Source organism: Quercus robur, chromosome 1, assembly GCF_932294415.1.
Source record: "Quercus robur chromosome 1, dhQueRobu3.1, whole genome shotgun sequence".
In the NCBI taxonomy this organism is placed as follows: Eukaryota; Viridiplantae; Streptophyta; class Magnoliopsida; order Fagales; family Fagaceae; genus Quercus; species Quercus robur.
The window spans coordinates 5,951,714-6,023,802 of NC_065534.1; the positions used below are offsets into that span (position 1 = coordinate 5,951,714).

At 33.7% G+C, this 72,089-nt stretch overlaps 6 protein-coding genes and 1 long non-coding RNA gene across 10 annotated transcripts; 3 read left to right on the plus strand and 4 right to left on the minus strand.

The window, feature by feature from the left end:
* The first annotated feature begins 7,479 nt into the window (after positions 1-7,479).
* Positions 7,480-10,350, plus strand: LOC126717797 (zinc finger protein WIP2-like). The gene is made up of 2 exons (XM_050419704.1): positions 7,480-8,197; positions 9,743-10,350. Exons 1-2 carry the CDS (start codon positions 7,613-7,615, stop codon positions 10,178-10,180), a joined length of 1,023 nt encoding a protein of 340 aa, XP_050275661.1. The 5' UTR covers positions 7,480-7,612; the 3' UTR covers positions 10,181-10,350.
* A 12,571-nt stretch (positions 10,351-22,921) lies between these two features.
* On the minus strand, positions 22,922-31,778 carry LOC126717808 (zinc transporter ZTP29). The gene is made up of 12 exons (XM_050419714.1): positions 31,464-31,778; positions 29,779-29,837; positions 29,407-29,499; positions 29,219-29,302; positions 29,013-29,094; positions 27,681-27,736; positions 26,855-26,911; positions 25,578-25,618; positions 24,553-24,620; positions 24,261-24,317; positions 24,051-24,168; positions 22,922-23,249 (listed from the first exon to the last, which is right to left on the minus strand). Exons 1-12 carry the CDS (start codon positions 31,525-31,527, stop codon positions 23,204-23,206), a joined length of 825 nt encoding a protein of 274 aa, XP_050275671.1. The 5' UTR covers positions 31,528-31,778; the 3' UTR covers positions 22,922-23,203.
* Positions 31,779-39,018: 7,240 nt separating this feature from the next.
* Positions 39,019-40,270, plus strand: LOC126717813 (cytochrome c-type biogenesis protein CcmE homolog, mitochondrial). Its single transcript, XM_050419727.1, has one exon. It carries the CDS (start codon positions 39,151-39,153, stop codon positions 39,907-39,909), a length of 759 nt encoding a protein of 252 aa, XP_050275684.1. The 5' UTR covers positions 39,019-39,150; the 3' UTR covers positions 39,910-40,270.
* An 8,178-nt stretch (positions 40,271-48,448) lies between these two features.
* On the minus strand, positions 48,449-55,388 carry LOC126717821 (serine/threonine-protein kinase Nek6). Of its 3 annotated transcripts, none has more exons than XM_050419755.1 (14): positions 55,008-55,388; positions 54,769-54,903; positions 54,317-54,383; positions 53,017-53,082; positions 52,798-52,844; positions 52,485-52,530; positions 52,304-52,381; positions 52,183-52,225; positions 52,039-52,088; positions 50,341-50,422; positions 50,201-50,250; positions 50,016-50,089; positions 49,833-49,884; positions 48,449-49,749 (listed from the first exon to the last, which is right to left on the minus strand). In XM_050419755.1, the coding sequence occupies exons 2-14, from the start codon at positions 54,879-54,881 to the stop codon at positions 48,688-48,690; spliced, it is 1,830 nt and encodes a 609-aa protein (XP_050275712.1). In that variant the 5' UTR covers positions 54,882-54,903; positions 55,008-55,388; the 3' UTR covers positions 48,449-48,687. The 3 variants fall into 3 exon arrangements, with proteins under 3 accessions (XP_050275712.1, XP_050275695.1, XP_050275705.1); XM_050419738.1 differs by having other exon boundaries at positions 52,304-52,384; positions 55,008-55,387; XM_050419748.1 differs by having other exon boundaries at positions 52,304-52,384; positions 54,769-55,387.
* Positions 55,389-60,144: 4,756 nt separating this feature from the next.
* LOC126717847 (zinc finger A20 and AN1 domain-containing stress-associated protein 8) lies at positions 60,145-63,376 on the plus strand. Of its 2 annotated transcripts, none has more exons than XM_050419786.1 (3): positions 60,145-60,326; positions 60,429-60,502; positions 62,392-63,376. In XM_050419786.1, the coding sequence occupies exon 3, from the start codon at positions 62,427-62,429 to the stop codon at positions 62,943-62,945; it is 519 nt and encodes a 172-aa protein (XP_050275743.1). In that variant the 5' UTR covers positions 60,145-60,326; positions 60,429-60,502; positions 62,392-62,426; the 3' UTR covers positions 62,946-63,376. The 2 variants fall into 2 exon arrangements, with proteins under 2 accessions (XP_050275743.1, XP_050275734.1); XM_050419777.1 differs by having other exon boundaries at positions 60,146-60,326; positions 62,416-63,376.
* A 2,259-nt stretch (positions 63,377-65,635) lies between these two features.
* On the minus strand, positions 65,636-67,972 carry LOC126717839 (uncharacterized). The gene is made up of 2 exons (XM_050419767.1): positions 67,805-67,972; positions 65,636-66,452 (listed from the first exon to the last, which is right to left on the minus strand). The coding sequence occupies exon 2, from the start codon at positions 66,425-66,427 to the stop codon at positions 65,864-65,866; it is 564 nt and encodes a 187-aa protein (XP_050275724.1). The 5' UTR covers positions 66,428-66,452; positions 67,805-67,972; the 3' UTR covers positions 65,636-65,863.
* A 1,660-nt stretch (positions 67,973-69,632) lies between these two features.
* On the minus strand, positions 69,633-70,557 carry LOC126713588 (uncharacterized). Its single transcript, XR_007651382.1, has 2 exons — positions 70,468-70,557; positions 69,633-69,966 (listed from the first exon to the last, which is right to left on the minus strand). It is a non-coding gene; the product is annotated as an uncharacterized LOC126713588 (long non-coding RNA).
* Positions 70,558-72,089: the final 1,532 nt, after the last annotated feature.

Below are 72,089 nucleotides of genomic sequence, written 5' to 3' on the forward strand. Positions count from 1 at the left end.
AATGAAAATATATTCTTTTCAAACAAGCACTAAATCAATATAAAACATAAAAATGTTCAAATCCTAATTTAGAAATGAAGGTCAAATGCATTTATCTCTTTCGCCCAAAACAAGTACTAAAATACTAATGTTCTGAAATTATGTAGCAAAATACTCCTGTTTTGAAACTCGATTTAATGAAAATTGAGTTACTTTCAAAATGTTATATGGAACTCGAGTTCTATGTAATCTTTTTAATTTTTTTTTTTTGCATATAACTCGATTTTCTAAAAATCGAGTTTTTCATTGAAACTCGATTTTCTAAAAATCGAGTTTAAAACAGAGGCATATGACTAAATAGTTTCAGAATAATACAATTTTGCTACTTGTTTTGGGCAAAAAGAGCAAATGCCCATTTTGGCCTAGAAATTAAATATATCATAATAACAATACTATATGTTTTTAGACCCCTTAAACGCAAACAGATTAACCTAATTATTTAGCTAAGTGATTAACTTAGGTAAATTATGCAAATCTAGATTAACACAGATAAATCATATCATTGAAACAATGCGGAAAATAAAGAACACAACGATATGATAATCCAGGAAAACCAAACCGGTAAAAAACTTGGGAAGAATTTAACCTAGCTATCTTCAAGGTAAAACAGATCTACTATGAAAGAATTGAAGTTTTACAATAGCGACTTAGACCACTAACATCCTATTGCTACCTCAAGTAGAAAACTTATTATCACGACCACGTGACAGCTCCGAGTCCACGGATTACTTCTTTCTTAGATTCACAGTAATCACAAGTACTCCCACTTGTGTTTTTCTTTAAGTTCTTTATATAACAACTGAAATGATCATCAAGTTCTCGACATTAATCTTGATCTTGATAACTTTAGGTATGCATGAAGGCAAACACCTCCAGATCTCACAAGAGATTCATACACACAGCATAAACAACAACTATAAAACGTAGTTAGGGTTTTTCCTTTTATACTTAAGGCAAAATATAAAACCATACACGTCATACGGGCTTGGGTTGAGTTGGAAAATTTTGTAGAAAAATAATCTGCACAAGTTTCGATTGATCGAGTTTAATTTTCGATCGATCGAGCCTTGCAAATTTACATAATAAATTCTGCAGTATACTCGATTCCAACTTTACATAAAAATACACTTTGAGCAGCCTAAATTTAGACTAAATGTTTTGATCATGGTTTGCCAACATTATACATTGAAGTTCTAATATATTAGTTCCTAATTCCTTAGAACCTAACAAATACTATTTAGTGGGTTCATACTCCATTTTCATTGATGTTTTAAAAATCAATCTATTAAAGTCTTTAATGGTTGAATAATATATTTAGGGTTTGATTCCCGTCTACACTAAAAATCGATTGGTGTCTTGGTTTAATAATAAAGAGCTATCAGGAGCGGATGCTATAGGTTAAAAGTCTCTCAAAAAAAAAAAATCAATCTTGATTGTAAATTTGAATATCGGCTATATTATTGTATTATTAATAGATGATAGTTGATACGGTTATAATGATCAATAACATTAAAGGTCCTATGGGGATTATAATAGTTCCAGCAATTTATGGATAATTTGACATTACAACTGCCATGCCAATCTGGGGCATTAATTCTATGCTGGAATATCGTGTTATGTGACACTGTTATTAATTTTACTTAATTATTTGAAGTTCATTACTGTAGGTCCCTTGTAATCATTCTAGATTCTGCTTTTGATCTTTGAAAATACTTTAAATTGTTTGGTTCAATGAAAATCCCCCCACCCCATGCCAACACACACAATGAACCCAAAAAAAAAAAAACATGATATAAAAGCTCTATGACATGTCAACTTTCAAATTATTTTTATTTTTGAAATATGATGTTGGTTTCTAAAGTTTAAAATAAATGTATTGATCACTCTCACATGATTGGTTGACCATAATTTTTGGATGGTTTATTTTTTCACTCTTCTTTCTTTCTTTATCACTTTAATGTATGGTTTCTTTTCTTAGATGCTAGGGTTAGCACGTAAATGCATGATTAGTGGGGGCTACGTTGGTTCGTGGACCTATAATCAAATAGCGACTCACTTCACTGTCTTAAACTTGAGTTAGTGGCGTATTCTTGGGTCCATGTTTAAAGTGGACACATAATATGGCTGCTCACAGCCTACAAAACCCTTGTATACCCCATAGTTCTCACTATCTAACCTTGCCTCTTCACACTTCACGTATACAATCACCAACCAAATACATTGCACCTTTATTAGTAGGGATGATAATAGAGTGGAGCGAGGCTGGACCATGGGTTCTCCATCCCTACCCACCCGGCCCTGCACATATTAGAATAATATAAAATTATACTTAAAATTGCAACTAAACAGATCACACCAAATCAAACTAATTTTTACCAAGCAACTCAACGGTATAAACTAAAGTATTTAACAAGACAATAAAAAAAAGTCCTAATATCCAAGCATTTACTACTATAACATCATTGCCAATCCTAAGAACTAACTTATTTCCTAAGAATATAAGTACAAATGAACTCAAATTGATCTCAAGAAGTTCTTTAGCGTGTTCACCATGTCTTTTCTTGTATAATGCCTCTACTTATACTTTAGGCTTCAGTGGTTATGTCCAACTACATTTTCCACTTGACGCAACAATTCACTCGTTGCTTGTGTCTATTAATTTGGCATGTGTCTCTCTTTTTGAGTGTTTCATTAGATTAACACCACTTGTCAACCTATACCTAGTGAGCATTTACCTTGACTTTAGCTTACTCCAACTAGATTTCACTGCAATTTTCTCCTAACCAAATTGTTTGTCCCCAGCGTGACACATGTTTTTATAATAAATTAATTCTTGGGTCCTAACACCTGCAATTTTGGGTGATTTCATGTAATTAAAATCATACCCACTAAAAGATTAACATAACCTTTAATGATATCTCTAAACTGTGAGTTCAGCCTATATATTAGGCCGCTATCTAATTCCTAACAATCTATGGTCAGTACCAGTAATTATCATATTTTACAACTATTCCTTCAGTCTATAGAATCGACAAAATTTCACAATCATGATGTCTAATTCAATAGAATTATCGATCTATTATGTTTAATAGTATCATTTAACACATTGACCTTAGTCATCAGACTCTCGAAGCTAAACTTTTTCTCATATGTGATTGCTTAAGCGATTTTATTTTGTTAGTTTTGAGTGATTTTACATTGACTGACTTTTATTTTTGTTTTTTTGTGGAGAAACTATGCACATTGACTGACTTTGTAAACAACCGCTTAGTTTAATGGAATTATTATGCACTAGAAAGTTACAAGGTACTTACGTAATTTACCAGACACTGTTGGGTTGTCTACCAAAACAGACATATAGTACTAAAGAATAAAGATTACCTGCATAGATAATTATGAACTATGGCAGTTTCGATAAGAAACAGTGGATGTCTTTTTCTTTTGGTTAGACGGACACATAGAGAGACTAATATACATCCATATGCCATAAAATACCATTGAATGTATCTATCTACTCTTGTTGGTGATGTCTCACTTAATTTCTTTATAGAGCTGAGTAAAACCTATTTTGATGGAATAATTTTCCCTCTAGCAAAATGTATATATTAAAGGATATATGCTATTTTTCCAAATTGTCTACTTGTGCCCATATATGCTCCTGAAATCAATGAACTCCCACAGCCCATATTTCATACTTATAATTCTGCAATTAAATTAAGTTTTACAACATATCACATCATAAAAAATATTGTGAAATTTGTTGTATCATTATTTTTATCGTTGCCATAATCTTGTCTCTTTACCCCTTTTATATAATTAATGGTCCTATTATTTTATTTCACTTCTTGATGATTGGAGTAACTCTGACAAATTATGAATTATGATTAGAGTAATAATACTTTTACATAGGTTTATGATCATTGGTGCTAATGAAAATAATACACTTAAAATTTTTTGTCTACATATTAGTGTTTAAAGCAAGTAGGTTGACTGGTTCCAATTATTGACATTGTTATATATGTACCTTCTATACCTCTCACTCCAGTCCCAGGTCCTCGTCTGTATGCTTGCTTCCCCCTCATAGCTGCAACTAGTACAAAAGAAAGAAACTGACTCTATGAACTCAAATACTGACATTTATGATATATGCATGAACTGATGAACACTGAGCACGATTAGTTCTTCCCATTTACTTGCTTCTGCCTTGAGCTCTAAAACTTGCAGGAAGAAATTACGCTTTCTAATCAACCTGCAACCAAATTTATTCATAATTATTTTCGTTAAAGATAGTCAGATCCAGATCCTTTAAGACCCATTAAAGGGAAAGCAATTATCACATTAATTACGAAAGTCTTATTATTATTATTATTTGCTATTTAGTTTCAAGAGGTAGAAGCACAGTAAAAAATCTCTTATTAAGTGAATATTATCGGTTCATTTATTAAGCCATTGGTCCAATTGAATAAATTTTTTATTATCCAAAAATAAAATTTGGGATTAAATCTTGCTGCACTAGAGAAGACAGTAAGAGAAAGGATAATAGCACTTTCCATTGTGTTATTCATGAACCTAATAGGCCTTGAATTAGATAATTAAAACAAAAAAGATAAAGGAAAATTTTAGCTCACAAGTAATTACCCTTCTCATTTCCCATACTTAATATCCATATACAAATAAAGAGGAGATTTGATCTCAGATTTTTTTTTTTTTTTTCCTTGTTAACAATTAATGAAATTATGAATTTTTTATTTAGATAATAATTCAATTAACTAAAACATAAAAAGGATTGTGATATTTTTCCCCTCTTACAATGTGTGTACTTTACGGGTTGATAAGTGACAGATGAATGGAAGACAAAGAAAATTATTAATTATCAATTTGGCATCAATTTATTTGACTTTTTACTATTTGTTTAGTAGGTTAAAATATATTTGTACTTTAAAAAAGGGAGGAAAAAAGAAGAAGAAAAGTTCTAAAAAATTTTACTAAAATAAAATAAATTAAAAGTTAAATGAAAAAGCTAAACAAAATAAGTTAAAACATAAATGAAAAAACACCGGGTAGCATACAGACAATAAAAAAAGAATTGAATAGAATGGTATAAGAATAGTGTAGGGACACGATTCTCAAACGGCCCAACGATTACGTTGGGCTCGCACGTAAAGGATCCCTCACAATAAAATTTGTAGAGAGTGGGCTTGAAAGGCTAACGTTTGGTCACAGAGCGTTGGTCCAAACCGGATTTTAGGGAACTCAGATAAGAAAAGGCTTTAGCCTAGATATCCAAGTCCCGCAGCTTTGTAACTTGAGGGATTGGACTCCTCAGATCAGGTCCGAGGAGCACTTAATGTTTTTCTCCGGTTACCCGGCGGTGGGTTTTTCATGATGGTGTACATATATTATCCGGGCATTCTCATCCCTGGAGTTTTTCCCAGGAAGTGAGATGGGGGATCCCATTCTAATTAGTTTACCTTTCCTTTTATACTAGCCTACGTTTGCTGTCCCTCGTCCACGTGTAGGGTCAACTTTTCCAGGATTGATATTTGTCCCGTCAATCTAATCCCAGAATTGTTGGGGATGGTTAATAAAGCCTAAAAATCAGGTTCTGTTAGGTGTAAAGTCTTATCAGTGAAGGGTATTAAGGACAACTTCCCTGAGATATTTTAGATCTTCTTACGGATTTGTTCTTATAGTTCTCTTTTACCCCTCTTGTCAAGGGAGCTTTAGGCTTGCCGAGGACTAAACCGTCCTCGGCTGCATATCTGCGCCATCCTCAGCCTTATACTTTTAAACTTGGGCCATAACTTTTTTCAGCTTGGGCTTGCGGGCTCCCCACGAGCAAGTGGGTCTGGCCTATAAACTATCGGGCCCCACAAATAGATAGTTTCCCTTTCATAATATTTTAATTATTTAAAATAAATAAAGAAATGAAAAAGAAAAGTATATCATTTAATTATTAGATCCTTCTTCTTCTTCTTCTTTTTTTTTTTCCCTCTTTTTTGGTATCATATAATTTAACTATTATATCCTTCTTCTTCTTCTTATTTAAAAATATTTTATTAGTTATAGTTTTTAATATGCAATTTGCTAAACTTATTTGGTTTGTTTGGCCTCTTACAAATTTTAATTTTCACTCTTTTTTTTTTTCTATATTTAGTGTGCGTTTGGCATTAGATTAAAAAGTCAGTTTTTTTTACTATTTAACTTATTTTTGGTACTATTTATGAGTTTTATTATACTTTTTAGTACCATTCATGGATCTCATTATACTATTTCAGCTATTTTTTAGCCATATTTACAGTATTTTCAATAAAAAAAATTTCAATTTCAACTAAATAACCTGTTCTCAAATGGATTCTTAATTTTACTTTTGCACTATTTAACTTAATGAAATAAACTCATGTAAACACACACACACAAAAAAAAACATTTCAATTATTTAAAGAAGGGGCTCTTTAATTCTTCCACAAGTAAAATGGCAACTTCTTTATCTTAAAAAACCTCTAAAACAAGTGGATTCCCCTTCCTTCCATTCGTCCCAAAATACCTGTGGCCAAACTGCAGTCTCATACAATTGATTGAAAGCCAAAGTGTATATATATGAATCACCTGTTGGGGAGAGTTATAGCACTCAGTCTTTGTGGCAGTAAGTAGCTAAGCCGACCAGGGCGCGCCCACCAACCAAAGCCAATGCCGGGTTGGAATGGAACTATCTGTTTCCCAAGGAAGAGAAAATCACAAGAGATGAAGATAAAATACTAGGTCATGTAATGCTGCTTTGTTTTGTACGTATAATGCTTCAATTCTTGTTGTACAAACTACCAGCTATTCTCTCTCTCTTATGTTATGTGATTATTATGGTTACAGGAGACAACCTCCAACCCTAATTACCACTTTGTCTTTGGTCTTAACTTTCGCGTTCTTTAATCTCTATTCTTGGGTCGGTGAGATAAATTTGTAATTTTCTGTTTTGTTCTTTTATGACCAAATAGTTTACTACAACTTTTACTATAACTTATTGACATGTCATGTGTAATTATAATTGATAAAACATTATTTTTATATTTACTTATAGGTTTTTTTTTTTTTTTTTTAAATTTATGATAGTACATATCATGATTATGGAAATTGTGGCAAGAGTTATGACATAAAAGTTGTTTCTATACATATATATTTTTTTCCTCTTTTCACATTATGACAAACAATAACTTGTTCTTTCAAGTTCCAAGATTATCTTACACTCGCCCCCTTCCACAGTTCCCATCTCTCTCTCTCTCTCTCCTGCTTTAGCATAATTTGTCTATTGTTTAGTCACACCTCACAAGTGATTTCTTGTCTCTCCTTTTTTACTCAATTGTGTTCACTTTATCTATCTTGATTTTGTACATTTTTTCTTTTCTTTTAGCCTACCCCTTACACAGTTACACTTCTTTTAATTTTGGTGGTTTTGTTCAATCTCTACCATATAAACTTTTGATAACCTTTTCATCTCTCACGCTCTCTCTCTCTCTCTCTCTCTCTCTCTATTTTAACCTGCCCATCTACCATCCATTCTCTCCGACCTCCTCCCATCATGACTGATCCATACTCCAATCACTTCAGTGGATGGTTCAACCTCAATTCTCTCTACCACTACTCTTCCTCCACATCCTCCACCCCATCCTTCTATTCTCCTTACGACTATTGCTCAAACAACAATATCAATGTAAACACAACAAACTCTTTCACTTACTTTGAACCCTCACCTCCTTCTCCTCCTCTAAGAGAAGCTCTTCCTCTCCTCAGTTTAAGCCCCACAAGACATGAAGAACAAGAATCATCCTCCTCCTACATGGAAGTGGATAAGAACAAGGTGGACAGAGACAAAGAAGAATTATTATTCTCTTCTACTAGTGCTGCCTCTAATGATGATGACCCAGCTGTGACAGTAGCTCTTCATTTAGGGCTGCCAAGCCCTAGTTCTGCTGATTTGATCTCAACCCTCTCCTCCACAGAGATCTCAGATAAAGATGAAGTTACTGTGGCTTCTGGGTACCTTCCAGATAGGCTCAACAAGGGACAGTATTGGATCCCTACACCTGCTCAGATTTTGATTGGTCCAACCCAGTTCTCATGCCCTCTTTGCTTCAAAACCTTCAACAGATACAACAACATGCAGGTTTGTGAACTTTCATGCTCCTGAAATTTTTTTTATAAAAATAAAAAGGAAAAAAATTGAGGGTTCCCTTTTCCTTTTCCTTCCTCTCCCATCCCTTTCTGTTTTTCCTTTTAATGTGGGATGAAAAAGAGAAAACCCATTCCTTTCTTTGCTGGTACACTTCTTTTCTAGCTAGCTTGATTTCAACCTTTAACTTTTATTTTAAGGGGCTGATGGGATAAAAGAGTAAATGAGTCCTTTCCTCCTCGTTGCTTTAGATTTTATATATAATTATATATATATATATATATATATACACACACACTCATACACACAATTTGGTTTGACAATTTATAATTTTTTTTTTCCTCTCCTTTAAATTTTCTTCCATCCCCACTTCCTTTTATTATTTTTAATCTTTTAACATGATTTTTGGGATTTTAAAAAATAAGAATGGGATCATTACCCCTCTTTATGTGATTGAACCACACAGTCTTATGCTTTTTGTGCCTAGAAGTTTGTGTATTGCACATTTGCAGGTGTGTAAAACTGAAGATATCCCAGTTGTCCAGGGCTCAGATAATCTTTATCAAAGCCCAAAATTTAAAATTTTCTCAATCTGAACACTCAAACAGAAGAGTAAACCCACCTCACATACTAGTACATGGAAACCCCACACATAGTATTGCTTTATCTGTCAATAAATTAAAGCATCCCTTTTCTTAAACATGCAACAGTTTGTGTTCATTTTCTGTTAGTGTACACAATATGCAAAGAAGGATGAAACCAGTTAGAAAGAACCAAAGAAAACCCATGTGTAATTTACCTCTCCGAAGCAAACCTTTTTTCTCTCCTAGAATCTAGTGGCATTAAATTGTATACCGGAACTTGATTCGAGAAATGTGAAGCAAAAACAATTCAAACTCGACAGCAAAATAGCATGCAGTAAACATGCAGGAAAGTAAAACAATATAATAAAAACCCTACCTAACCCTGTGAACTTTCAGTACTTTTGGAAGCCATCATATATGAATGTTCTCATCCATAGGAAAAAAGAAATGTATGGATGTTTTCTGGATAGGTCAGAATCTTACTAAGTGGAAAAACACCTGAATCTTGCAGCATAAATTCCTCTTTGATTCAATGAGATATTGCTTCCTCCCTCTCTAGTAAGTCGTAATTTTTTTAAAGGAAAATTTAATTCTAGGACTTTCTATGAATAATTAATTTTAAAGTTAATGTTAGGACTTGACCCTTAGAAAAGTTAACAATTCTTTCATTTGAGCAAAAATACAATTGTATTTAAAAAGTGAAGCTTAAAAAAATTAAATAACAAAAATAACGAACTTTAATCTCAAAATTTTGAGCTCAGCTATAAATTTTCAATAAATTAGTTATTAAAATATATATAAACAAATTAGTTGTGCTGTCGCTAATTCTCTATCTCTCTTTCTCAGGACTCAAATACTTGATTTTTTTTTTTTTTTTTTGGATAAATAAAAAAAAATTCTCTATCTCTCTTTCTCAAATACTTGATTGGTGCTAATTATATGTATATTTGTATAGATGCATATGTGGGGGCATGGATCTCAATACAGAAAAGGCCCGGAGTCTCTAAGGGGAACACAACCAACAGCCATGCTAAGGCTACCATGCTATTGTTGTGCACCAGGTTGCAGGAACAACATTGACCACCCAAGGTCAAAACCACTCAAAGACTTTAGGACCCTCCAAACCCATTACAAGAGAAAGCATGGGATCAAGCCCTTCATGTGTAGAAAATGTGGCAAAGCCTTTGCTGTTAGGGGGGATTGGAGAACCCATGAGAAGAACTGTGGGAAGCTATGGTATTGCACTTGTGGCTCTGATTTCAAGCACAAAAGGTCACTCAAAGATCACATCAAGGCGTTTGGACATGGCCATGCAGCTTTTGGAATTGACTGTTTTGAAGAGGAAGATGAGGCAGCTTCTGAAATTGAGCAAGATAATGAATCCTCCCAGTGAGAACACTTTGGAAATTAAGGGATTGATCTCAAGCTAAAGTGATTTTGAAATCAATTTCTCATATTTTGAGCCGATGTTTCACATGACTTTGGCTTATGTATGAGCATATTAAACGTTAGCATTATTTGATAGCTACCTTTTTCCTTTAATTAATTCCAACTCTTGCTATATATTATTGATTTCCCTCTTTCTTTTGGTTTTTCTTTTCATTCCTAGAACTTGCTTGGTAGTGCAAAATCCTTAATTATATATAGATTAAATATTAGACCTAGTTGTACTCTCTCTCTCTCTCTCTCTCTGTGTGTTTACCTTGCCTTTTTGTCTATCTCTTCTTTCTTTGTTAATCAAGCAAGTTGTGATTAGTATAACACTACTTTATATATATATATATTGTACACGCACTAAGCAAGTTAAAGGTTCCTTGAGTTTAGTACCATTAAACAGTGCTAAATAAATTAGATTAGAGAAAAATGATGTCATATATAGTCACTATAAATTTAGTATAAACTAGAGAAAGAGTGAGAATGTGTGGCTCAATCTCATGCTCCTATGTGGTGTAAATTTGGTCATCCGTAAACGTACGTAGCAAAATATATATATATATATATATATATCAGTACGTAAACAAATAAGTTGCAGAAAAAAAATACAGATAAATAGGCATTGCATTCCTATATTTATAGTCAATTACCAATTTGTTGCTTCAAAAGCAGGTCGAGGTTTGGGATATCAAGTTGAATTTAGTTCATTATTTAGCTTCTGAGAATATATTTAACCGTGCTAAATAGAGTAGGAAAGAGGGAGCGAAAAAGGTGAGAATGTGTGGCCCAATCTCGTTACATACACCTATATGGTTTAGTTTATAAAAAAAATACACCTAAATGGTTTAAGTTTGTTCAACTTTTTTCTCTTTTCCCTGTCTATATATCAAAGTATGTACGCTAGCTAATAAAGCAACACAACAATACATATGAAAGCATTGAATCTTTATCACAAAAGGCAGGTTGAAGTTTGAGAAATCAAGTTGAATTTAGTTCATGTCTTCATGAGTTTAGCTTCTAGCTAGGGAGGATAGTTAATTAATGCAAGGAAATTTATGTTCAATATCCATATGTTAACCTTTTTAATTGTCTTTGATACATAGTTCCTTTTGCAAAGTCTACACCAATTATTAAATATTAATGGTCAGTGAAGGATGTCAGTAGCCGGATCCAATGTAGACAAACAGGATAAAGCATAATATTGTGGAAATGCAGGTTGAGAAAGGCTTTTTTTTTTTTTTTTTTTTTACATGTAAAAAAATGCATCAGCTTTTCGAGTGCATTTGATGCCATTTCCCTTTGGTCGTTAGTGGTGGATATGTATAATAAGGGTTTGATATTGATGGACAGAACATATACCATGTCTATATTCACTATGAAAATTCAAATCAAATGATTAGCTTGAAAGAGAGAAAATATGAGAGGACAATTATTATCTTGCTATATTTCCTATTATTGATTAATATAGAGACAATTTTTTTTACAATTTTTTTCATAATTGATATTTCGGTATCATAATTATAATCTGATAAATTAGTTGTCACTTTTATATAAATCTATCAATTTTTTTTCACAATCCTCACAATCAAACACATTAAAATTGTAATACAAGATTATATTCACAAATTTTCACAGTGTATTAAGAAAAAAATGATATTGTTCCAATCATGACAAGTTTTTATATATATTTTTCTAATTTTTGCCAATACTCTTGACTCTTAGTATAATATTGTCATCCTAGAAACCACAAAGGTTGAAATGAAAAGAATATGGGATCTTGATGGCAGCTTTGTGAGAGAGAGAGAGAGAGAGCAGAGAGCAGAGAGCAGTCAAAGGGGTTCTTGAAACGTCATTTCAAACTACAACACATCCAGAGCATGTACTGTAGGGAGGCTTCTGTATTATGTGTCCCAGATGAACCCAACCAACAGAACTAGGGCTCCACGGATTTGATGTGTTCAGCCCTCCATCTCTCTCCATCTCCATCTCCTTCTTTATCTCTATCTCTATCTCTATCTCTGACTTACGCTTTATGATGAGGTAAGAGTGTGACAGCCTTTGACAGTTATTTGGGGTTTCATGATAGTACGTATAGATTTAACACAACAGTGAAAATTGGGTGATGATTACGATAATTAATTATGTGATTCTTTTCTTGTTATCTTTGTTATTTACACAGTACTGTCATGTCACTGCACTAATGACCACTATCCTCTAAGGTGTCTTCTAAACATAGAGACACGGTGGATCCTTGTGTTGTTGTGTGGTTCTATGTAACAAAAGCTCCTTTTTTTTTTCTTTTTCTTCTTTTCTTTCTTTTTCATGCACCTATAGAGTTTATTACCACATTGGATAACGAAAAATATATGTTAGTTTTCCTTTTTGACTTCTGCGCATGCAAGAAAATAATAGTAGTAAAGATGTTGACTACTATAGTTTTCTTAACATTTTCTAATGACATATATATATATATATTCACAATATACAAATATCATCTTTAATCTTAAAAATGTATAATACAAATTATGTTCTTTTAAGTTGGACTTATTTTTAAGGCCAAAATGCATAAAAATCCCTAGGTTTGGGTTAGTAATTGACACCCTAGATATTCAATTTTTATATTTGTGAATTGACCCCTAGTTTGTCCCGTGGATCAATTTTACAAATATGAAACTTTAGAGAGTTATAAGAAAAAATTTTAAGGGATATTTATGCATTTGGCCTATTCTTAATTTCATCATTAAAGTTTTCTTTATAACTTTTTTTTTTTTTTTTTTAATTTAGTCCTTAATTCCATCTAGTTTTTTTTCCAAATAATGTTGTTAAGTGCCTCAGAATATGGTCAATGTCCTTAAGATATTTTTCAAATTTCACATATAAAAAATAATATTTTTATTTTTATTCAACCAAAACTTGAGATTTTTTTATCTAGGAATTTTTTTTTTCTAATGAGAATTAAAAATACAACACCAACAATTTTATTTTTTCCAATGAGAATTAAATTTAAAATAGTTGAATGATTGAAATTAATTAAGAAACTTAATATATAGATTATGGGTGCAATTTTTTTTTTTTGGTGTAAATAGTAATACTTAGTAAAACACACACGAAAATAATAATACTAGTATTTTAAACCGAGTTTATAATATATTACACAACCATAGTACAACTACAAAAAGGCCTAACTTTTGTAGTTATAGACTGGAGTTATAAATAGTGAACACTAGACACACACAACCAATATAAGATAAACATCCCTATTTTTTTTTAGTAAACAGTAATACTTATTAGAACACATACGAAAATAGTAATATTAGTGTTTTAAACCGGGTTTATAATACATTACACAACCAAAGTACAACTACAAAAGGGCCTAACATTTATAATTGTAAACTGGGGTTATAAACAGCGAATACTAGACACACACACTAGGCCTTTTTGTAGTTATACTCTGGTTGTGTAATGTATTATAAACCCGATTTAAAATACTAATATTACTATTTTTATGTGTGTTCTAATAAATATTGCTATTTACTAAAAAAAAAAATTATGGGTGCAAAATTGAGTGTCTACAATATGTTTTATCCCAAAAAAAAAAAAATATTTTTTGGATAGATAGAATTGGATTAGGAGCCAAAAGGCCCAAAACCTAAGCTATAAATTAAATTAAATTTGCCTGCATTACTAATAAGCTATATAACTTAATTTATTGCAAAATTAAACTGCCATTATAACCTATATGCACACATTAATTTTTTTTTTTTTTTCGTTTGGGTAAATTGCAAATTATACCCCTAAAGTTTAGGGGTGATTGGATTTTACACGTTGAAGTTTTAGAATTTGAATTTTACGCCCTAACGTTTGGCTTGTTTGGATTTTACACCCTCATGTTTTAGAATTTGGATTTTACCACCTATATTTTAGGGGTGATTGGAATTTACTTCCTAAAGTTTGATAGTATTTTGATTTTACACCCTAAAGTTTCAGAATTTGGGGGTGTAAAATCCAAACACTCACTAATTTTAGGGGGTAAAATCCAAATTTTGAAACGTTAAAATCTAAACACCCCAAACTTTAGGGGGTAAAATTTAAAGTTTGAAATTTCAAAGTGTAAAATCTAAACACCCCTAAACTTTAGGGGTGCAATTTGTAATTTACCATTTTCTTTTTGAAAACATATGCACACATTACTTGTGCATCATAATATGATAATATGATGGCATTTCTTGAATAAACTAGTATAATCACAAAAGCAAGTATTAGCTGGTCTTCATAAACTTATTTTATGGTGTTATCCTATCCTCACACAAATGCATTTAGCTTTGAAATTTGAATGCAAAGATGAATTAGATGTTGATGCTTTTGACCCTGACTAGTTTATTTGTTTTGTTTCTCAAAATTCCTTTTTTATTGTTTGGACCATCCTCTTGACTTAATTTTAGGATCAATATGAAAAGGGAGGGGGAAAACCAATGTCCAATAATCACCACTTAATAAAAACAGAAATCAAGTCAAGATCATTCAAACTTCATACATATCTACTCACATTTAAAGTTGACATGCCTCTAATTTTGACCATCCATGTTTAGCTTTACTTCTAAAATTAGAAAGGACAATAAAGCTATGTCTATTACATTATTATCAATTTATCATTGTTGTTTTTATCGTTGATGGTGATAATGAAATGATGACCAAGAATGTAATTATCTTTGTGATTAGTAGGAAAAAAAAAAAAAAAAAAACCTTATTTTTAAGGAACTCGAGAAAAGTCCGAATGGAAAAGCCAATCTTGACAAGGAGTAAATTGTAATAAACCACCTTTTTTTCAAAATGAAATAAATAAATAAATAACTTCAAAAAATAAAAATAGAAAGCAAAAGAAAGTGATCGTAATTACCAAAAATATTAATTCTTAACTATTCTGATAATTTTTACTTTATTTTCATGGAATTAGCTATGAAAGGTGCATTTTAAAATTCAGTGATAATTGTTTTTTGAAAATATTTCAAAAATTTTTTTTTTATATATAATTATGATTAGATATATAGGTTTTTGTAGATGTTGTACGTACTGGCGGTACATTTATTTGACTGCATCTCTCTATTGAGATCTAAACTCTGAAGCATTCTATTTGCCTGTTTGCTTTTTGACCAGACGAGTTTAAAGTAGAAATTATTGAGAAGCATTCCAAAAAGCCCATTCGTTAGGGTCCTTGTATTCTGTCTTCTCTCTTTTTTATTTTATCTTATGAAAAGTGTGTATTTCTCTCTTTCGAGCCATTCTGTACGCATGTAGTATTGTACAGTAATTAATTCCCATCCCATTAATTAGTACTGTACAATTGGAAATGTCAAATTGGCCCCAGCTTCTGTCTTACTCCTTTTCAAAATTCTTACATAATTTACACCATCACAAGTCACATCTAAGATTCTTCTTTCTAGGAGAAATTCGAAACTATCCAAAAGTCTTACCACATTCACAGTAATGGAACTAAAAATTTAACTTTTTAACTCTACAAAAAGTTACTTTATCTATTTTACATATACACATATTGCAACAGTGAATTTATTTTAGTTTTCAATACAATAAAATAATATATCCCTTAGAATAAAATAATATATTCCACTACCCAAAAATATTCACACCACCAACCACAACCACAACGACCTCTACCATCAGCCACAGTCACAGCCACAACCACACCCACCACCACCACCAGTCCACAGCAGGGAAAAAATAATAATAAAACGAATATGAAATAAATGTTTAGTTAAGAGCTTTCATTAGAGAAGAAAGAAGAAGAAGAAAACGTAGGACAACTCGACCGAGTTGAGCCCGGAGTTCCGAGTGGGCCAACTAGTCCACTCAGCAAACGATCCAAGAAGAATCGAAATGGTGAAGTACGTGGGGCCCATCGAGGGCCACGCTGGTGAGTGGGTCGGTGTGAACTGGGATACTAGAGAAGCCAAGCGAGTGGGTCGACGGTGAGATGGAGGACTGGGCGAGATGGGTCGGCGGCGTGGGACGGCGATGAAGATGAACTCAGAACAGATCAACAATGAAGATGAAGATGAATATCCAGAACAGATCGGTGAAGCAAATAGTAGATGAGGGAGAGAAAAAAAAATGAGAAGGAAAAAGGAAGAAAGAAGAGAAGCCGGAGAGAGAAAAAGAAAGAAAGAGAAAATATTTTTTAAATGAAAGAGGAGAGAGAAATTTAATAAAATAATATTTGTTTTTTTAGCTCTCATGAACAGTGCATATCTATCTATAGATGTGTACTATAGCAATGGAGTTAAAAAAAAAAAAAAAAAAAAAAAAAAAAAAAAAAAAAAAAAAAAAAAGAAAAAAAAAGAGAGAGATTTAGCTCCACTACTGGAGCATGCTTTTTGGTGTTTGAGGAGCTAAAAAATATCAATATACCAATATAGCACCATTGCTGTGAGTGCTCTACGGGCACAAGGTTTTAAATTCCAAAAGAAAAAAACTACCAAAAAAAAAATGAAAATATATGTTTGTTGAGATACAAAATAATTGGAACACATAGATTTATATGATTCAGTTGTATGCTTATGTACATGGGTGACATTTACAATGAAATTTCACTAAGAAAGTAAAAAAATTATAAAGATGAAATGGCATAACAAAATTGCTACTCTTACAAAACCCGTACCGAAAATATATTCAAAGCATAGACAAAGCCAAGACTTGAGGTTAAGGGGGTGGCTTTGCCGTTGGTTGCGTGCAGCGACTCTAGCCTCTAGTCCTGTTGCTTAACAGCTAATGGTTTTTTTTTTTTTTTTTTTTGTGTTTTTTATATGTGCATCTAGGTATGAACAAAGTTATTTTTTAAATTTTTTTTAAAGGGTCAGGTCGTTTGTTTTGGGTAAAATTGGTTGATTGGGCTTAATTGTTTTTCGCTTTACTATTGGTAATTTTTGTTGTTCGGTAATTTTTTTAGCTTGTTTATTTTGTTTTAGATTTTAGATTTGGCCTTTAAAAGGAAGAAAATGCTAAAGCGACAAATTTTTTTGCAAATTGTTAATGTGATGATTGGTTATTAGTAAGTAAAAATGTAATGTAAGTGATGGACCTAGATGCAAACCAATAAGAATTCATTACCTCAATAGTTTGTAAAAATATTTGTAGAAAAGTTTGTAGTTATAATAATACTCTTAAAAGAAACAATGATATTGTTAAGGGAAGCAAAGTGTAATTTTATAGAACAGAATTGCTAAATTGATACTTAGGTATATATTAATATTTTTTAAGAAAAAAATTACGCGGGGGGGGGGGGGGGGGGTCCCTCTATCCCTGATTCAAGGAGTTCTTTCTCTCTCTGATACGATCATATCACAAGAATATCTAATCCTTTAATCGTGTTATGGGCCAAAGTTGTGGCGTACATATATATATAAATATATATAGTGCAAGATCTGTGCTGCCATGGGGCACAAAATCAAAACCAAGTAAAATTTCGTTTGCAAGTTCTTGTTCTACACGATTGAATAGCCAAAAGTCCCAAGTTAAGATTCTAGGATTTTTTTTTTTTTTTTTTAATACAAGATAGAATTTCTACTCTAGCCTAATCTAAGTGTATATGTGTGTGAAACTCCTTCCTGAAAACTTGAACCCCGACCCTTACCCTTCAGACCCTACAAGTGCTTATACTTGTGGAATGACCATCGTACCAAAGGTGCGCGGTGATAATTCTAGGATTATTAAGACTTGCTCAAATAGCTTGATCAATCAACCACCGACAACAATATTGATAGTCCTTTTACTCCTCTAATTTTTTTTTTCTTTTTTTTTCCCCCAATTTACAAAAGAACCTTTACCAAAATATCAGTATATTAAAGTTACTATTAACCTATTCTAATCCAATTAACAAGTAATATTAACTTCAAAAAAAAATCCAAGTAACATTTATATTTCAAAAGTCTTAAAAAGTTTAAATTATTATTTCGTTTAAAATTATATTTTTAAAAAAAAATTTAAATGAATTCAAAGAAATTTTATTATTATGAATTATTTTAGTTATCTATCATGCTTTTTAGCTTTAACAAAATAAAATTTGATCTTTCACAAATAAGCTTTTGTCATTGAATTGAGGTAATTCTTTTACATATAAATTATAATCAATCCATGCATCATATGGACATGATCTCCCATCAAATTGCCATTCATATGGGAATCAATTAAAATTTGGACATCCATTGCATATTAAACATGCAAGATGATTTTAAAACAACAATGAAAGTAAGGGATTGAGTATAAAAAATGTTAAAAACACAACAAATTACACAATTTTTCCCACAACTTGACATATGGTGATAGCGAGTTGCGAGTGGTGGAGAAAAAATAGTGAATTTATATAAATTCATATCTCCATCAATCACAACTCGTTACTCGTGATGAATTGTGTCAAAAGTTGCATAATTTATTATGGCCTAGCATTGTGCAATTTGTTATGAGTATCATTTAATTTGCTTTGGAGAAGACTTGAACACCAATAATACTGCAACTTGCAAGAACTAAATTTGTACGGTAGATTCATAAATAAGGGTGCATTAATACATCAAAAGCTACTTGTACAGTTGTACGTTCAAAATATAAATGAAACTGCAGTACTAATAAAAAATTTCTCACTACAATCTTTGGTTAAAAAAAGAAAAGAAAAGAACCGAGGAACAGATTATCGGTTGCATCAAGTCACAGCCCGCAAATTCAAGCATCTTTTCCTTTTTCATTTTTAAGCTTAGTATGTAAAGTTTGGACTATCGTGAATAGTGAAAGAATGCATTCTTTCATTCTTTGCTCAAAAACTATAAGTTCTTAGTTTTCGATTGCTTAAAAAAAAACATATTACAAAATGTTTAGAAAATAAATTTAATTTCAAGCGTAAAGAGATGTTTTGATGATGCTAAAGAAAGGTGCTCTAAAGTACTTCGCTTAATTTTATTGTAATATATTTATTAATATTATTTGAACTTATTCCAAATAAGACAAAATTTAGCTATGAAATTGGTTATAACCTTACTCAATATCATTAACATTACTATGTATTTCAAAATTTTAATCATTAGATTGCATGTTCTTTACACTCTTAATACACATGTCAAATTTTGTGTCAATCAGATATTATTTACTATATGATTGTAAGCGGGCGAAATCAGAATTAACTCAAGTTAGATAGAGAGTTTATATATGACGGCCCAATACAATTAATTTTGTAGAGAATGGGTTTTCGAGGTCACCCTTGGTGTGCCTATTAGCTTTTAAGTTAATGGAAAAATATTAAGTAACTCATAAGAAAGAAGTAGATTTTGATATTAACTCTTCCTCGAGTTAGGTCGAGGAGCAATAGTTCATATAATGTTCAAATCTCAGTTACAGGACAGCGTTGCAGAGTATGTTTCTCTCTCCAGTTTTTCGTCCCCCAATCTAGAGGGGTTTCCTTTCTTTATATAGCTAATTGAATTGTATCCTAACCTTCTACTTGTACAACCATTGATCTTCCTTTGGATGCTTGTCCCATCAACGTTTTGCTAGAGGTAGTAGAATATGCTACAAGTTGTGAGAGTATTGTTCAGGGGTCATTCTACCATTAATGAGGCCAGATGAGTTGGTGCAGTGAATTGAATGCGGAGGTGATTGGTACTTTACCTAGATATTTTCCTTCTTTTTTGTTTGCACATCTCTATCGTCTTCTTTCGATATTTTGTCTTTTTGTGCAAGTGGCCTGCTCAATGCCTCCCAAGGAGTGCTTGCTCTTTGGACTCCTTGGGCAGTTGGCCTCTTCAGCCTCTATTCTTGGGCTCTCACCTGGTGTTGGGTCAGAAATAATGAGGGAATAGGCCCTTCCACCTCCTCGAGCTAGGCCCACAAAGCTCTATTTTGTACTTGGATCTCACTCCTCCCATAATGATCTATAAGATTATATTTTATGTATAATTTTAAATTATAAAAACTTATAATTTAAAAAATTTATTTATGACATATCTATTGTTCTTTAATTTTCTAGAAATTTTGCAAGCGTGGATGATATAAGAAGAAAATATAATCCAATAATGAATTTGTCAAAATTCACCTCTAATAAAAATATATTGAGTAGAGTTATAGCCTTAGGCAACAATTAATTTTGTAGCTAAACTTTTTCATTTCAAATAAATCCTATCTCTCCCTTATATTTAACTCTAATTTTCCCAAGCATATTTCATTGATATATCAAATACGTTTGTTTGTTTGTTTTTTTTTTTTTTTTTTTTTTTTTTTTTTTTTTTTTTTTTTTTTTAATGGCACTAACTAATGAAACCGTGTATAAAAGATATTTATCATAAATAAGATAATGGGGTATGGGGAATGAGAGGTTGGGTTCGAATTATATACATGATATAAAAATTTTAAAACTTTAAAAAATAATATTTTAACAAAATTCAATTTTAGGTTTTAAATATAAGAAATTGGCAATCCATGACCCTATGGACTATAATTAGGTTTGATTTTTAGAAGATTTACCTCTTCCCAATAAAGCATCAAGGCAAAAAACTAGAAAAAGAAAAGAGAAAACTTGGCTTTTACCTTTTGTTTTATCCCTTATAGTTGATGAAAGTGAAACGCTTTTCTTCTCTTTCTTTTTATTTTTTTGGTTTTGCTTTTAGTGTAGGTCTCTTTTCATCTCCCCTCTACATATCCAATGCTCTCTCATTCAACTTTGACAAATCCAATCAAAATCACTTTTTCTATATGAATAAAAGATAGGACTAGACACCAGACAGCTTTAAACCCATGTATCTCTTTGGTGAGATTTTTGTCTCTCCTACGACTTTGCTAGTAAAATTTGCATTTCCCAGAAATCACAATGCTTTCAATCGATGGAATCATGGAAATCAAGTAAGTACACGATGAGATTGAAGCCCATCATATTAGTTGACAATTCAACATGTTATAAAGATTATAATCATTTATGAGAAAATGTTACATTGCATACCATGGCATGTTGGACAAGAAAGTTATCGTCCATGCTGCTCTTTCTTTTTTTTCCTTTCTTTTCTCTTTCTTGTGGAGTAAATAGTAATACTAATTGATAAATTTTGATTGGAATAATATCGATTTCAGTCTCATCACACATTTCACTTTCAATAGCACCAATCATAATACGTTACCTTATCTCAGCCTGAATTTTTTTTCACTCATTGCTATTTTTTTTCCCCACTTTTAATTTTCTCTTTGTTTAACATGTCTCCTTTCTTTGTCATTGCCAGATGGCAAAAGGAACAATTTTCAACTCTTGAAGTGTGAAATTGCTGAGAAGCTTGGGTTGAGAAAAAGAATATGGATACGGAACCTGTACTTGATTCTGTAGCTGTATTGCAAAGAACATGTTCTTTTGGACCCGGTGGTCCTGGAATCCTTTTGCTTACGCTGATCTATAACCTAACTTGATAGGACTGAGATTCATTGTGCATCATGCTCACACAGGACCTTAGGGGCAGAAATTTGTCCACAATTGAGGTCATTGTCATGATGAAAAATGTGAGCCATGGCTGTACCTCGTACTGCATGGCACTACATAACTAACCAAGAATGAAAAGAAGAGCTTATTCAAAGCTCCATGATCGGTTTTTTTATTTATTTATTATTTTTAATTCTTTAATTAATTTTTTTTTTTAATGAAAAGATTGAAATCATATTCAGACGAGGATAAAAACAATACATTTTGAGCAAGAATATGCTCAATGATGCAAGGGGATTCTCTTATCCAAGTGAAAAAATATGAAATGCCTCTAACATATTGAGCTAGAACATGAGCTGCTTTGTTGCCTTCTCAAGCGACATGAGAAATCTGCACGCTTTGAAAGAGCTGAAGCTGAAGCAAGGCACCTGAAATGTTATTAGAAATACTTAGGGGAGGGATTGATGAACCCAGCAAGGAATGGACTACTATCTTCTGGGAATCACCCTCAAAAACTGAATCACAATTACCCATCTGCCAAGCACACCTGATACCTTCCCCCATGGCTTTTGCCTCAACCTCTTAACAGATGCAGTGGAGCATTCAGGGGGGAAGAGATAGTCCTTGGACCACTGGACAAGATGAGAAGCTTGTTTTCGAGATCCCCCATTCCAAATTTCAATTTAATTAGTCCATAAACTCCAAGCAGCAATAACCAACAACACCATAAAGTCATCATCTCAGTTTAGCACATATTTGACACATCACACCAGGTCTAAAATCTCTGCAAAGTGAAACCGAGGGACTGCCCAGATCTGAACCCGATATATCCCAAACTAATCTCGCTTTGTTGCAACACTGGAATAGATGCCCATAATTTTCAGCTTCCATGATGGTGTTTTAATAATCCCAGGTCAGAACTTGGGTGACTAGTAATTTAATCTTCAACTCCGGGGAACAAAGGAAAGAAAAAGTAATGGCTTATTACAAGGCTACAAGTGAGGTGATAAGAGATTTTACAAAAAGTCTATTGAACACACAAATTTTTCATAACTGTTGACATGGTATGTTATGATTAGTGCTTAATACAGGTGGTGTGAGTAGTACATCTATGTAAAAGTGATGTTCTAATTACAACTTACCACCCGAACTAGTTGTGATGGAAAAAATTGTGTATCTAGTATTGCTCTTTAGTGTATATACTCAAACAAGCACAAAAAGATGGATGACATGAAGTTATCAAGAGAAAACAAGTTCCATGAAATCTTGATTTTTTTTCCCTCCCTTTCTCTTCTTTTATTTTATTTTTAATTAAAAAAACAAACAGTGATACATTTCTGTTATATTGATGATAAGAACTGCTCAGTACATAATGGTATAACTTCTCTGCCCTTTGCCTGAGACCAAATGAAGCCGACTATTAGTATAGGTCTTCAATGCCGGTTGACAAGATCAGGCACAATTTGAAAACCCATCATAGCGGTCCAGAAATGTACAATAGAGGAATACCAACAGACTGTTCCATTACTACAAGCTCATCTCCTCAGGTAAACTGATTTCAAGAAAATATAGGCTGCAAAACAAGCAAAGAGATGCTTATTAAGATGAGTAAAACTAGAAGTCTAGGACAAAGAAGCTGGAAGCAAACTAATAAAAACTCTTTAATAGGTAGTTTCTTAGCTAATAACTAATTCTTATACCACCTCATACAAAAATCTATACTAACAACTTAGACAGAACAACGCACTCCTGCAATGTACCATAGTTTTTTCTTTACTCTTGTTGAAGACGCGTATTTGCATTCTCTTTCAACAAACCCTTGCCATGACAATTTAAGGCAGTGTTTTGATACTTTGTATCTCTCTTCCTTTGCCATGACAATTTAACGTAGGAATGATTTAATGATTCTTGTTAATAATAAATCCAAGTGCAACCAAGCCAATAGACACTGGCACCTACCCCCTATTAATATGTAACATCCCCATATGGGTGTACTCAATTAATATTTTACATCATACAGCCAGTTAGCGCTAGCAGTCACTTCCATTTAAATCAAGCACATTAACATTGGTCCACCAGTTCCATGTTCCACATGACATGTAGAAAGGATGGGTCCCTGGTCTTACAAGTGGCAAGATTACATTGGAGGCAAGCAACAGTCGTTACTGTAGGTCTGCCATTAGCATTCTCAGGTTTTTTCTTTTCTTTTTCTTTTTTTCCTCTAAAATAAATGCAGAAATTGGAAAGCACAAAACTTGTGATTTCCATTTGGGTAAAGACAAAAGAGAGGCTTTCAATTGCCTGCGGAAATGGTTACTTTAAAAAAAGTAAAAAATAAATGACACGGTTACTTCTTAGCCATTGATTTTATTACCTTGCAGACATGAAAGCCATTCCAAAGAACACAGCCTTGACAGCTTGCTTCTGTCCAGCATAATCAAATGCCAGCGGCAGCATTTCATGCAGGGTTAGAAAAGCCATCACTCCACCAACTGAAACATAATTCAGGAAAACATATTTGTTACAAAACTCTGTATCATTCCTAAATCAACTGAGATGATGAGGAAATGATTATATTGCGAACCTGCTCCGAGCAAGCCCTCAAGAATTTCAGGACTCAAGCTGCTTGGGAATAAATAGGCTGAAATAAGATATCGAAAAGGTTATTTTTCCATTAAACAATCCTGATGTGCAAATTTGTAATGCACACTCATTGTATCTGGCTCACAACCCACCCTACTTCAATACCAAGGCTTACACCTCATAAACATCACCTCCGATAATTAAAGATAAGGCTTTCAGTCAAATTTAAGATTTCTATTCTTTCAGAAAGAAAAACAGCCTGCTTTGGCATTTATGCAGTAATAGACACATACCTACAATTATAACACCCAGAGGCTCAGCCAAACCAGAAAGGGTAGCCAATTTGAATGCCTGCCATTTGCTGCAATTTGTAGTAGAAACCATTTAATGACTTATCACATGGGTAATTCTTATTTCTTCATTATAGCTTTCATGATATATTCTACAGTTCATGCCCTCCCAAAAAACAAAAGAAATTAGGACATTATTTAATCAATCAATACGATGTCTATGTCAGCTGCTTTTTAGCATTGTGCGACCATGGGGAACTTTCTATCACAAATCTGACTTCTAAACCAAAGAAGATTTCATTAATACCATATCAATATCTTGGATTATTTGTTTGCATGTTTTGGGCTTGTATTTTGCTTTTCAAAGAAAAAAAAGACAAGAAACTGGTGTACAGAATAGGATTCGGATTTCAGAGGCACCTTTTCTTTTTTAACGGAAAAGAACAGAAGCCAGGCTCAAAATTTCAAGCAAGGGTTACTCCTGAAGGACAACTTTCATTCCAAAGCACATCCCCCCCACCCACACCACCTCCACCCCCCCCCCCCCCCCCACCGCGCACGCGACAACATTCCAAGTCCAACACTACCATCACCACCGTCACTGTGAACATTAATGCCAATAGCAATACTCCATCAAAACCACTACCAAATAGTGGACAACCATGAAGATCATCATCTCCTCCAACGCCTTGAGCACTGTCTTCCCAATCTTCACTACCAGACACTACAGCAACAGCCATCAGATTGATCACCTTGAGATTTGCTCATGACCACTTTAATCCTCTTTCACACCAAGCTGCCAGCACTTCAATGACCACCACCACCCCTAACACTATCACCACAGCCATTATCATTAATCTAAGGCTTCTCTTATTTGCATATGGGCTGACCAACTATGATTTGTTTTATGAATTGGAACAGAAGGCAAACAAATAGATATTCAAAAAAGAAGCAAATATAGTGTATTTCTGACGAAAAATAAATACTTTCAAAAGGCTTAACTAATTGGTGCCTTCACAGAATCTCACCTTTGTGTTGCAAAATAAACAGGAAGTGCAACAGCAACACCCTGTAAAAGAAAACTGAAAGAAGTAATGCAAAATGACATATCTCACCATATAAATGTCATTCATAATCAGAAAGATTGCTTTTAGCTCATCCCATATAGGTTTTAGTACATGATTATTGTTGTTATTGCTATTATTACTAAATATTACCTGCCTGAAACGTCTTTAGTTCAAGCAAAAAACTACATAGCAACCTTATATTTTTTGTAATTCTAAAATCTTAATCAAATGAAGTTTTTTGAATTGCTAGAGATAGGAAGAGATTAAAACATTGAAAATAGTTTAAGCCTCTTAAATAATATTAGCATAATCCTGATAAGCTTTCAAAAAGACTTTTTTTTTCTTTTTTTAATCAAAATTTAATGCAGCAGAAAATATTACTAGGTAATATGATATTTCTTTCAGGGACCAATCCATTATGATTCTAATTTCATAACATAATTGAGAGCACTAACAGACCAAACACCAATAATACATGCTTTTTGATAGATATGTCCAACACAATTTAAGGATGATTCTTTCATGGACCAATTTAATTATGATTCTAATATCATAACATAATTGAGAGTACTAACAGAACATACAACAATACTACAGCTTTTTCGTAGAGATATCCAGGTGAGAAGAATTTAAGAATTAGGGCAGTATTCACCTAATGTCTTGGACAATGTTTCCTACCAACTACAGTGAAGAACCATTAAATGAAACTGGCGCAATCAATCAAAGTAAATCTAATTTCTACCAAGTTTCTCTGCAATAAGTTAGCCATACAACTAAATCTGAACAGCAGATAGATTTGCCGAAGCAACTTGGATAGAGTTAGATTGGTGTCAGGCATTAACACATTGTTAACTTTGTATTGTCTTTGTTTTCAAGTTTTCTACCTTAGTATTGTCCAAAATTCTAGTTCCCAAGTTTCCTGATATAAGTAAAATTGTTTGAGAAGTTGGAGAAAATATTTTTCTTAATCAAATATAAGTAAAAATATTTTTCTCAATCACAGTAAATCTAATTACTACCAGGTTTTTCTACCTTAACGTTGTACAGGTCTTGATTTGACTTGATAAATCTAATGGAAGTAAAGGACTTGTCCTTTAAATTATCAAATATAACAGTCCAGAATTTTTTGGCAGTTAAAAGGTTGGATTTTACTGTTATTCATGGCATAGTGCAAGCATACAAAAGAACCAAAAGTCTGTTTGAAAATCAGATATATTACAGAATCAGAGAACACATACCTCTGGAATGTTGTGCAGAGCAATGGCCAAAGCCAGGTTGACACCAACACGAAGACCCTATGTTTAAAAAAAGATACAAACTAGAAATCTTAGTGGCATGTATCAGTGTCTATTTCTCTCAAGATATGAGCGTTCAAAATATATTTGTTATGTTAAGAAATGGCATTGAATGGATCCAATAAAAACTAAATTCTTGTGAAACAATGCAGTATTTATTTGAGTTCCAGGAGCACACATTAGCAGTTTCACCTTGTACGCAAATCAGGTAGAATGAATTCAAACTATTTTAAGAATGTAAAATGGGCATAGTTTTTATAACAGTCACCTAAACTCAACTCATGCAGAAATATCAAAGGATTGAGCATCAAGAACCAAGAGAAAGATTGCCACAGAAGTCAGAATTTTATCAGCTACAGAATGCCCCATAGTTTCATTTTAATTGGATGCTTATAGGTTTAAAGAAAGACCAAAATGTTTAAAAGTGTAAAACAAGGATGAAAGAAAGACACTCATAGTTATAGCACACAAACTTGATGGTAATTCTGAAAACAATGCTGTTTAGGTCATGCACAATAAAACATAAGATAATAAATTCCTAAACAGCTGGTGTGCTATATATTAATTCATTGGTGATAGACACTATATATTTTAAGAATCATAAGTAATTCCTCTCTCTCTCTCTCTCTCTCTCAAGAATAATAATAGTTTAAGAACATTTTCTCCTGAAGGTAACTCACAATTGGACTATGTGAAATAAAACTGGAACATCTAATTCGAAGTTAGTACACTTCTCATATTTAACTTAACAGTCACAATAATAAAGTACCTTCATTGACCCAAGAAAAACTGCCATTCCTTCAGGAAAATTGTGCAAGCTTATGCCTGCATGTCGTAGGAGACAAATTTTTCATTAAACTGGACTGATAAAAGCACCAGCTTACATAGAAAATAAGCAATAATTCATGAAATTTGAATTCTTGAAATCTCAGCAAAGCTTCCAAGTGCAAAGAAGTTTAGATTAACCATCAGCTATACAATTTTGCAGGCAGATTAATATGCATTAGTTGGCACCTTTGTTGAAGCAGCCATTCAAAGAAATATTATTAAGGCAAAAGAAAAAACTATGAGATACAGTCTGGAGAAGAGACCATATGAAACTATTTCCTACTTTTAATTGATGGTATAATAGCTAAAGATTATTGACAAAAGAAACAAATAAATTAGTTTGATCTTTTGACATCACTCAAATAAAACAACGGAATGATAAAATTGAAAGAAAAAGTAAAAGATAGATGACTTTGGAGTTGGCACCTATGGTTAGCTGGAGTTAGCACCAGACCTTTGGGACAATTTCAAGAGAGCTTTCATTCATCATCAAAATAATCCCTCCAGCCATAGGAGTACATTATTTGGCTTATATAGAATACTAGACACTAATTCTAATTGACTTGGGAAATCTCAATTATTGAATTGCAAAAATAACTTTGAATAAAACTAATAATAAACCTAATTAACTACTAAGACCAAAAATAAAAATACAAATGACTCCAAAATCAAATAAGAATAATTAAAATAAACTTTCCCTTGTGCTTCCTGCATCAAGTGCAGCATGAAACATCAATAATGATGGGGTCCATCTGATATGAACTACTCAGAATTCCAATTGGCAAATTACACTACAAAAGAGCACCCAACATGGGCTAAAAGATGCTCCTTTGTCAAAGAAGAAGTGGGAAATAGCTTACTCATGCAGCTAATATTGATGTTTTTCAATCAAATGGGAAGTTTTGTTTGGCCTTGTCAGCCTAATAGGTGGCAGAAAAATGTACATGACAATGGGATTCAGCATTTCAGCTCAAACATTATCCCAGGAATTATTTTCTATTTGAGAAATTAAAGTAAAGTCTTCCATTATCAAAACACAAAGAAGACTCCTCTAAAACATAAATAAGAAATATAACTCTTTTTACACTAAGATCGAGCACCATAAATCAATTAATCAAGCAGCCTATGCCTCTACTCAAAGATATATCACCTAAAGATTAAATAAATTAACCAACTATATTTCAAAGTTCCACAAATTAAATGCAATCAATTTTGGAATAGTTTTAATCAGAATCTAGGAGGAGAATTAACCATGTCCATATGATTGTCATACCTACAGCTGTAACAATCCCACTGAATAAAACTTGGCGGCGATGCTTTTTCATAATGTCCTTGCCCCCTTCATCTGTAGTTTTCTGCGCTCAAGTCAGTGGAAAACTGTCAACTACTTGTATTATGTTGAACCATCAAAGAAGTATTCAATCATATGCAAGTAGATTAAGAAAATATTTATCAGGTAGACGAATATATCATTCATACCTTTTTACTATCTGAAACCGGGGCAAGTGTTGGTTCTGGAATAAAATTGGCAACAATAGCAAAAAATAAGACACCTGCAAAAAACTGACTTTCCACAAATGGAGAATTAAATTATCATACCAAAATGAAAAATTATGCCACAAAAATGAAGCATATGAATTAGATGAACATTGAAGTTTATAGCTAACCCAAAGGTTTCCTTTTAAGAAGCCAATAGAGTTAATAGCGTTGTGAGCCAAATCCAGGAATGAAATGCTCAGCATCAGACCTGCTGCAAATCCCTGCAAGGAAGAGATGATCATATTGCAAAAGAATCTCCCAACATTAAGCATCAATGGGGAAGAAAGTTGAAATTTGATCAAAGTAGAGATCGTTGTTCCACAATTATACAATCAGCTAATATAATTAGGAGCTTATCTGGAAAAGTAACATACTTGGATTAAACATTGACTAGATTAGAAAAATAGAAATTACAGCAATAAGGAAATGAGTGGTATCACATGTCCCAGGGCTATCCAGATTTTTGGATTAGAAATGAAGAGGTTGAGTACTGCGCTAACCTGTAAAATCCCAAGCATCTTCAAATTGGGAGCCTGATTGAGAACTACAAAGAGTGCACCTGCTCAACATTCCATAAATTAAAATTAGATTAGGAACAAAAGCTAATATGGAATTACTTATATTATTCACTAAGTCCACAAAGTAACCAGAACATATCAGAAGGTTTCCAATGATAATGCTTCTAACATTTTTAGGATGTTTGAGCTTGCTAGAATTTTATAAATCAAGGAAGAGGCCTATATTAACACCAAAACATGCATGACTCAGATATACACACATACAAGTGTATGTGTGTGTGTAATAAGATGCCAAGATAATAATAAATAATAAATATTTCTAATACTCATTATTTCAGAACATGAAATTGTAAGCATATGAATGTGACAAAATTAAAGAAGAAAATTGGGGGGGGGGGGGGGGGGGGGGGAAGAGAAGAAGAAAAAAGAAAGAAAAAAAATCCTCTTCTAGATAACATTTAGGATCCATGAAATCTTGATGAAGAACATGTAATAAAATACAAAAAGAATAATGCTTGTATTAGGAAAAAATATTCTACCACACTAAGGTGTCAATGACCATAACAGCAAGTTGATTTTGGAACATAAGACTGGAAACTTCAAATATGAAGTTTTCTGCATACGGAGGCAATTCATAGAGAGACATTGTTTTCGGTCACTCAGTTGGATTATATTGGCTACTGGTCTATGCATTAAGTTTATTTATGATATTTGGCAGAAAGCAAACTGGCCCACGGAAGAACCAAATGGCTTGTTAAGTTCATGATTCAAGTTACACCTCACAAAGGTAACCAAATTAGTGAGTAAAGAGTTAAATCTTTCACCATAAGCAATATCCCAATACCCAAATCATCACATAAAGTAAGATATTCCAACATACTTCCATGTTGAGGCAATTTGAAAAATCATGTGAAGATATGAATAATAACATGAATATATATTGGGCTTCCCAATGAAGCAAAATGACAGGAAGAGAACTTCTAAAACTGGACTCATTCTTGCCTCTCCCTAGTCCTTTTACATGACATTATAAAGTCATCACCAAATCCGAACTTAGCTCAAACTACTTCCTGCCTCCCCCTAGTCATTCTACATTCCTGAACAATCATTACCAATCATCTTTTGTCATGTCACCACAAAATATCTAACTCTAATATGTCTCGGCACCCATCAGACTGTCATCAAATTTTCATTCACCTCTCTCTCTCTCTCTCTCTCTCTCTTAAATTCCATTTGATAACTATCCACAAAAACAAAATTGACGCCAGTGTTGTTGATACTGCTGAAACAAGCGCATAAATACTTATTACAAACACTGAGCTCCACCCAACAAAGCCTTAATCACAGACAAGTAAATACATCAATTTTCAACTATTCAAATAAAATGGGATTGTCCCAGATTTTGAAATTACCAGCTAATTAGAAACAAAAACATCAAACGAATTCAGCTAACATTAGATATTTTAGATGTCCGTTTCATTCAAGTCCAAGACAAGAGTCAAACAACAAAAAACAAACTTCGAATTTAACAAGTACCCAATTGAACACTTTCAACAAATCATACACAATAAGCAAGCAAAAGTACAAAAACTTCAAATCACACCCACAAAATGCTAAATTTATCAAATGGGGTAGTTTGAATTTCAAACATTAGAAGCTTCACTCACCTATAGAAGTACTCAGTCCACCAATTAGTGAGAGCCCAAGAGCCACCAATACCTGAGAACCCATTTGCAGCTTTTCCTTTCTTTCTGTATTGGGTGCCCAAAAGATTCAAACTTTAACACCAAATCAGAGAGAATTCGCAGAAAAGTCGAAAACTTTACTCAACAAGAAACAGAATTTTGTGAGTTTATGAAGTAGTAAGTGTGCAGTGCAGGTTTATATAAATGAAGTTTTGGGAGGGAGAGAGGGAATTTATCCTGTGGAAGAAAGAGATGGTTTGAGAAACGGTCCAAGAAATGTAGTTGTGGTATTATAGTGTATAATATAGTATTCTTTTCTTCCAAAAAAAATTATATAGTATTTTTATGTATTTTTCTTTTGCCATAAGCTATACCTAACTTTGCATGGTTCTCTCAAACACTGAAAGCGTGCCTTTGGAGGCTGGAGCTGACGGTTAGAGCAACGTGAAGGCGTGAGAATTGCATCTCCATTCTGCCCACTAAATCCCATTATGTCGATGAGGGCTTTATAATTTAAGAAAATGTTAGGATGTGATTTCTGGACTATTTTTAGAAACATTTTTATGGTAAAATGATAAAGTAATTAATTATTTGGATAATTTTTTATATTTTTCATAAAAATAGAGCCAAAACTTTTTTGGAAATGATTTATTAACAATTGCCAATTTGTTTGGGAGTGGATTAGAGGCTATGCCATAGCTATCGGTCACACAACCAATGTTGTTGTAGAACTTTAGGCATTAAGAGACGGAATAAACTCCCAGTTGTGATTTTTGAACTTGATGCAAAGCTTGTTGTGGTTTTGCTTCAAAAGGAGGATGGTAGTCAAAATAGCATAGTTGCCTTAGTGAGTGACTGCAAAGTCGGTCCGAGAGAAATTCCTATGGTTCAAATCCATCATTGTTATCATGAGGCAAATAAATGTGTCAATGCCCTTGCTAGAAGGGGAGTGTTGCTTCCCTAAGACTTTGTTGTTTTCTTAGACCCCCAACGGATGTCTCTCTGTTAATCAGTTTGGACTCTGCTGTGATGGCCTATGATCACTTTGTACCCTCGTTTGTTTCTGCTACTTAGTTTTTAATGCATTCCCCTTTCTACCAAAAAACAAAAATTATTTTGACAATTTTTATGTTTTCCATAAAAATAGGGACAAAACTTTCTTGGAAATGATTTATTAACGATCGCCAATTTGTTTGGGGATGAAAAAATTCTGGTTTCATAAATTATTACACAACTTATTTGCCATAACTGTGATGTGACAGAGTGTGAATAGTGAAAAAAAAAAATGATGGGTTCATCTAAGTTGTTTGTGGAATAGTTTGGGGATCTCATATGGTTGTGAATCGATTACATTGGACCAATGATTAATATTTTACTTTGTATATTTAATTTTAAGTGACACAATACTAAATAAAACTTTAGATTTATAATATGATCAAGTTTAGTTTCAAACATGTTTCGAACTATCTTTTCAAATTCATTAGGTGACTATTTAAAGAGAAATGTTAAAAAAACACTCAAATCCACAATATGCTTAAATGCCACCTTGTGATTGGTGTGCCTAATTTTTTTTTTTTTTTCAACAAGTACTTGTGCTGGTCTCGTGTATAAGTGCTAAAAGCTAATCACAAGTTGACAAACAAGCATGTTGTGAAATTGAGTTTATCCGTTGGCGGATTTTGATTTATTAGATTATCTATGTATATTATTTAAACAAGTCACATGACTCATTAACAAAATCATGTAACTAAAATTACACATTAATGGTTTCTTCAACTAGTTTGGAGTCAAACATTTTTCTAATCCGACCAATCCATAAATAACTTACAAAAATTTGTGCCTATGTGTATATGTGTGTGTCTATATATATATATATATATATATATATACATACTAATTTTGAGACTTAGTTTAGATGTATTTATTTATTCAGCAAAAAAAGTTTAGATGTATTTATTTGATTTGGTTTTGGTATTTAAAATTACCTCTTTTGATAAAATTAGAATGTTATGATCAATTGTGTGAATCGCAAGTATTTATTGGATAGTTTCCTTTAAAAAATTGACTGAAAATTCAATTTAAATGTTAGATCTTACAAAATTACCTAACTTGATCCATGTGATTGGGGTTAAGTTAGATTAGATTAGGGATTTCTCAATCTAAAAAAGTTACCTATTTGAGAAAACTCGAGTTGTAGATTCAATAGACTTAAACTCGAGTAAGTCCCAAATTTTATCCACCATATTATTGTTTGTAAGATTACCAATAACTTGGCTAAAGCCTAAAAGGGAGGGACAACACTTCCTTCTAAAAGTTGTCTTTTGAGCTTCTGTTGGCGTCTATGGTAGCAGCCATGATTGCCTTGACAACGTAGGTCGTCTACACAAACGCCATTAGTAAAAGTACCAGTTATATGGTTACCAAAAACGACTTATTAGGAATTTAGGACGATATTTTTCGTCTAAAATCTACAAGGCCACCGTAAAGCTCTTTATTTTAATTAGTACATCAATTAGTCAATGGAAAAGGAAAATAGCATGCCACATATTAATAGGACCCTTGGAATTATGGTTAGACCTGTTTTGCTGAAAGGTGGATAAAGACTAAAGACTAAAGAATTCAACTTGAACATTTTTTATTTTTGAAAACCAAGTTGAACGTGGTTAAAGTTAGCCTTTGATAATTTTTTTTTTCACAATTTTGTATATAAGAATATTTTTCATAATTTATTAAGATAATAAATTGTGATTGAAATAATATCATTTTTACATGCCAATAACTTTTAGTTCAAATGAAAATATTCATAATTCAAATCTCTTATCCTCACTGAAAAAATATATATAAAAAACTACGCGTCTTTTCTTTTTTCTTTTTTTAGAATCAGAAATACTATAAAAGTCTTGTAACTCAACTATTACTTTTTGGTATTTCTAACAAATTATTCCATAATTCAAATCTCTCTCTTATAATCTAATTATTAAAAAAAATTGTTTAAAAAAGGAATCACTTTCACATGAGTTATAAACACAATTTTTAATTTTTATTATGCACCAAATATAATAAATTACACATTAATAATTGTGAAAAAAAAAAAAGTTACAAAAATTTGGTGGCACGAAATTTATTGTAAATGTTTTTTTTTTTTTTTTTTTTTTTTGGGAAGAAAAATTATTGTAAATGTTATCTAATTTGGAGCTGACGGTTAGAGCACTGAGAGAGCGTGGCCCATGGCGTGAGCTAGGCCTAAAATTGACGGTCCAATGGGACGCTGTTACAGTGCACTACCCATAAAAGAAAATCAAGATAAAACCTAATCTTCCATCTATGAGTGATTTATTTATATTTCATTTATTAATGTTTATCCGATGAATACTTTGATTTGTTTAATTCCCAATATCTCTCTCCTGTTTTTTAATCTAGTCGTTAACATTTGAAGTTTAACAGACTTGTGAGCTATGACTTACAAAAGGGAAGGTGACTCTCATTTTTTTCTTCCAAGTTATAGGTAGATTTTGATTTCAAATTCATTGCAAGAGGGCAAAAATAATGACAACTGAGAGTTGACATTAGTTGATAGCCAATGACTTAATCAAGACCCAAGAGCCCCCCTATTCTCTCACAGGAAAAAAGAAAAGAAAAGAAAGAGAATTATTATACTCAAAACGGACCACTCTTACATATTGGCAGGTGAGGCTTTAAGAAAATAAGAATTTTGGAAGGTAAAAGGTCCCTACTAGCATGGTCTTTTCGTTTTTATCATCAATTTGTAACTTGTAAGACTTTCTTGTTGAATCTTACGTGGTAAGTAGGATTATAGCAATTTGACATTCAACAGATATATAGTGGGTATACTATCTCTCTCATATTGTAGATAAGAATCTTGACATGAGCTTGTTAAACTATACTTAGGAAGAGAAGACCCGATAAGTCTCGATATATTTTCCTGTTTGAAACTTTTAGTAAATATTTAATTGTGTCTAAATCATGTAACCTTTTCCCTATAGAAGTGATGGTGGCTTATCGCATTCCCACATAATGGTGCCAATTGATGACAAATCAATTGTCACGCTGCTAACTTGGCAATAGAAAATTGGATGATAGAGCACCTATAAGGCACAAGAAAGCAAACCTTGACATCATTGATGTGGTAAGTGGTAACAACCCAAAGTTCTTTAATGCTTATATTAGTGACCTCATTAAAGGAATTATCTTTTCAGTATATGGATTTCTCAAACCTTGTTATAGTAAACCATGAATTTATAGGTTTAATGGCGACATACATTATTTCTAGCCCTTACCTTGATTGTGGTCTAAATGGGCGTTGATGTGGCCATTGTGGACAAGCAGGGACGGAGCCAGACTATCAGGGAGGGGGGCTAAAAAAAATTCATAACTAAAATACTTTTTTTTTAATCAAAATACTAATTTGTTAGTAAGATTTTTGCTAAGATTTATTATTTACCTAATAATACTTTGTTGTCTCTTTGATATAATTATAAAGATGTCAAATTATTTATACAAATAAAAAAATAAAAAATGACAAACTAAAAGACAAAACAACACAACCATATCAATGACTCAATAAAAAATAATACTGCCACTGAGTCACTGACCTACTCTACCACTACCAATAGTTTTCTTAAAAAAACTACCAAAGAAAAATTTACATAGTTTTTTCCCTGCTTTCGGCGCAACCCTCCAAAAAAAAGCACAAACTTTAAACGTTCAAACAACACCATCACCACACACACTAGGAGTTTATTTGAATACTGTTTATTGTTAAAAATTGAAAACTGAAAACATTATAACAAAATAATTTTTAAATATACAAATAATGCTATAAGACCCAGTTTTAAAGTTGTTTTTATTGAAAAAAATACTTGTGGGTCCCACGAACAGTACATGGAACCCACTAAAAAACGTTAGACGTAGCTGAAAAATCATTTCAGCTCTATCCAAACGTTCATTAAGAAGAGAGCTCAAAATCATAATCCAACCCAAATCAAAATTTGAATAACCCCAAAACATAAAAAATATATAAAAATAAAAACCAAACTTACTTTTAAAAGATCTTTCACCTCAACGTTAAATTCCACCTTAACTTCCTCTAGTAGATCTAGTGGCATGTGGCGACAATTTACTCAAACACTCTCTTCTAATGGTGGTGGTGTGACCTCTTATAGACTTTTTTGTCTCTACTCAACTAAAATCCTCTCACGGGTATTTGAGTTTTTGTTTTCCTTGAAATTTTGTTGGGAATTATGGTGAGAGTAGTGAGAGTGTGAGACTGACATACAAATGTAATTTTTATTTTTTTTAAAAATCCAGGCTTTGGACTGATTTTATGTTGTTTGGGCTTATTTGTGTGGTTCTTTGGGCTCTTTCATAGTTTTAAAGGGCATTTTGGGGACCAAATTTAATTTTTTATGAGCCAGATTCAAATTTATGTATAATATAAGTGCTCTTTTTTTCTTGTTGGGCCAAGGGGGCAATAGGCCCCCTGGTCCAAACATAGCTCTGTCCTTGCGGACAAGATTAGGTGATTCACTTACGAGAATCTCACTTTTAGGCCATTAATTATTGTGCATGTAGTTCATAGGTTCTGATTCCCACACTTAGGCCATTAATTATTGTGCATGTTCATATTCAGGGCCGGCTCTAGGCCTAGGCCACTTAGGCCACGTCTAGGGCCCCTTATTAGAGAAAGTTCCCAAATTTTAGGATAAAAATTGAAATTTTTTTTTTTTTTTTTGAGATATAGGAAAAGGAATTAGTTTTACATTTTTTTCTCTATTTTTAAGAAATCTCAAAAAATTGAATAATGTTAGAGATAATACAACTCTAAATACATAGGGCTTACAAACATGTGTCATTAATCACAATAAATAATTCAGATAAGAAAATGCTATAAATATTATAAATTTTACTTTAAAACCTTTACAAATTGATGTGACAATTAATATGATTTGTGGACGTCAACAATCTACTAAATGCATTTTTAAATTACTGTAGAAACAAAGTTTGGAGCCCAAGCTCGAACCGTATGGAATCCTGTTCCAAAAAGCACAATACAATGAATTTTGTAAAGTATGGGTCAAAGAACTAGATTTAGATGAGTTGAGCAATGACTTGTATGGAATTGAGGAACAGACAAGAATAAAAGCTATTATGGTCAAAGGACCTCTGTCTGAGGAGGCTTAGGATTTTATTTATGAGTACAGATCACCACATTAGGGTTCTTTTGCATGCTACAGTATTATCCTCTTCCTTTTTCTCGTCCCCCCACTTCATGGGGGCTTCTCTACATTATATAGGCTCTTTCTAATCATCTGGGCCTTACACTCATTGATCATTTGGACCTTCACTTGAGCACCCATCACATTAGACACCCCTTTCAGTCCTTTGTGAGTTGTGGCCGTTAAAACAACACTGTTCAGGGGTCTTTTCCACATTAATGTGACCAGAAAAGCAGCTGTAATGCATTTAATGTAATGGTGGCAGCCTTTCTTTAGATATTTTGAGTTTTCTTCTCTTTCACGTGTTCAGGGGGCGTACTTCAACCGCTTGAATATACACCTGATCTGGGTTTGTTGTGTCTGAGGAGAAGTTCCTCCTCGAACTTTCTTCCCTTTGTCTCCCAATGATGAGGCTTGTAAAGTAGATCACCTAAGTCATGTTTCTCTCCTCGGACTTGTTAGTGTCCTCGGACAAGGCCCAATGCCCAATACCTTATTTTGGGTCATAGTCCCCACAATTACTTTTTGTAATTAGTGATACATTTTTATATGCCTCATGTTGTAAAATTTATAATATTCCTAACATCATTCATTTAGATAATTGTTTATTTATCTTCTTGAAGTGTCACTAATCACATTCATTACTATATCTTTTGTAAGTTTTTGCTAGTAATTTTTATTTATTTATTTATTTTTTTTTATATATAGCTTTAGCATTTCTTCAACAAAAAATAGAAGCATATTACAAGATTAAAAAAAAAATATATATATATATATATATTTATTATAAAAAAATGATGATATTAAAATCTAGTTAAATATTATTTAAATAATATAAAAAATGCACCATTTAAATATATCACCTTAGGCCTCAAAGTTTGTTGGGCTGCCTCTAATCATATTTATGGTGTCCACAGTATATACCCAACTAAAAATGATTACTTTAAATTTTAAAAATTAATCTCATTCACAAACTAGCTAGGGTCTGTTTGGGATCTGCTTATTTTGTTAAAACTGAAAATTTTTTGTTAAAAATACTGTAGATAAAGGTAAAAATTAATTGAAATAATACAGTGGAACCTATGAACAGTACCATAAAATATAATGGAACTTATAAATAGTAGTAAAAATAAACTAAACAGTAAAATAAGTTGGCAAAAATAATCCATGCCAAACCCACGCTTATTGCTTTTTTTTTTTTTTTTTTTAATCTCAATTATATATATATATATTTTTTAAAAGCTAAAAAATAAGTCAAAATCTTGACAAAATACACGTGTTTTCTCGAATGACAACTATCCTCCGGTAGACGAAGCTGACTTGACAAATCTCTCTCTGTCTCGATCTCAATCGAGTCAATTGCTTGTCCCACAATACTTCCCAAATTCCCAAAAACTCCAAAACCCCTCAAAACTCTAAACCCCAAAAAAGCAATGGCCACCGCACGTCTCTCTCTCCGCCTCCGATCCCATCTACACCACCACCACCTCCTCCGCAGCGCCACCCCTCTCCTCCTCTCTCCAATCAAATCCCCATCCCCACCGTCCATTCCCCTCACCCCAAATCTCCTCCGCTTCCTCTCCACCTCCCGCCGCCACCCCACAAAGCCCAAACCCATCGACATCGGAGCTCGAGCCCGTCAGCTCCAAACTCGCCGCCTCTGGACCTACGCTCTCACCTTCAGCTGCATCGCCGGTTTCATCGTGATAGTCCTCAACGGCTTCCAAGACCAGCTCGTCTTCTACGTTACCCCAACCGATGCTCTCGAAAAGTACGCCTCGAACCCATCGAAATCCAAGTTCCGACTCGGTGGCTTGGTCCTCGAAGGCTCGGTGGCACACCCACCTTCGTCTCCCGACATGGAATTCGTCATCACCGACCTCGTCACCGACATCCTCGTCAAGTACAGAGGTTCTTTGCCGGACTTGTTTCGCGAGGGTCACTCTGTTGTCGTTGAAGGGTTTGTGAAGCCGTTTACGGATGAGATTAAGAACGAGGTCGTTTCGGTTAGGAGTGTGGCGAAGAAGGCGAGGAGTGGGGAGTGTTATTTCTCGGCCACTGAGGTTTTGGCTAAGCATGATGAGAAGTATATGCCTCAGGAAGTGGCGGCGCAGATAGAGAAGAATAAGAAGAAGTTGGAGAGAGGGGAGGAAGTTGTGGTGGCTGCTCAGGTGGAAACTAAAGGGTCGTAGAGAAATGGGTATGGTTCAAAATTTGATCTTTTTTTATGGGTCTTTGATATTTTTTTGTGTTGGATAGTTAAGAGTATAGTTGAAATGGGGTAATGGGTTTTGGTTAATTCAATAGGTGGAGGTTGTATTTGGTTGATTTTTAGGTGAAGGGGTACTTGATTTATGTTGAGAGAGAGAAAAAGAGAGGGTTTTGATCAATTGAGGCTTTTGAAGACTTCAATTTTGTTGTTGTAATACCACATTCTTTGGCGGTGATAAGGTATTAGCACTTTGATTGACTAATGAATAAATTCAATTAGGAAATAAGAATTCTGTCCACAGTGACTAATGAGTAATGAATAAATTCAAGTGTTAATTATTATTGTCAGTTTAAGATCTATCAGATATAACTCTTTGTTTTTATTCTTAAATTGGTTTGCTTTATTTCAATTTCAATGTTTAGATCCCTGTGAGACATTGTTTGATCCCAGGTGCAGCTATTATTGGGATATTCATTGTTGGATTCAAGTCATCTTCTTGCATTTTATGCTAGTAATTCCCATGTTTGTTTGTTTATTTTTCTTTAATAGTTTGCCATGCTCCTTCTTACTGCCTTCTAATATGATGTCATTTGTGGTGGATGATGGTTAATACATTGCAATAATCCCGAAGCAGTGGATGGTTAATACGTCTATCTACCTCTAGAAAAATGTATGCTAGCATTTTATTCTTTGCCTTGAGAAACCTCATTAATGTCTTTAGTGTTATGATCTTTTCTATATGCTCTGGTGAAATCATTGCACTATATGCTTTTAGACTAGTAAAGGAGCAAACCGTTTCTATAATGACTCATAAGATTGATAATATCAAGGCCAAGATCCAGGACAAGAAAGGCATTTGGAGGACAGCAGTACCCTTGTAGATTACAACATTCAGCAGTCCACCCTCCACCTAGTGCTGAGGCTTTATGGAGGCATACATATTTTTGTGGAAACCCTAATGAGGAAGATGATTAGAGTGGGTGGATTTTTGAAGAGATTAGGGTGGGTGATTGCTAATGGAGATTCAGCCAAAGGGACTTCATTTGGAATGGGTGGTTGCTTGTGGTTCGGCCAATGGGATTTGATTTTGCTGGTGGTGTGGATTTTGCACGAAGTTGTTTATTTGTTATTGTAATTGGGTTGAGGGTTTGATGACTGGTGGTTTGGATGGTCTTTGAGCTCATGTGTGGTGGCCTGAGGTGCTTCACGGAGGCTGTGTGGTAGGGTTGGGTGTTGATTTGGTTTTTGGCTTGGCCAAGCATGCATCAAAAAAAGAAAAAAAAAAAAAGAATATGTAAATGGATTAGAAAAGAAATAGAGTTTGGGGGCGTATTTGAAGAGGTGGCTAGCAAAAATAGAAAAGTAGCTTTTAAAGCCAAAAATTGGGTGAAATTCTTATCTGTTGGAGGTGCTCTTATGTATGTGTATCCATTTTATGATTGAGAGATGTGTACAGTGTGCTATTTCCTTTAATAACAAGATTTCTCTCAATTTATTGAAAAAAAAAAAAACAACTTATTTGTTTTCAGAAATCAGGCAAGGAATTTACTGCAAGTCTTATGTCTCTGACTTGCAATTTTTAGAAGGGAAGTAGAGTTGCATGAAGATTTGACACAAAGTGCGCAAAGTCCAGCGAGTTGATAGTGGGGTGTTTTGATGGCATTAAGGTGGTATATCTGCATTTTTTATGGTTTAGTGCAGATAAGTGTTTGGTATAGTTTAAGTAAATGTTATTTGTATATGGTTTGAGTAACAAGACCACAACATGAATACGAGTGTCCATCGTGGATCATGTTTTTTGACACAATGATTGCCAAGAAAATGAAGTTACATATAAGCTTGGGAAAGCAAGATCTTTCTAAATGTGGAGGTTAGCAAGCAATTTTGCTAGGTATGATGGAACAGATAACAGGATTGGTGCCATGTTGGTCCATAATCTAAGAGTATTCAAGAAGAACCTAATTTATGAGGACCTCTTTTTTGTATTCTTGCGGCCATTTGCACAAGTTGGGTAGCATCTCTTCTAATACAAAGCAAGATTTTGCTGAATGGAGGTTGGCAAGCAATTTTGCTAAGTATGTCAGAACTGGTAACAGGATTGGTACCATGTTGGTCCATAATCTAAGAGTATTCAAGAAGAATCTATCTTATGAGGACCTCTATGTTGTACCCTTGTGGCCATTGCACACTGTTGATAGCACTCTTTTCTAACACAATGCCATATTCAGTTTTTTAGGTGTTGCTACAATTTTCAAGTCCTTGATATGTGTTCCATGATTTAGAGTATAGGATACTTCTTTTATCGGTTGCGTGGACTGTAGGGAGAAGACAGAGAGGAGGAAAACAATCAAACATGTTTCCATACTTCTTAACAGTCCTTGCTGCATACAAAAGCTTTCAGTTTGCTGAAGCTTAAATAGATGCACGTCCAACTCTTGAAATGCCTCAGATTCTAGCTAAAAAAAGGCACTGTTGGGTGACTATCTTACTTTGGTGTGCCTGGCTTGCTTCATGACAATCATTGAGGAGCTGATGCATGTCCAAGTCTTATTCTCAACCATCACAGTTGGTATTCCATTGATCCAACATCGTCCTAGTGCAGTTGTTGGTCTAAGTGGTTGGCTTCCTTGTTCTGCCAGGGTTGATGATGCTGCAAGGCATGCTGCATCATTGCCCATTTTTCTTTGTCATGGCAAAGGTATTGATAATTTTATTTCATATGCAAATATCAAGGGTTTATTGGCCTTTACTGTTTTCTTCATTGAAAATGTGCTGAAACCATATGCATCTACCTCTAAGCTCTGCTGGCATGAGGAGCTGATGCTGCACCCATTTCATTAGAGATATGAATTGGTAGTATAATCTCAGTCAATTAATTCTTCGTCTAGGTTTGCCTGGTATAAAACTTTGATCAAGCTAGGTCAAAACCTTTGTCGCCAGAAGAGCCTGAGTGGTCTTTAGTTAATTAGGCTTACGGGTACTGCAAAGCTAGGCCGAAATGGCTTCTAACATATTCTTGTTCGTGTAAAACAGTTTCTAAAACTATATTTTGATTGAAATGTGCCCAGTATTTGCAGTGAATATAAGTTGCTTGGAAGAAAGTATACTTTGGAGTGAGTTGGGTTAGATTTTTGAAATACAACATATTTTTCAATTACATTGTGGAGAATGTTTAATTGTCAATGTCATAGATGAATGTCTAATGTTGCATCGTTGTGGTTCCAACCATTTGCATTGCTGAAAGATGCACTGTAATCCGTAGATATATGTGAATGATACAGGTGTGATTCATTGCAGGTGATGATTTTGTTCTTTGTAAATTATGTGAGAAATCCTCATTGGTCCCTGAGCTTTGCTTATTTGCTGAAATTACTATAAAAAAAATGAGGGGAAAAAGACCTATTTTGATGTGGGTAAATCACTATACAGGTATGCCAAAAAGTAGTGTGTTTGGAAAGTCCAAAAAAAACCAGCCTCTCAGCTTATATTGGTTAAGCCCACCCCAAGTAAGCTTTGCTCCCTTCTTTTCTATTATACTTTCAGCAAATAACAAATAAACAAAGCTCATGCTGTTTTGGTTAGTACCTTGTTTCTATGCGGTACCCCTAAGTCCTACTCCATTTTCTGTTTCAATGAATTAGTGATAAAAAATAAAATAAAATAAAATAATTTTTTTACACCTCATAATTAATCAGTTAAAAAGGTTACGAAAATTTTGTCTCTCACACGGCTTTCTCTGATTTGAGTTTTGTAGCAGATTAGAACGTGTTTGAATAATATGTTATTTGGGACTAAGGATTTGTTGTTGTTGGTTGGGGTATCACCTCATAATTATTTTTTCTTCTATATTGAAGGCATGACTGGTGTTTAAAACAATAATATGTTAGTTATTCATTAATTATTAATGTCACAAAGATATTATTAGAATTAGTTATATATGATAGTTTTTACTTTGAAGGAAAATGAAGATAATATAATTTGAATATGAAAATGGCAGAAGCTATTCATGTATAAGAGCATTAGTATTGATGGCGCTAAAAAGCCAAATTGCTATTTTTAGCACCACAAATACCAAAAAACATGCCACATCAGTGGTGGTATAGTTAAAATTTTAGCAACATAGCTATAGTAAACTAGTATTAAAACCAGTTTACTGTAGCTAGAAGCTAAAAATAAAAACCTTTTTTTATTACCTCTCTCTCTCTCTCTCAACTAGCCTCCATGGTTGTGGCCGAAGCTCTCATCACTGCCTCCATGGTACTCACGCACCCACCACATGGTTCCTTCCTCAGAATCAATTCCAATCCTTGCTGGGTATTTTGGTGTTGGTGTGGGTCAAGATCAGATTGTGGGTTTGGGTTGTGTTTGTGGTTGAGATCGGCAACGGTGTTTGTGGTCGGGATCGGGCTGTGTTTGTGTTCGTTGGTTTGTGTTGGTGGTTGGGATCGGTTGGGTTGGAGCCTGGTTTGGCTTGGCATTGATGCTGATGGTAGTTGCGTGGGTCAGTAGGTGGCTTAGCTTTGTGGGTCTTTTGTTGTGGTTGTGGGTAAGAGTTGCGATTATTGTTGGTTGTGGCAGTGGTGTTGTGGCTAGGTTTAGAATGATTTTAGGCGATGCTTTTTGGTTATGGGATGGATTTTGTGGTGTTGATGTGGTGGGTTTGGTTTTGGATGTTATGTGGTGGTCTTGGTGTCCTTGGTGGTGGTGGAGGTTTATGGGGGTGGTGATTTTTTAAATCTTTCACTTTCAATTGTTTCACTGGGTTTTTTGGTTGGAGGATTTATGAGTTTGTTGAATTTTGGTTGTTTTTATGTGTGATCTTGGTTGGTTTCTGTGATGATTTTGTTGTAAATTTGGTGGATTTAGGTTGTGATAACGATGGCCGATGGGCAGTGGAAGTGGCTGTGGGTTGTGGGTGGCAATGGAGGTGGTTGGGGTTTTGGGTTTGCTAGTTATCCTTTAAAATCTTTAGATGAGAGAGGGTGAGATAGGTAAAGTGAGGTGGAGAAAAAATAATAAAAAAATTCATAAAGAAATAATATTTAAATGAAAAGATAAAAAAATAGAACCACTGATATTGAGTATTTTATAAAGTGAGATGATAAAATAAATAAAGTAATTTTTTGTATTGTTAAATTGCTAAATTTATGACTTCACACCAATGTCCATGCTCTAACATGTCCCCGAGAAAGAGCAATGCTTTTACAAAAATCGTATGTACCTGTAATCCATTTTATACGACATAACCATCTCTTGACTCTTCAACGTTATATTAATTTCAAACGTGTCCTTGTCACATTAATCAATTAGTTTAATATTCTACACTAATTCAGATGGCACCTCACCTGGAACACCAGGCCCACCACATCACAAAAGGAAAAGGGAATGTGCGAAATTTTGGGTAAAGAATTTGGCTGTCTATAAACTTGTTGAAACCCAATTCTAGTATTTTACTAAGGTATCAACTTTTTCACTTGCCAAAACACCTACAGTTTACCTTTAAAAAAAAAAAACACCTCAGTTGGGCCCATCACAACACAAAAGGAAAGGAGTTTAAAGTTTTGGGTAAAAAATTCTGTCCATAGGCTCTTTGAAACCCAACTATAGGCTTTTTAAAACCCAATACCGCTACAGGCACCAAATTTTTTGCCCAAAAAAATTTCACTCACATTGCACCTCGTTTGGGTCCACCAGAATCTAAAAAGTAAAAACAATAGGACCTTGATTGTCTCACATTTCTAGGGGCTGTTGGATAGAGTATTTTAAAAATAGTTTTCAGTGTTTAAATAATATTATATATTTTTTTATATATTTTTTTTATCTACACGTATTTTTAAAAAATGTAAATAATATTACTTGAACAATATTATCAAACGGGTCCTAATTTCTACACTTCATACACACCACCACTACACACCTGATGCTCATACTTTGTAAATGTGAAATAACAGTTCTTTCAAAGGAAAAGGGGAGGAAATATTTGGTCACTAATTCATAGACTTATTGAGACCCTTATTGATAATGATTCTTTTAATTTCAAATATATCATTGTCACTTCTTCTTCTTTTTTTTGAGAAAAAAAAAAAATGGCAAGATTTTATTTCAAGATAGTGTTGGCTTGTATAGTGGGAAAGCGCAGTCTACCAGAGTCTTATTCATACCTATTCATTCTCTTTAACAAACCCAGCTCTAGATCCTAGGCATCACGATTTTTTTCTTTTTCTTTTTCTTTTTTGGGTTTTGGGTTTGGAAGAGAAGGAATGGGCGGTTGATTTGAGGGGCAGGTTGATAGAAATCATTGGGCTCAGAGAGGGGCAACCACCGAACCATGCACACAATCTAAACTCTCTTTTTGAAACTGTTAATAGTATGAGGAAGCAGAAGGAGAAGCAAAGCCCTTAGGATAGAAAGACTGGAAATTCATTAATAAAAGCAATATGAATCACTTTTTTTTATTTTTTTTTATTTTTATAATTTAATAGAAAATCTGGAAATTACATTGTTAAAGAGAGCGTGTCCTAAAAAATAATGGCTCTTTTCAATCCCAGTAATATATTGCTTGATGCATTGAGCATGTTTTGATAACAATATGAATCACTTTCACTTTTAAATTATAGATTTGAGAAAAATTAATCAAATATTATACAACAAAACGCACATTATATTACGTGAGTGACAAGGAACAAAATACACAAAAATAGTCAATCAACTCAATTCATAAAGGAACCAAACACAAGCATTATTACTTATTATTAACACGAAGCATATATATAATCACACCCCTAACCAATATTAAGGGCAAAAAGAATATACAGAGTAGATATACAATACAAGCAATATTTATAAGCACCACCTCACATACACTGAACACTCCAAAATTGAAAAAAAGTAAAAAAGAAAAGAAAAAAGAGAGAGTATATTATATGATAATATCTCAGTTTCGAAGCACTCAGAAAATCTAGTGCCAGAGAAGGATAATGAGAGAAATCAACAATGAAGCACAAACAAAGGCACCGGAATATGGCACCGGAATTCCAGCTCCGACGTCCATCGCCGGCAACGGTGCGAGCTCGCTAGTTTTCGCCGCCACTGAGATAATTGACACTGACACCACTAGGGCTATGAAGAACACACCTCTGCAAATGCTAACGTGCGCCATTTTCCTCACAAAACACACTCTATCTCTCTCTCAGACACAAACAGAGATTTTTAGTTTATGTTGTCGAATAATAATGTAATAAAAGCTCGGTTCTTTTTATAGGCGTGGCTAAGGTTGTTTTTTTACTCTTTTATTTTTTAAAATTTTAATTTTAATTTTAGTTTTAAGTTTTAGTTTTTGCTTTTTGGTGTAACGTCTGTTATTTTTGAGTCGTGTGGGACCCGCGAAGAAAGTTGACGTGTCAGCCTTACAGTGGCTCCCACCAACGGCTATTTTTGGGGTTATGTTCAGGTGCTTTGTAGCGTTGTATGAGCACCACTATCTGGTTCTCATATGAACCGTGGATATGAGAGATTGGGCTGATCTGACGGTGATGAAGCTAAGGAGAACATACTACTGAGAAGTAGGGGATTGGAAAATGGGATCAAACGAGTTTGTCAGAGCAAGCGTGACTTAACCGCAATGACAGAACTTTATTTTTCTAGTTGTTGACACGTGGCGGAAGGTGAAGGGGGACCAATGGAGACTTGACTTGAAACTCCACCATTTTACTTTGAATACTGAAATTTTCACCAGCTAATTTCTCCTCTTTTTTTTCTTTTTTTTTTTCTAGAATATTGAAGTGAAATGGAACTTTTTGAGAAATATAATTATTTAAGCATAGTTTTGTAAATGTATAAAATTTATTTTATTTATTAGATTTTAGTACATTGTTGTGAATTCTAGTTAGCTCAACTGGTAAAGTTTATTGATGTTGAATAAAAGATTTTTGCTCAAACGAGTTTGGTTTTGCTTGAGTGAAATTTTTTGGGCTTGAATATCTTCTTCAATAAGCATCACACAGCATAGAACCCAAACTCAAATACACTGAAATTCAACCCTTGGGCTTGGATTATCTCCTATAGTATAAGTTATCAATTCGGTCATATTTTGGGTTAAGGATCAAGACACCAAATGGCTTGGAAAGTCATGAAGATTTTGGATGGGAGGAATAAGGAGCTTTGTCATCTCAGTTAGGATAGTGTCTAGTATGATAATGATCTGCACGCATAGTAGGCTTAAACTAAGATGCATTGGGCCTCATGGATTGATCCATGAGACCTCCATACTAAAGATCAATATTACATTCTCATATGATGGAAAGGATGAGAAATATGAATGAAAAGAATAGGTAAGGACAAAGGTGTTATATGATATCAATACCAACAAAGATTTTTGTGGTTAGTGCAGCCACTGTCCTTAAGAACAAAAATGTTGCAAAAATATTTAGGAAATCACATATCTTGCTTGGTTTAAGCTGGTCAATTGGACTGTTCACAGAATTGTTGTTTTGAATTGACTTGAAGGACAGCAAGAACCATTTTCCTCAAAATAAGAAATTTTCAACAATTTGGATGTAGTTTACAATAAGTGTAACCTTTGGCTAAGGCTTTCTTTTTCTCATCACAGTTTACAAATAATCACTTACAACAATGCCAAGTCAACGGACAGAACTGGCAGAATAGCAACACAAGGCATAACTAACTATTTAAATTAAATTTTATATGGACTCTTTTTGAACCTTTTGTCTATTTAATGGCACTACAAATGAAGAATGTGCTAGGCTCCATTGCCAGTTTTGCGAAGATTCTTTAGGCTCTGTGTCAACCAAATTGCTGTTTCTCTAGATGACACAAATTCTTCACCAAATGGTCTTAGCAGGCCTGCAAGTTCGTCAAATTTTTCCTGCTTAAGTAAATTTGAACAAATCTCTAGTAGCGATTCTAGAGCTTCCGCTCTTTGATGGCTTTGTGGATTCAACTCAATCCTTGTTTCATCACCTTGAACCAAAGTCAGCTTACTCATTGATGATATGTCACTAGCATCTCCATTTGATTCGTATATATCTTCTTTCACTGTTTTCTTACAAGAGATAAGGCTTTTGTCATTTACGTCAAATTCATTCTCACATGGAACTGCGACTTTACTCACTAAAGATGCATTTCCCTCAAGAGCATCTATCAGATATGAATTTGGATTTATTGTAGCATGTAAACTTGGCACCACACCACTAACATATTTGTTAATTTTCTCTGATTCTGAACCTGAAAGGCAACCACTGGCAGCTTGATATGCATACGTCGATGTTGCCATTTTCTTATGATCTTTATCACTACCACTACCACCCATTATATCAGCTTTTATGACAACTAACTGTTCCTCCTGCATCGTCGGTGAGTGCTTAGAGGCCAATTCTTGTTTCCTGTTTTCTGGATAATCTGTAGCCATATGCATCCAGGCAGATTCTGAGCTGTCATTTCCAATTAGTTCAACAGAATTGGAGATTACTCCAAAAGCCTTTTCTGCTTTAGCTGTTATCTCAGAACAGCTAGTAGTCTCAACTATTCTTGTCTCAACTTTAGTTTCAACAAAGCCAGAGGGGTGGGTTTCATATGCTGGTGCATTACTGAATGCATGTGCATTTCCTACCTGAACACTTATTGGTGACTTTGCCTTTCTACCCTGGGTGTCTTTTCCAATACTAAATTTGTTAGACATTTGGGTTCCTTTTGGTCTAATTTGGCTGCTGAGTTCAGACTTCACTGGTAGAAAAACAGGAGATATATTGTGGCATTGAGCAAGGTATGGTTGTAGATGCGGATGCCTCAACAGCTCTGCTGCCTAAAATGCAGTAACATGAAAGTATCAGGTCAATTCATTGCTTTCAGAAAGGTAACACATAGAGTTTGGCCATTTGAACTCACTGTTGGTCTGTGTTCTGGGTTCTTTCTTAGCATGCTCTTGATTAATTGTTTCCTGCAGTCCAAATTTCATCCAATTTTAGTTGTAGAATTCTCTTTGCTGTATGTCTATGCTTGTAGACTCAATCATTTTGTGTCATATATACTGAGTGCTTGCAGAAAAAAAAAATCCTAAAATTCACTTACAATGTAGAAGAATACACAATTGGAAGTGGTGACATAATTGATCGTTTTATTTTGTTAATAAGTCCAGCCATATCCTGTTTCATAAAATTGGCAATACTCTTATTTGGAAGCAATTGAAAAATATAGCTCAGGATTCTACCCCATCACTTATAAAGTTGATAATTACAGGTCAAGCCAACACTTACAGGAGCTTTAAAAGCAGGTTGATGTGCAGCTATCTCGAACATGCAGCAACCTGTCACATTAGCAAATGTTATTTCTAGGATTGAAATATTACCGTGTTGTCATCCATGACCAGAAAATAATGTCAACAGATATTTATAACCTAATGACCATATATCCGATTTGTATCCATAGGGTATATCTGCGAGAAGCTCTGGACACATGTAGATGGGAGTTCCAACAACCTACATATATATGTAGTACAATACATTGGTTAGGGATTAGCAGTCAGATTTCATCTAGAACTTTTAATTTAAGAAATTAACTAATTGAAAACAGTTTTTAGGGTAAGAAGAGAATCATTAGTTAGTACAGAAAGAGGTTCTCATTCTTCCAAATATAGCTAAAAACACCTCTTAAAGAAGTTCTGCAATGTGGTGCTTTTCTACATTTGACTATTGTAAGTTTGCAAATGCCTGGACTTTTGTGTGTGTAGAGATTTGCCGTTGTGGAAGCTTTGTCAAAATAAATTTTACACTCAAAAGGAAAAGTATTTTGTCAAATACTTTGTGATAAATTTCACCACACTCAATAAAATACAGAAAGGAGTTGTCAATAAAATAGAAGCTTTTATTGACGCTTAATACACTACACACACTTTGCTACACACGCCACTCACTATTTCTCTCTTGCTATTTCCCTTACACTTGTTGAATTCTACTCTTTGTAGGAACAACACATATGGACTACAACACACTTCTAGCTATATTACTTCTACTCTGTCAAATACTTTGTGGTAAATCTCACCACACTCAAATAAAATAAACAAAGGAGTTATCAATAAAATAGAAGCTTTTATTGATGCTAAATACACTACACACACTTTGCTACACACACCACTCACTATTTCTCTCTTGCTATTTCCCTTACACTTGTTGAATTCTACTCTTTGTAGAAACAACACTTATTGACTACAACACACTTCTAGCTATATTACTTCTTGAATACAATATTTCTATCTGATACATTATACATTCGGTAGCTATCTTTATATAAAGATTACAAAAGAGACAAGAAGACAAAGTATAAATGCTTTCACCTAAAAGCTATTCTACAAAGTTGCAATTGTTGAAATCATGGAGAAAGAAAAGTCAAAGAAAGAAGCTCTTTACTTATCAGAACTTAGCCTCCCACGTTATTAGCATTCTTCACAATTTCTCCATACCTTAGTTGTAGTCACACATGCAAAACATTTGACAGATTTTACTGCCGGCCTAATGTTGTAGAGTCGGTGGTGACTGCTACAGTGTGAGGAGAATTAAAGCCTATTTCTTGAAAGCCACAAAGAACTCAATGTAAATGGCTAGCCACAATTATATAGTATGTATGCTGTTATTGTTGACTTCTTGAACTCATAATTCAATCTGTTAAGCTCTCAATTGAATCTAATAAAGTGTTCTTATGCTACTGGGCTACTTGGAAGAACAGAATAATCTCATTTCAAGTGTCCTCCAAAACTCAAAGCAATGTAATTGTATCCTCATGTGGTGCCTCAAAACTCAAAAGTGAGAGGTGCTTGTGTAAAGTAGATGGCTTCGAATATTATAGTCATCTCTATCCATTATCTACCTTGATGTGGGCTCTAATAGGAGTTGCTCAAAACCTGGAACCATTTTAATTAAATCAATTCTAACTTTTTCTGTCAATCTCCTGTCAGACAAATATCATTCCATTATAACATTTTCCCTCTTGTGATGCAGAAATTATAATTATAAGTGCAATATGAATATTAAGTTAATATCAAAGATTGCAGCCAATGCACCAATACCATTGGGAATCAAAGAAGAAAATCAGCCATTACCGAGGAAGCAAGGTCATCTTTGTCAAGCAGTTTTGCAAGTCCAAAGTCACCTGTAAATATAATGTGAGATCAGTATTGTTCAAAGACAAATGAAAAAAAAAAAAAAATCTTGTATATAAAAGATTCTTGTCTTTGCCTTCTCACCTAGCCTGATGTCTTTGTTTTTTGTAAGGAATATGTTGGAGCACTGAAGGTAGATGATAAAGTTAGATATGGCAGGAAGACATTCTGGTCTTAATAACTGATAGTAGCTAGAGGCTCGTACCTTTAAATCCCTATGAATAACACGATTGGAGTGGAGGTAGTTCACCGCTACCAACAGCTGGGTCAGCCATTTACAGAGCTTCTGGATAAAAATGTAGAATATTGTGTGCATCAGGTGCAAGTTATCATATGTAATTATACAAATGGACTTCCATTTCATGTAGATCTTTTATGTTCCCTACCTCTTCAGGAAGACATGTTCCCCTAGCTTTTTTTATCATCTCAGCCCTGTATGATCAGAATTAGAAAGTCATAGAAAAGTAAGTATACAGGCCTCTATGAGTAGAAAGTTTGAAAAAGAATCTTTTGTTCCTGCATTGGCTATGCTTTATATTATCAGGAAAAAGGAGTTCATAAAACAAGGCAATATGCTGGGATAAAAGCAAATGCCATGTCAGATTTCAATCACCAATGGGCAATGGTCCTCAACTTTCTTAGGATCCAGCAATTAGATACCTGGTATACTAATTTTAGGTTTCAATAAGTTATACTTACATATCCCCTCCCTCACAGTAACTTGTCACAATGCATGCATAGCTTTCCTGTAACTCACAAACCATAAGAACCAATATCAAAATTAAATCCAGGGTCTTTCAGGTCATGATTTTCCAATTATAAGGTTTTTTTAGACTCAAGCAAATGACATGAACAAATATAATCTGTTTTCTGATCATGGGGGAAAATCATAGAAGTAACACATTGTTGATAGATTACCTTTTCCACCCATGCATCTTTGTACTCCACAATATATGGGTTATTTAGCTTTGATATCATCTCCATCTGCAGCAGGATCAGAGATTAAAAGTTACACAATTTTCTTTTATGTATCTTAGATATAGTAAGCAAGCAGATCTTTTCTGTGGTCTGCTTATATTTGTTGGATATGCAGTATTGCACATAATCAGTGCTCTACATTTGTTAATTGGAAATATGAAAAACGATTTTACTTTTAAATATTAATTAATTTTTCTTACAAACAAAACATTCTGTGGTAATTTCATGTCAAATAGAAAGGATTGAATCTTGAACATAGTTGAACAGGATCTATTCTATAAGCTCATACCTCTGTCCCTTTAACCAGAAAAATGGAGCCCCTCCAAATTAGGAAAACTTTTCCACTAAAATTATGGGCCTAATTTTACTGCATGCTATTTACCTTTTTCCACTGCCCTCCCCCTCCCTTAAACCCCCTCAACCTCTGATGTGAGCTACACAATCCAAGTTTCTGGTGCAAGACCAAGAAGCTTTACCATCTTTGAAATCATAGAATAATTTTTTTCTTGGCCAAACTTAAAAGATCAAGAAGTAACTTTCATTACATCTGTCCTCTAAAGGAAACTACTTCAGTCAATGAAATTTGGATGGAAGAAGGAATTTAGTAGGAAAATTTCCAAGAGGTAGAATAGTTTATTTGCCTTCCATATGTTCACATGCAAAATGAATTTTTTTTTTTTTTGTAGATTTTGATTGCACAATTTCCGTTTTTCTTTTTTCTCAGAGAAAGCATTGGCATAAACATGCTAAAAATGTGAGAGATAGAATAACCATTGGGAACAATGTTATATTATAAATATATGTTAGAACATGGCACTTAGTAATAAAACTATGAGCTAGTTTTAATGGCACTAATGATTATAGAGAGCCAGGATGTATGATGTAGGGGTATATACTATATAGGTTGTATAATGGGATGTATGATGGGATAATGTGAAGATGTTTTACATAATTGCATTAAAATATCACTTAGTATCCAAATGAATAATTTCAAAATTGGTTTCCAATATTATATATTCACATGGTGTGCGTATATCATATACTTATGTTGCCCCCCTCAACTCAAATCATGGCTCCGCCACTGTATATACTTAACAATAGTGACATAGTTTATGCATAAATATAGCAAAATATTAGAATAATTTTGCCAAAAACCAAAACTAAAGCATTATTAATTAAAGGGTAAACAGCACAACCAAAAAATTTAAATAGTATGCAGAGTATTCAAAAGGATAATAACCTCTTGATGTGCTGTACGCTTGAATTTCTCTGTTTGTTTAGCCAGACGAATCTTCTTTAAGACATACCTAAAATTACCGATACAATAATGAAAATGTATAAACACCAAAAAGAAAAGCAACTGTGGAATTATAATTAACATATACTAGTACAGATGTTATTAGGAATGGCACTTTTGTGGTCAAGACATGTTTGATCAGTGATTATGAGAGAAATATGGATGAAATAAAAGATGTTTGGCCTAATTACCCACAAAATAAATAAAAGAAACCAAAGGAATAGTCTTAGGCATCCTGATTCCTAATCATCATCAAAGACATCAATTTTTCTTATGAACTCCTGTGTAAAGTTTTTGTTAAAGACTAGTAAGAGTTATATGCTTTTTTAAGTACAGAATCTGCCAAAAAAATCCAGAACACAAGGAAGAGAAGTTCTAAAAGTGAAATTTCTTACTTCTTTCTCTCAATTTTGTGAAGGACTAGAAAAGCAGTTCCAAATGTTCCTCTCCCAATCTGCTCTAAAACTTCATAATCGTCCATCTTTGATGTTGTTTCCTCTTTCTTCATCTCCACGAGCACCTCCAGCACTCTAGAAAGTAGAAGAAATCCAAGCTATGTTCAGTGGCTACTCCACACCATGCACAGCATATAAATGTCTAGAAGGCCACCGTGTCATTAAATTGAATTTAATACCTTCTCAGAAATCTATTTCGTTGCAGCAATAGAAGTCACAGTAAAAGCTGAGTGGTACGGCGATCATAAAAAGGATTCATGAGACAACCATGAAAAAGCAAATAGCATTGAATACTATATTTACAAATCAGACAGCAGTAAATAAAGACCACCTAGAAGAAGAAGAAGAAGAAGAAGAAAAAATCTGCCCAAAGAATTCTTTGAATTTTCAAAGCTTAAGAAAACTGTGAAGTTTGGGAAGAAATGGATTGAAGGAAAACAACCAGATGAATGTGAATTAAAGTTTGAGAAGGAGAGAAGATTTTTAAGACTTTGCAAAAAGTTCTAGTGAGTCAAGTATGCAAACCACTGTTTCAAAGCCAAAGTCACACTTTGCTTTCATATTGATGTATTTGGGATATCATTACTTTAGTGTGGTTGGTATGTCACTGTCTCTCGGTCTAAAAAATCTCATCCATTTTTTTACTTTTCAACAGTTAGAGATGTGCTTGGAACATAGAGAATTTGATGGGAATTGGCCAAAGCCTAGGTACTTGTGGGCTATCTAGAACTGTTGCATTAATCATGGCTTGTAATTTGCGCAACCATTGATGGCCAGTAGCTAGACTTCTCAGGTTCACACGAAAAACCCACCAAGAGGTCTTTAAGAAGAATACCAAACGAATGGGCTGTCAGATCAAGCAGAGGAAATCCTATAGGTTGCGTTTGGGAACTTGGATTGGGATTTGGATTTGGATTTGAAATTAATAGAGTGATTTCAAATTCATTGATTTTAAGAGTTATTTCAAATGCAAGTATTTTAAAGATTTAAAATCTTAGGTAGATTTATCAAATCCAAATCTTTGACATTTTTTAAACTTTTCAAATAAGTTATTTGGATTTTAATAACTTAAATCCAAATCCAAATCCAAATGTCTAAATCATATCATCCAAACACACTAGAGCAAAATATAAATTTATATTTCCAATATGAAGGATTTGAAATATAAATTATTCTCAGTGCCATTGCTTATTATATGAAACAAAATATAAATAAATCCCAAGGTTATAGAAAGCACCAGAGCATTTTATATATATATATATTGAGGGGGGTGGGAGACATTAGTATGTTTTTCCCTTTACTCCAAAGAATTGTCAGTGTTGGAAAAAAGTAAAAAGGGTAACTTTGATAACAGCTGTAGTGTTGAGAAAGCACTATGAGAAGTTCACTTACACCACTTGCAAGTTCACACGCACACAAAGCATCAAAAAGTACTACTATAAAACTATAAAATTACCAGAGCCTAAACAGAAAGGCATTGATTAGAAATTCCCAATTTTAGCTTATTTTAACTGAAACATACAAAGCACATGCTGTTTCCATCATAAAAGAACAAACTTTCACACAGCTTTAGATAAATTGACAATTTTTCACTTGCTTCTGCCATTTTATAGCATGCTTACAATTTACAACTCGCCAGTTTTCTCTGAGAAGCTTCAAACTATTCTTTGGTAGCATAAATCCCCACCTGCAGCTATGGTCTCATCAAGAATGGCCATGAATTGGTGTGAACCAGATTAATAAATTCTTCACGTCTTCACTTGAAAATCTTCAATGTCATCCTCGGTGACCTGTTACCAAAAAAAAAATTAACTTTGATGCATGGTCTTCATTGTTTCGTTGCTTTGTTCTGAATATCTTGACAAATTACAATTCAGATTGTGTATACCAAGAAACCTGAAAACAAATGCAGAAGTAAGATATATGCTTCATATCTTAGTCAATCCATCAAGCAACAGCAATTTATAGCCAAATATGTGAATGAAGCAGCCTATAAGAACTCACAACATCATCAATCAACAACAAAAGACTGATCATGAATTGTGCTTTCGTTGCTATCACCAATACAGCATTTGAAAGTCAGCTGAAATTTCACTTTTGCTTCTTGCAAGTAGAAAAGTGAAGCACAATATCAATGTATACGCATACATATCATGTTTACATACATGAATATACATGTAACAATCACTGAATCTATAATGTAGACACCAAAATGGTTAGTTAATTATAATTATGGTTCCTCGTAATCACTTATTAGCCCAATTTGACCTATTAAACCTCGGATTTGGAAATCAACGCACATCTACACAACACACTTATCCAATCTACATAATGCGGGGTATCACAAATCACAATAACCAGAACAAGAAATACAGTATATTGGTCCTTTCCCAATTTGCTTGCCAACGGAAACAACCTCCAACTTCCATATTGTAAACAAATATAATAAATGACTAACATATATATCATATTTAAAAATTAATCTTGTCATTACCGTTAGAAATCAAACAATAGTTGTTTTTTCTTTGATCAAAATTTACGAATCAAGTAGGGTCACTGCTTTTGATTTTTGAAAGGACCAAGATTAAAAATTTCTGGGAAATCCAACAAAACCCAGAATGAATAATAAATAATTAAAACCACCAAGGACTTGTAGTAGCCCTTGAATTCAATTTGAAACCTTAAGTATCACATTAAACTTTAAAATTTCACACCAAAAAAGACCTTACCAAGCACAGAAGGAAAATAAATATTGAGAAACATATGTATTCACCTCGTAAAGGTGTTCTGGGAGATTCAGTCATACCCTACTGGTTCTGATGAGCATAAATCATTCTACACTTCTACTGTTCCAATTAGCTAAAAAACTATCTTTTTCACAAGTTAGTTGGATCATAAATTCCCATCCCCTCCATAATGTGTTCAAAGGGTTAGAGTAGGTTCATTTTAGGATACACATTACCAACCCATTTTTCCTCACTCACCAATCACCATAACTCTTCACTGAATCAATCACTTGTTCATTGAAAGACCTCCCTAGTTTATCAATATATATATATATATATATATATTTTTTTTTTTTTCCTTTCCTTTCCTAAGGTACAGAAAACGATGTTGTTTGGCATGTGACATAACACGATATGACTTGCTAGGTAATGTTTTTAATACTAGTAGTATGGTCTCAAAAAAAAAAAAAAAAAAAAAGGTACAGACTGATTTATAGTGGCTGAGGGACCAAAAGTTGTAACCATGAATGCATATTTTGGCTTTTTGCTTTTGCTTTTAAAAAATAACACCACTAGCCACCCCTAACTTCCCCTAAGCTTAGGATAAATTATCAATATATCATAATATATCATAGTAAGAGCTAAATTTATTTAATTTTTTGATAGGAAGTACATTAGTTTTATTCATGAACGGAAATAGAAACAGAAACAGAAACAAAAACTACATCATAAGATAACACGTGTGTTAAGAAACATGGTTCCTCTTCAATCCAAATAATGAAGTTATCTAAATTTTTTTTTTTACTTAATTTAGTCATCCTATAGAGACATCCTTTTAACACACGCGTTAGAGATTTTTAAGAAAAGTTAATAGATACTAGTGTGGGACGGCCATTGGTGCTCCAATGCTTAAGTTAGAGATTTTTAAATTTCTACTAAAGACAAGGAAATTGTATTCTCTTGCACCACTTGTGCATGCCTAAATCTTTGAGTGCCCTCACTTTTGGAAGGTTGCTTTCAAGGGTTTGATGGAGAGAATAATTTCCTATCTTTGATAATTGGCTTACAACGACTTGTAACTGTACATTATATATGTTCATGCTGTTATTGGCTTCTTTACTGTAGATGGTACCTTCAAGATTGGTTTCAGACAAGATATTTGGTGGATCGAATAACTGCATCGAGAAGATGTGTTGATTTGGCTCGATTTATATTATGTTGAGCTGAATATATGGGGATAGCCAAGTTGGGTAAGTGATTAATGTTTTGGTCTAAGCTTATATGTGTCCTTATTTATCACATAAATCTCTCTCATAAATTCATAATCATAAATACCATTATGTGACATAAATAGTTCAATCTTTTTATCTTATCTTAGTTGTATAAGAGTTGTACATTGGTTACATTGATAAGAGCTACGTTCATAGCATTTTGACAACAAATCTTAAATGACAGGTTGTTACAAGTTTTTAATCTGAATCCATCATTAAAATTACTTTTTTTTATTTCACTTGTAGCAACAAATAAAAATCTACTATCGAGAATTTGTTCTAAAAATGTTGTGGACAATGTATATAGCATTTCTCTTGTTACATTAGAAAGACTTTCTCAATTTATAAGTAAAAATTTAATTGAATGAATGTAGAAATTTCAAAGAGCTCAAAACTTCGAGTTCAAATTTACATCTGAGTTTGGTTGAGTTATGCTGGTGCCACATAAAGTGGCACAATTTATGCCACAACTCGCCACATGGGTGAGTTGTGAGTGGTAAAGGGGTGTGGACTCACCATCACCCCTCTATCACTCACAACTAGCCACGTGAGCGAGTTATGACACAAATTGTGCCACTTTATGTGACATCAGCATAACTCAATTTGACTTCATAAATCTTTTAATCATTTACTGTCATACACTCATACTATCATTTAAAAAATAAAAAAGAACTTTTTATAGTCAGCCTTAATTACACCCACAAAGTCTTAAACTTAAAACTCTTATACTTGCAAAAGAAGTTAACTTTTTCTTTGGACTTTAGATAAAATTCAACAAGTGCATAGCCAATAATAATCTTTGACCAAATATGGTGAAAATTCAGAAAACACTAAACTCTTATATCCTAAGTAATCTACCTGATTTGATCAAATAATTTACTCATAGTTTTTTGAAAACCAAACTGAACCAACCTTTATATCTGTCTGATTACAAAGAAAAAATTAGTTGAATTTTGAATTAATTAAGATAATTCAATCATTTTCATTTGTTTGGTGAAAAACTTAACATAGAAGACTACAAATTACAGGAAACAAAATGAGCATATTAACACAGTGATTAACCGACAACCACGCCAAACCTAATCCTCTAATGACGTAATCATTTAACTCAAATTCCATTGGCCTGTCACCCCCAAAAAATCCTCACTCAAGGTAACCTTAACATTCCCCAAAGTGGCCCAAAAAAAAACCTGGCAAAACCGTTATTAACACTTCCAAAAGAGGGACAAACTGGGAATGTCAGAGTGGGCAACACGCTCAGCCAATAGGAACTTGCCACGTCATCCCCTAATCAGTAAAAAGGGCGTTCGTTGGCAGAGAAAAGAAAAGAAAAGAAAAGAAAGGAAGAAAGAAAGTCTCTTTCTTTTCCTTTTGCATTTGGTTTTAAATACAAAACAAAAATCAAAAATTAAAAACAAAAACAGAGAGAGAGAGCAAAAGAAAAGAGAGGAAATCGCATTTCTCTCCCTTCTTCGGCGATCCCAAATTGGCAAATTCTAGGGTTAGGGTTTTCTTTTTTTGGTTTTTGAATCTCTTTCGATTCGATTGGATCTGTTGTTTTGGGTATTGATTGAATCGTTGATTTGTGGTTTTTTTGTTTTAGGGATTTGAATTCGATGCGAAAGTGAGCTTGGAGATCGGTTTTTCAAGGTTTAATTTCTGAGAGGATTCGAACAGGTTAGGGTTTTTATTTACTTTAAAAAAAATTGTATGTATGTGATTATGTGTGGTTGATTGAATATTGAGGTTAGGGGTTTGGTTAATTTTGGTGATTAATTAGAAGGGGTTAGTGGAAAATAGGGAAAGTTAGGACCTTTGATGGAAATGAATGTGAATGGTTGAAATTTGAATTTTTTTGTCGTATTTGAATGGGAAATCTAGGTCCTGTTTGGAGAGAGAATTTGAGGGTCTTTGTGTTATTGTTTGCGTACAGAAGAGAAGGGTCAAGAAACAATTCAAATCTATGGCTTTTGGAACATTTCTTACAATTTTTATTTTTATTTATTAAATTTAGTGATATTATGAAATGGTTCTTAATTGGCTCATAAATGTTTATCCAGATAAAGTGAGTCAGTTCGGTTCCGAAAGCTCTTGGGTTCTGGTTTTGTATTGTTCATATAGTTTATATGTGGTAATATTGCCTATTTGAGTATTGTTGGTGGAAGTTTCAATGTTGTGTTTCTGGTAAACATTTAAATACGTGTGTGCGCATGTGTATATGGCTTATTGAGTATATGGTGGTATTGCTTGTTTGAGTATTGTGGGTAAAAGTTTCCATGTTTCATTTCTAGTCAACATTTAAATGTGTGTATTTATATAGCTAATTGAGTATATGGTATTGCTTGTTTGAGTGTTGTGGGTAAAAGTTTCTGTGTTGCATTTCTGGTCAGCATTTAAATATGTTTTGGGTTATGCTGGGTCTTGTTTACATTTCAATCATTGTATTACTATTAGATAACCTGCCATTCTTTTGTTGGCATATTGGCAAATTAATGTACAATGCTATTTTTATTATAACAGATAAATATGTTATCACTTTTCTTTTACCCCAGGGGATAGCACAATTGGTTGGGGACCATGCCTCATGGGGAAGGATCACTTGTTCATATCTTCCTTCCTGCTCCCCCTGGCGATAAAACTTATTAAAATAAATGTGATTCTATTTTGACCCTTGTTAGATCCATCATAGATCAGTGTCTTAAGTGGTTTTTTTTAAAGAGTATATGGTGCCAGTGGGCTCTAACTCAATTGATACTTCCTCCCCTTGCAAGTGCTAGGTGGAGGGTAGAGGTCGTTGGTTATAGAGTCAAGACCTATTGGGTGGGCATGTAACTTATGTGAGAGAGGGACAGAAAGAGATGGTCTAGAATTACCAAATTATGGTCTTTACGAAAAATAGTTCTTCAATGAGTTCAATCATCATCTTCAAGGCACACAAGTTAGCCCATTTCATAGTCTTGAATTCTTTTTAGTCTTTCTTGGTTATGCAGTCTTTATTTCTGGTTTTGTACTTGGAAGAAAAGTCTGACTGATCTCATAACCAGATGGTTAATTCTCTTGACTGACTGCTTACATGACTATTTATGGCAATTTCAAAGACTGAGCAGCCCATTTGGTACTCTTAACTCAACATTTAATGATCTTAAACCCCCATAAATTAGGTTTGTATTAGGCTGGTGACACCCTCTTATGCTCACTTTTGTGATGTGTCTGTGACGAATATGAATCCTTTTCTCACTGCACCCTGACTCTTTGTATGCTTTCCTCTCTGTGTCCACCATTTTGACCCCTTCACTATCTCTAATGACCTATAGGAATATCTGAATTGTCTCAATAGTTCCTTTAAATTAGATAAAATCTATCTCTATCTGCGACCAACTTGATATCTGTGGTAATTTTGATAACGCTTCTTTATTTGTCAATTTTTTATTATTATTATTGTTGTGTTATCCTGGGATGGAATTAGATCTTAAATGCTTTCCTTTTGTGCTCATTTTGGATGTTTGTGCATATTTAGGATGCATTCAAATTATGTCTTTCCCTTGTTAATCTATTGTCGTTGTTAGATTCTTGAGTGTCTTTTGTTGCAGGAGTTGAAAAGATGGACCACGATGAGACAGGATGCCAGGCACCACCTGAAGGTCCTATTTTGTGCATTAACAACTGTGGCTTCTTTGGAAGTGCTGCCACTATGAACATGTGTTCCAAGTGCCACAAGGATATGGTGTTAAAGGAGGAGCAGGCTAAGCTTGCTGCATCATCCATTGGGAGTATTGTGAATGGATCGTCAAGCAGCAATGCAAATGAATCTGTTGCTGCCACTGTGAACGTGCAAGTCAACACAGTGGAGCCTAAGACTATCTCTGTGCCGCCGCTATCCTTTGGTTCAAGCTTGGGGGAGAATGGTGAGGTAAAGCCAAAGGAGGGTCCAAAACGTTGCAACAGCTGCAACAAGCGGGTTGGTTTAACGGGGTTCAATTGTCGCTGCGGTAACCTTTTCTGTGCAGTACATCGCTACTCGGACAAACATGAATGCCCCTTTGATTATCGCACTGCTGCACGTGATGCTATAGCTAAGGCCAACCCTGTTGTCAAGGCAGAGAAACTTGATAAAATCTAAATTTGGAACGGGTGGAGTTCCATGTGCTGAAATTGATTCTGATTTTCAATCCATGCAATGATTCCAGGTTTGCTGCATATCTTATCGGTGTCCTTTTATATTGTTATATGTGCTGGGAGGCATGGCATTAGGACATCTCTGCTCTTTGAAGAACTCTATTTCTAGTGATTGGCGAGAATTTATATGTTGGTCCAGTGTCTAAAGTCTTAATCTATGCTGGTTTGGTGGACATTGTCGTGGTTAGCTTTGTAATTTGCCTCTTTTGTTTCTTATGGCATCTCTGTAGTAGTACATGTCAGAATGGTTTGTGCAATCTCAGATGATTTGGACGACATCCCTAAACATCCCTAAGGCATCGTTGTAAATTATCGTTATGGTTTTCATGTCATTATCCTAGTAAGAAATTTCACTGGGCGCCCTTTAAGTGTGTATTATAATTGCATCAGTTGTGTGATTAATTTCTAGAGACCTTCCCCTAAAGTTATTTAAACCCATTTAGCTGTCAAAAATATAATGTTCATATATGGCCTCAAGATTGGCACTTTCTAACTCATTTTCGTAATTTACTAGTTTATAGTGGTATATAAAACAGCCCCTATAAAGCAAGGTTTCAAGTTTTGTCATGCCTCCGTAGCCTAGGACCATTATTATCTGTAGCACTTAGCAAACCATATTCCTTGCAAAGCTTATAATAAAGTGCGAAAAGGAGAGGAAAAAAGGATTAGGATCCTCTCCATTCATTAAGGAATTGGATGGTCCTTATTGTGGTCACGTCGATTTCTTAGACAAATGGAGAGAATCTCTTTCTAAAAAAGCAAAAAAGAGAAAAATATAAATTCGACATGGAGATATTTTGGATGAAATAGATGGCACCTATATGGCTATATATAAACAAGATACTTCTAAATTATTACAATAGTTTATACAAATAAACTAAACCAACATAATGTCAACAATCTTGTGCTTAATTGGCACCTCTTAAATCCTTCCACCCCTAACTATCTTTTTTTTTTTTTAATAAAAAATAATAATATAATGACCTGGATCATCACCTGTTGCCAATAGAAATTATTTCATGGCATGATTTAAAGAAATAAATAAATAAAATCTTGTTGGCCAACTCTACACGTGTCTATGCTTAATCTCCTATACTTTGTACACAACTAATCTTAAACTTGGAAAAAGATGCAAGGTTACTATAGGTTGGTCACCATCATAAAATTCATTATGAATGACCTTTTTACGGGTTAACATAGGTTGGTCCCATCATAAAATTTAGTAACTTCATTATGAAGGACCTTTTTGCTAAAAAATCTTGGCAGAAAATTCATACTTGAATGTATATATGTTTTACATTTTCCCAGGCCCCCTGCCTCCCTCAACAAACCCGGGGGGAGGAGGAGGTGGGGGGTGGGGGTGTTAATACCATGATAGCAGTACTTCTACAGACACGGTACAGCACAACGAAGACATTGCTGATACAAGAACTACATTATTACTCGTTTCTGTCAATACTAACAGCTATCACCCCCCTTGTTAAGCAGGAACAAAAATATCAGATTTGCTGATACAAGAACTCCATTATTACTCATTTCTGTCAATGCTAGTAATAGCTATCACCCCCCTTGTTAAGCAGGAACAAAAATATCAGATGAATAAAGTGGCTTTCCCTGCAGGGCACACTATGGGGTAACTTGATGCTTGGGTCCGAAGCATAGTGCATTGATTAATTCTCAAAGTAACACACTTGAAAAGTTTATGATCTGCAGTCAAATCATGAGGAAGAACTTGCGACCAATCACTTGAAATGCTGAGAGCTAAATGGTTATAAGAACATCACAACAGCGGGCAACCTGATGGGCAGCAGTGCCCTAATCTAAGTAAATCCAAAAGAGATTAAGGAATTGGAATAATTGTTTCCCTGAAGATTTCTATAGCTGGTTGCATCTTAATTCACCTAGCACTACAGCAGACAACCGTCCCATAGTTATAATGTATCACACATACAGCAGAAATTCATAGTCTTGCTTAGCCAAGCTTTTAACAATTGAATGCTACAACCTCCAGATATCTACCATTCATCCTTCCCCTAAAATTTTGCATTCAAATCTTTAGTATAATATTTTAAGTCAAGCTGCAACACCCAATCATTGTCTCTATTTAAGTAAAAATGTGAATTAGCACCCAATTATGATGAAAATTCAAATGCAAATGCAAAATTCTTGTTGAGTTTTAATAATACCATAAGTTACAAAATACTTAGGTAATAAGAAGAAATAACTCACAAGATAGTAGGGCTGTCCAGGGCCCTAAAGGCAAAAACAAATCTCTCTATCTCCATTAAAGGGGGAAAGCCCCTTTGAGTGTTAATCCAAGCTATCTCTACTGCTCTTAGAAAATTTAAATAAAAAAGGTTATTTCATTGGAAATTTAAGTCTTTTGCAATGCTTCCATGCTTCTAGCTAAAAAAGAAAAATCCCAAAACCCTTTTTTGCAATTGATTTTTGACCCTTATCTTTCCAATCCAAAACAGATATTTATGGCTTATGAGAAGACACCAACTAGGCATACTAAGTACTAACAATAGCTGAATTGTAGTGCCCTGGTACAACAAACTGCTATACAGCAACATAGCTATCCATGAAGGTGCTTCTGCCTCAGTAGAACAGTTAACTTTGTATTAGTTGAAATAAAAATAAAGGTGACGGCATTGTCAAAATGAAATTAGTTAAGCAATCAAGTACAGAAGCTTGCCAGGATTGAACTAGCTAAAAGATTATGGAGATTTGAGTCAACATAAATCCTGAAATTATTCAGCTTTGAAGGTCTTAACTTTACATAAAATCCCTATGCACTTCTTAACAAGGATTTTGCTCTGAAACAAGGAAAGACAGGTTTTCAGCTTCAGCATGTGCAAGCTAGGATTGGAAAGCAATTCCTCTAGATTCAGCTTCAAGATACTTACAGATCCTCTCCATAACATCTCTACCTGTAGCACCGTACTTCAATACCTTCTCAGCATATCTTTCCTCCACCTTTTCTGCCATTGATGCCAGTACTGATAATGGCTTTATGTTAATACTGGTCTCCTGCCGGCAAAGTGTCCACTCATTTGGATTATCAGGGTGGGGTTCATATCGGATCTTCTCCTCCACTTCTACGAACTTCTGATGACTGAAATTTCGAGAAGTGAGCTGCATTGACCGTGACTGTGCATCAACGATTGTTGATTCAATACAGTGGCAGATGTCCTGACCAACAATTTTGCGTATGAACCATGGTCCAGGAAAATGGGTAGTGACTGCACGAGTGATAAAAAGCCTCTGAGATAGCGGGTCAAGCTTGCAGCTCAGTGTGTCAACTTCAAGGATATGGTTTAAGAGATGCCTGTTCTCATTGTCAGTAAACTTGCGCCAAGATGCAGAAGTTACCCGCTCCCATGGGTGCTTGTAAATGTACTCATGCGTGTATGATTTAACCATTTCGTATTTTTATTTTGCCCTCAGCCTGATAAAGAATCAATAATTTAGATTAGAAATGATTAAGTAAGACCATATGTTAAGGTCTAGCCTGATTTCTTACTTAATAAAAATAAAATGCTAGTAAGTTTTTGCAATAGAAAGGGAGCACTGAACCAAGAAATTTATACCTTTCACTTTCAATTGGTACTCAAAAGAACATATGTTTGAGAAGACATAACTTCTTAAAGAAGATGCACAACTATGTAATTAACCATTATTAAGTACAATTACAGAGATTTGTTTAAATTAGAGCTTGCGAATAAAGTGTTACACGAAAACTGAAACTGGAGCATCAAAATTGTACACACTACACATGAAGATGAAGTGAACTTCCAACACTTGTCTTCCACACACAAACTTCAATAAAATGTATATTCTGCTTCTAAGCCAAAAGGGACTGCCAAAATATTCAAAATTGTTCAAGAGTTCCTTTTACCACATAATTACTGAAAATTATACTTGATCCCATTGTACTAAATAGCCTACAAGAAAGATACATATCTGCTAATCTGCTAGTCTACTAAAAAGACCACACATATCCCCTATCCTGGTTTGTTTTGTTCAATTGTTGCAGAGCCATGATGAGACAAAGAAATTGATATTAGAAACTTTCTCCTGTACCTCCAACAAACAGTAAAATAGCCAAAGTTGATAACACAAGATGGGTCTTAAATGAAACTCAAAAGACATCCTTTTACCTTTAGTTTCCAATAATAACAATAATAATAAAACAACAGTACAAAGCAATCAAAATCTGATATGAGCCTTTACACAAACCCAAAATCCCACAAATGCACCAGATAAAGAGAAGCTCACTAAACCAAGAATTAGTCCTGCAGGAAGCTGAAATAGTGAAATAACATGATTAACATTTTATTCTTTATAATGGGCTTTTGCTTCAAAAAGAATTCCCACCCATTGTTGCTCTTACAAATTACTATCAACAAATCAATAAATAAATAAATAAATAACCTTTGAAAACTCAAATGGGCTCAAAAAATTAACAAACACCCATCATTTTGTTACACGTTCTTGCTAATGAAAAAAGAAGATGAAGTATAGACTATGATCAAATTCATCACAGATTGTTGCTGCAACAATATTAAAGTTTGACACCTTGACTTATATGTACAATGATTTCCACACTTATTAATGTAAATATCAAACACAAAAGACCAACAGTCCTTGTTTACGCAAATTCAGCGACAAACACAAAGACAGCACTTTTGTTTGATCTTCTGAAGCATTCTAGGCACAGACAATACAGTTGGAGAAACCCAGAAAATATAGAAACTACATAGAGTAAAATAAGGAAGTGCATTAGAAAACAAATCATACCTGACAATAGTAATAAGGGTCTCGAAGCTGCAAAGATTGAAGAGAAATCATTGAGATCTCAGAGAGAGACAGAGAAGAACTAAATAGTGAGATGGAATGTTAAGAATATGCTGAGCATGTCTTCCTCACCGAAAAAAGGCAAAAATAAAAAGTCAACAAGTCAACAAAAAAAAAATTTTTGAAAGGCCAACAGGGCTACGTTAACGGTTAATAAACATAGAGTGCGTTTGGGAAGCGCGTTTTGCGCTTCCCAGACGCACGTTTACGTTTCACAAATTTTTTTTTTTTTTTTTTTTTTGGTCAAGCAGTAGCTTTTTGACTTTTCTGGTGTGAACAGTGCTTTTATGTACTGTTCATAGGTCCCACAAAATACACTTTTTAACAACTTTTTCATTAAAAATGGGTCCCACGATACTATTCACACATTTAAAAATTATTTTGCTACAGTGTTTTTCAGTTTTCAGTTTCAGTTTTCAGTTTTCAGCTGTATCCAAACGGACCCAGGTAGGAAAGTTTTGAATCCTTTTACTGGAATAAAATTAATTGCTTTATTATTTTTTTATAAAATATTTTTAAAAGTAGTTTCTAAATTAATATTCTTAGAGGGTGAATTTCGCCGTGATATTAGATCACGATGTAATATCACGCTATTTTAATATTAGATTAATGTAATTTTAATATAAGGATACAATATTATATTATTTAAGAATGTGATGAGATTAAAATGATATGATATATTTTGTAATTTTAAATTATTTTAATATTAAAAAAATAAAATAAATAAAAAATATTAATACCATATCAATGTATAATATATTAAGAACACATTTTAGCGAATAAATTAAAATATTTCTACTTTCTATGCTTATGCACGTTCCTACAAGTTTTATTGACAAGCTACTGTTCAATCGGACAGGGTTTGTTGTAGTCCAGGTTTTAGATCCGAGACCTATGTAGTGATTTCAGCATGTACTGTATTGGACTATTGGGTATGGAGCCCAATTAAACTTGGACTGGGCTCTATTAGGCTGAAATGCAATATTTCCAAAAAATTGAAGCCAATAGGCATTTACATCCTGTTTCTAAAAAAATCTCATTTTACCATATCAAAAGTTATTTTATTATTTATATTTTATACAATACCATTTTACAACACACCTAATACCAAAATCTCATTTTTTACTATTTCTCTCTCTCTCTCTCTCTTTACCTCTAGGCACCGGCCACAATAGAAAAAAATAAAATAAAATAAATAGAAACCCAAACAACCACGCCACCACACCGGCCACAAACCAAAAGAACCCAGAAAAAACACACACAACAACCACAATAGCTCACATCAGCCACCACCATGTAGGACTGATATTGGGTTGGGTCGAGTCGGGTTTATTGTGACCCGAAACCCGACCCGATAGAAATTGGGTCAGGATGCCTTAAACTTGACTCGAACCGAAAAATCAGGTCTGTAATCGGGTCGATTTTCTATGTCTCGAGTTGGACACTTTTTTTTTTTTAATATATATTGCTAGCTGTTCATATCCTCCATATCAAAGTTGTGCCTCGCTAACAAATGGCACCCTGTTACCTTTTAAGTATGAACAAAATCATAAGCATTTAGATGTTTGCTACCAAAACCTTTGATGAACTAAGTAGAACGATCCAACAAGTATTAACATTATTCAATATCAAGCAGGAATTCAATTCATGCATTGCTAGGACTCCAATTCCCCAGTAAGCCTATTATTCATACGCATCAGTGTATGCAATGCATGTCAATGCAATTTACTTGCATCAAATTTCAATCTAATCACCCAGAAAACACAAACTCTAAATAGAACCAACCAAAATAATACCAATCAACAAAACAAATTATAATCCAAATAACAATTCAACCAGCTAAAATTTAGATACTTCAACAAAAAAAAAAAGAGAGCCTTAAACCAAATAACACAAAAAGGGCCAACCCACAAACACAAACAAAGAAGAAATTTTTAGATAACAAAAACGAGGCCAAATGACAAAATGGGAAAGATCAATCCATGGATCAGTCTGAGTTGGTGTAGCTTTGATAGTTTTTAGGTGGTCAGGGTCTCCTTCAAAGAGTTCATACTCAAAAAAGACTGTTGGCTTTGTTATTCCAATCTATTCTGTCATTTCTGTTCCTACAGAAATGAAATGGGTATTAAAGGAGCATGTAACCAATAATATTGGAATCCTTATTAAGTTGTTAGCAATAGAACCTTAACCCCAACATTTGAATCCTAAGGCATTATAAAAACAATAATAAAATAAATCAGAATCAGTAAAGCATAGAGAGGGCAGAATCAATATATGTCACCACAGGGAAATCAAAATTATAATTCACAATATAATCACAGTTACAACCACCATATCCAATGGAAAAATACATACGGTGGAAATTAATAGTGGTCTAGATTTTAATGCCATCATCAACCAAACATTCTTAAGACCAATTCAATTATTGCAGACTTTGAAACCAACTTTCAACAGGCTTCAGTCTTATAATTACAAATTTAATCACCATGAATTTTTTGTTGAACATAGAACATTTGGAGAAAACCCCAGATGAGAGCTAATAGGTACAGAGAGAGGCAGCCTATTGGAACAGCAGCTCAAGTAATAAATGCAGAAGCAAAAGTCACCAATGTATGTAGGCAGATCAGTCAAGATTTGTAACAGTACTTGATGGTAAAGGTGATGCTGTTGAAGGTGAAGCTAACTTTGCTTCCAAAAAAGCTTCAAAACATTTTAGAACAACAATGTATATTAAATTCCATTTAATGCACTAACAAGATATATTAAATACACAAGATATATTAAATTTTAGTTAAAGCACAAGTTAATAAATTTTAAGAACATTACATTTTCCATAATCTTCAAATAGCTCAACATCATCCATGGCTTGTTGAAGCGAAATTTGCACTAAAGATTTAAGCCAATTTTGAAGGGTGACAATTTGAGGAGGTTTTGGCTTTGTCGTTTAGGGACTGGTTTTTGTTGATTGGATCTAGGTTTGCTTTGACACCAAAACTGATACAAGACAATGAACTCAAAAATGAGACTTGTGATTGTAAAAAAATGGATAAAGCCTATGAATCAACACTTACTGTTTGCAAAATTGGAAAAAAAAATAGAATAGAAAAGAAGGAATAAACCTAAGAATTAGCAACTAGGGTTGCTTGGAATTAGTACCAAGTACCAACCATGGGAGAATGACAAAAATCCATTAATTAATATATTGACTTTCTTGGAATCAGTACCAATCACCGGAAGAAAATTCCCAACTCAAATTTCATTAATCCATGATCAACTATCTACAATAGTCAGTCCAAAGGACTTTTAATATGCTCTCCAAATTTCATCCAACATAAAAAGAAAATAAACTCAAAATGAGACAACATAAGATATGGAAATAAAAACTAAATCGAATCCCTCTAATAGCATCAATTAACATCAATCACAATCAATCAAGTCCAATAAAATCACCTAGCATTAATAGGTCCAATTTGGTATCCATGCCATAGTTGGTGTGTAATTCCTTCTATAATAGACCTGTTGTGTTTTAAACACCTACCAATTGCAAGTTAATAAGTATTCCCCATGATGGGGATGAGGTTCTAAGAGGGAATGGCTATCAAATCAATGAATTGAGGCTTCAGAGCAAGAAGATTTTCCAATAAAGAGAGTTCCCAAAAACTAAAGTTTTTAACATTCTAACAACTATTCAACAATATCTAGATAAATCCCCAAGATTAGATGTGGCATTAATCTGACAAGCCACAAGCCATATTTTTATATAAATCTCGACTAGAAAGAGGTCCTTTGCTAAAAATAAATTAATTGTAGAATTTATGTTGCATAATATTAGACAGAAGCATGGTTTTTTTTTTTTTTTTTTTTAAGTTTATGTATGGTGGTAAAATTTTAGGTCACATGTTGCAATTCAAGAAACTTAATACACTTCCTGCCATTCTTCTAAGTAGACATACCATCATCCAAGGAAAAATTAAAGTTGAAATTCCTCCAACTTTCACAATCTGATCTCAAATCCTCTTAACTTTCACAGTCTGATATCAAATCAAAGCAACAACTTTAAAATAACAAAATTTTAAGTTTCAAACACAATCAATCCAAAACCATTGCCCTACTAAATTCAAGGGAAAATTAAATATGGACTTATCTTAATTTCCAAAACCTAGCTAAAATGACACAAAAATCTCAATAACTAAAATCCTAGATCACAATAAAAAGTAAAACTAGTACC

Bases quoted from the DNA above. Each gene is read 5' to 3' on its own strand.
- LOC126717839 (XM_050419767.1), bottom strand. From the start codon at position 66,427: ATGGTTAAATCATACACGCATGAGTACATTTACAAGCACCCATGGGAG.
- LOC126717847 (XM_050419786.1), top strand. From the start codon at position 62,427: ATGGACCACGATGAGACAGGATGCCAGGCACCACCTGAAGGTCCTATT.
- LOC126717797 (XM_050419704.1), top strand. From the start codon at position 7,613: ATGACTGATCCATACTCCAATCACTTCAGTGGATGGTTCAACCTCAAT. The intron at 8,198-9,742 runs GTTTGTGAACTT...ATATTTGTATAG, and splicing joins ACAGATACAACAACATGCAG to ATGCATATGTGGGGGCATGG.
- LOC126717821 (XM_050419738.1), bottom strand. From the start codon at position 54,881: ATGAAGAAAGAGGAAACAACATCAAAGATGGACGATTATGAAGTTTTA. The intron at 52,226-52,303 runs GTACGAGCCTCT...ATCTACCTTCAG, and splicing joins TTATTCATAGGGATTTAAAG to TGCTCCAACATATTCCTTAC. The intron at 49,885-50,015 runs GTAAGTGAATTT...TTTGGACTGCAG, and splicing joins ATTGTGTATTCTTCTACATT to GAAACAATTAATCAAGAGCA.
- LOC126717808 (XM_050419714.1), bottom strand. From the start codon at position 31,527: ATGGGTTCTCAGGTATTGGTGGCTCTTGGGCTCTCACTAATTGGTGGA. The intron at 29,500-29,778 runs GTTAGCGCAGTA...TCTTCCTTGCAG, and splicing joins AGATGCTTGGGATTTTACAG to GGATTTGCAGCAGGTCTGAT. The intron at 25,619-26,854 runs GTATGTGTTCTC...TTTCTTTTACAG, and splicing joins CTCTGCACAACATTCCAGAG to GGTGTTGCTGTTGCACTTCC.
- LOC126717813 (XM_050419727.1), top strand. From the start codon at position 39,151: ATGGCCACCGCACGTCTCTCTCTCCGCCTCCGATCCCATCTACACCAC.